The sequence below is a fragment of the Lactuca saligna genome, chromosome 3 (assembly GCF_052625555.1).
Source record: "Lactuca saligna cultivar CGN05327 chromosome 3, ASM5262555v1, whole genome shotgun sequence".
NCBI lineage: Eukaryota > Viridiplantae > Streptophyta > Magnoliopsida > Asterales > Asteraceae > Lactuca > Lactuca saligna.
The window spans coordinates 59,798,972-59,871,060 of NC_136419.1; the positions used below are offsets into that span (position 1 = coordinate 59,798,972).

At 38.0% G+C, this 72,089-nt stretch overlaps 2 protein-coding genes, 1 long non-coding RNA gene and 4 pseudogenes across 4 annotated transcripts; 3 read left to right on the top strand and 4 right to left on the bottom strand.

Annotated features, from left to right (window-relative positions):
• Positions 1-3,391: 3,391 nt before the first annotated feature.
• LOC145035594 (uncharacterized) lies at positions 3,392-8,836 on the bottom strand (annotated as a pseudogene).
• A 1,789-nt stretch (positions 8,837-10,625) lies between these two features.
• On the bottom strand, positions 10,626-20,218 carry LOC145035595 (uncharacterized; annotated as a pseudogene).
• Positions 20,219-22,830: 2,612 nt separating this feature from the next.
• Positions 22,831-30,531, bottom strand: LOC145035596 (uncharacterized; annotated as a pseudogene).
• Positions 30,532-31,424: 893 nt separating this feature from the next.
• Positions 31,425-36,213, top strand: LOC145036678 (uncharacterized). Its single transcript, XR_013678507.1, has 4 exons — positions 31,425-32,041; positions 32,406-32,583; positions 32,758-35,663; positions 35,744-36,213. It is a non-coding gene; the product is annotated as an uncharacterized LOC145036678 (long non-coding RNA).
• A 3,732-nt stretch (positions 36,214-39,945) lies between these two features.
• Positions 39,946-42,980, bottom strand: LOC145036679 (THO complex subunit 4D-like). Its single transcript, XM_078985146.1, has 7 exons — positions 42,721-42,980; positions 42,035-42,268; positions 41,166-41,309; positions 41,012-41,080; positions 40,735-40,919; positions 40,573-40,623; positions 39,946-40,369 (listed from the first exon to the last, which is right to left on the bottom strand). The coding sequence occupies exons 2-7, from the start codon at positions 42,215-42,217 to the stop codon at positions 40,180-40,182; spliced, it is 822 nt and encodes a 273-aa protein (XP_078841272.1). The 5' UTR covers positions 42,218-42,268; positions 42,721-42,980; the 3' UTR covers positions 39,946-40,179.
• A 5,835-nt stretch (positions 42,981-48,815) lies between these two features.
• LOC145033700 (citrate-binding protein-like) lies at positions 48,816-49,569 on the top strand. Its single transcript, XM_078982258.1, has 2 exons — positions 48,816-49,085; positions 49,171-49,569. Exons 1-2 carry the CDS (start codon positions 48,816-48,818, stop codon positions 49,567-49,569), a joined length of 669 nt encoding a protein of 222 aa, XP_078838384.1.
• Positions 49,570-64,482: 14,913 nt separating this feature from the next.
• LOC145036680 (uncharacterized) lies at positions 64,483-67,681 on the top strand (annotated as a pseudogene). The gene is made up of 2 exons (XR_013678508.1): positions 64,483-67,071; positions 67,212-67,681. The product of XR_013678508.1 is annotated as an uncharacterized LOC145036680 (transcript).
• The last annotated feature ends 4,408 nt before the right edge of the window (positions 67,682-72,089 follow it).

The following is a 72,089-nucleotide window of genomic DNA, read 5'->3' on the forward strand; positions in this document are numbered from 1 at the left end:
TAAGCTAGGTTTATATCCATGCAAACCCTAATGCTCCATGACCTTTCACATCGTTATGCTCCATGAGTTTAACCTCCATCGACTATCCAAGGATTATCTCATTGGTTTAGCCCATCTAAATAATAATGGATCATTGGGCCACACTATAAGAATCATTTATTTACATAATCAATCCCCATATATTTAATTAGTCTCTTTTGACCACAAAATTAATTCCAAATTAATTCTTGATAAATACTAATTAAATAATATGATTTCATATTAATATATTATATTTGTGATATATTAATAAATCATAAATAACCTTATTCTCAAAAGTTCATCCTATCAGATTGCACTAGTGAAGGCAACCCAAAAGGACCATGCTACAATCAGGTCAAGTACATCCCAGTTATAGTTATGGGCTTAGACACTAAATCCAACAATAAGACCCTGGGAGGAGCCCACGACAGGTAGGTATAAGACCATGGGGGAGCCCATGACATCCTGGAGTAAGACCTTGGAGGGTTTCCACGACATTCTTATATGTTTGTATGTATGGATTATGTGGTTTATGTAGCTGATATATCTAATATGGATTATGTGGATATGTGGATTGGGTGGGGTATGCTCTGGGGAACTCACTAAGCACTAGCTTACAGTTTGTTGGTTGTTTCAGGTACTTCAGGATCTAAGGGCAAGAGTATGATGTGATGACGTGACATGTAGTCTCCAACGATTTTATTTGGGGACACTCTGATATTATGAATAACATGTTGATGTTATGAATTTTGAAAACAATTGAGGTTAGCATCTCATGTTTATTTTAAATGATTTTGTTATTTAAAAATGCAAAAAAAAAAATATTTGGAAATTTGGGTTGTTACAGTGTCTAAATGTGTCTATTTGTGTATATGTGAAAGTAGTGATTGTAATGCTAAAGCATGAAATAAGTAACAGATCGAAGGTGCACATAGCTCTAGACACATAGATATTAGGTATAAGTTGATAAAAGTGTAGATAATCATGTATAGTAGAGGTGAGAAAAAAATCGAAGTTCGGTTCCTAAATCTCAAAAACAAATAAAATATGTAGGTAATCCGTCGGAAAATAGTGACGGATGGCCGTTTCCGTCGGTAATTACTGACGATGCACGTATTACCGATGGAAACGGCCATCCGTCGCTATTTTCCGACGGATTACCTACAGATTTTCTTTATTTTTGAGATTTCGGGAACCGAACTTCGTTTTTTTCGCTTCGGGGTTTTTGCACCTCTGTTATACATGATTATCTACACTTTTACAAAATTATACCTAATATCTACGTGTGTAAAGCCATGTGCACCTTTCGATCCGTTACTCATTTCGCGCTTACCATTATACATTCACACACACATACATACATACATACATACATACATACATACATACATACATACAGATACAGTTGTGTGCACCTCTGAGATGCATTACTCATTTCACTGTTTAACATTATAATGCTTATTAATACATTCACATACTTACATAAACATCCATACCTATACACACACACACACACACACATATATATATATATATATATATATATATATATATATACACACACACACATTCAAATACACATACATAAATAGGTTGGTTGGTGGTGTTGAAGGATTGCAATGGTGATTTGGGATAGGTGGTTGGTAGTGTTTGAAGGAATGATTATCATGTGTGGGAGTTGATGACTAAACACTACAACTTTGACAAAATGATTTCAATAGTTTAGTATAGATTTGGGAAGATATAAATAATCATGTATAGTAGCGGTGCGAAAAAAATGAAGCAAAAGAAAAAAAACGATGTTTGGTGCCCGAAATCTCGAAAAGAATGGGCACCAAACGTTGTTTTTTCACTTGGGTTTTTTCACACATTTATTATACATGATTATCTAGTTTTCCCAACTTATACTTAATATATAAATGTGTATACATACACATACATACACATTACTCACATATATAATACCCAAATTACTATATATGTACCAAATTATAGCTAATTGATACGTGTCTAAGATGGTATTCCAGACCACCCCCATGGTCTGATCCTTACAAGTCTTGAAGCAGAAAGCTAGAACACACGTTGCATGAAGAAGACCAAGTGAATTTTCCATTTGCCAATAAAAGTAGTTTTCTCAAGTTAGGGCTAACGCACGTTTCAATACAACATGCATGTTTCATTATTTCTAGTTAGCAAGTTATTTCCTTTCCTATAAATGGTAATCATCGTTGGCATGAATATTAAGCATCGTTCACTATTTTGCATTACACCCGTGATGCATGTTTTCCTTATTATTAGCTAGTAGTAGGATTTTCTTTAGTTATTTATATGAATGTATTTCCATTACGAATGGAATGGAAAAAGTTATGTTTTTAGTTTGATTTCTAACCTTGTTCTTGGGGACTAATCATCCATAATCAGCTCTATCATCTATCTTCTTATATTATTCTTAGGAGATTGACCATTTTTAATTGGCTTCTATAAATGATGCTTTCATTCTCGTTCATCATGCCTCCCCGCGAAGATACGACGACACACTGCCAACTATCAACAAGCAACTCTCCACACTCATTTTTTATTTCCATTGCTAATCTTCACTGTTTTGATGTTAATTATCACACAAATGACCACCATCAACACCCTCATGACCGGCATTAAAAATAAAATAACAAATTTTCAAGTTAGGGCTCACCCACGTTTCAATTCAGCATGCATGTTTCCTTATTCCTAGTTAGCAAGTTATTTCCTTTCCTATAAATGGTAATCATCCTTGGCATGAATATTAAGCAGAAAAATTAATGAAATTCTTATGTTATTTTAGTCTATCTTCTTCATCTTATTTTAGTAATCACCCTTCATCTTATGTTATTCAAAATTTTCCATATTTGCAAAGATACGTCTCATCTATAATAGCATGTGTTTCATAAAATTCTCCATTATCTTTCACCAATACCTTTAATTGCTCATCACATAATCTAAAATAGAAACATATCTTTTGTATATTTGAATGACTTAGGTAGGGTAAAGGGTATATTTTTTACCCATACGTACTACGGGAATAAAGTTGCCATCTTACTTGTTGTACGATGATAATTAATTTTATTTAATGGAAAAATATGTTTTAAAAAAAACTATAATAATTAATCCTTTTGAATCATGTAATTTACTAATAAACAAAAATTAAAACAAATATAAAAAGTATACCAACAAAATTTTACATAGCTTCTCCGGTAGTGAGTTTTTAGAAGTATAGCAATCTTCTTAACAAAAAACCATTCAAATGAATACATATTGAAACATTCATATTGGAACTTACGAAAAGAAAAGAACACTGAAAGTACACTATATCGATCAGCCCAAAGAAGCCATTTCAAAGCAGATCCTTCATTAATAGATTTGAAACTTGTTGCATTGTTGGTCTTTCACATGGATTCAAGTTCAAACACACTCTCGAGAGACTCAGAACCAACTTAACTTGTTTCTCAAGTTGGGACGAGGGAGGAGGTATCCGATTATCTCCCACATTTGTTGGCACCAAAGAATCAGTAGACAATGTTGGTAAAGATGTTATCAGTTCTCCAAGATGCTTTCCCATGACTACTTCTAGTGCAACAACTCCAAAGCTATACACATTGCATTTCTCATTTGCCCCCATCATAAAAGCAAACTCTATATCCAAAGAAACATGAGATTATTAAAAAAAAAAAAAAAAAAAATCTATATCAACCCACAAGATTCTTAGCGAGTAGTGTTTGCAGCCAAGTGAGTTCAGCCACGGTATCAACTAAAGCTTTGTATTCGGACTCCGTTGAGGACCGCGAGACAGTCTTTTGTTTTTTAGCAGACCATGAGATAACCAAGTGTTTAATTTTGGAACCGAGAAAGATGACATATCCCCCAGTGGTGGTAGGCTAGGTATAAGGAAGGTGGGTCCTAGGACCCATCTAATTTTTTCAATTTATCTAAATACTCTATAGAAATTTTTTAATGACCTACCTTAATTATAAAATTCTTTGAATTTGTATAGAAAAAATATATAGAAAAATTAGTAAACCATATGGTTTTCTATTCTAGACTCGCCACTATATCCCCCCGGTAGATCGAGAGTCATCTGTGTACGCATGGAGAAAACTATAAACTTTGATATCTCTACATCGTAAGAAAGAATTGTGCACATGAAGGCTTGAGATGAAAGCAAGGGTAGCACCAAAAAAAACGGTTGAATTTTGCCAAAGCAACACCAGGGGCAAAATGGTCAAAAATTGAATCGAAAAGGAGAAAGCCATCTCACAGCATGTATGTAGCAGCACCAACCAAAAACGTTGAATTTTTTACCAAAGCAATGCCATGGGCAAAATAGTCAAAAGTTGAATCAAAAGGGAGGAAGCCATCTCACAGCATGTATGTACAACACCATAAAGCTACTGCCTCTGTTATTTACCCAATTCATCAACATCACGAATTCAACACCAGACCATGGAAAACAAACAGTTGCCGATTCAATCTGCAAAGGCTGTGAAAACGCAAACGCCAATATGATTTTAAGCACCAGACAACCCCCCTCCCATGAGAATGCAGTCAGGAAGAAACAGGAAGAATCTAGGGTTTCGACACCATTGACAAAACTAATTCCAGATTCCCAAGTGCAGAAACCACAACCAAATCATGTTGAATACGCAAATTCATATTTGTTTTATTTGTTTGCAGTAACAATGCTCCAGAGAAAAGTTTTCAAGTAATTGTTTGTGTAACATAAGAAATAAACACTGATTCCCTACCAACCTTTATGGACATTAGGCCAATGGCAATCATAGTAGGTGGTGACATGATATCTTCAGATACAAGATGGATGTCACATTTTTGAGGTATTTACGTTGCCAAAGCTTGACATATTTTGTGATACATAAAATCATTTAACATTACATCCATCTCATGCCATATCATGTTGAAATCAAATGAAGAGGAGATGAGCCATAAACCAGTAAGAAGTTGAATCCACATGAACTCCTATCCTAGTTATATTTCAAAGAGGTGAAATGCATACCAATAACTAGAATTAGTCATGTATGTTTTATTTGAACTATTTATTTAGTTCTCTTGTGTAAATGTTTTAGGTTGTCAAATTTGGAATTGAATAGCTAAAAAGCATGCAAGGAATATAGTGTGAGTAAAAATGTTCCAGAATGTTTAAAATGCATTGATATATGATTCTTTTTTTGTTAATGTTTAAAATTTTCCATCTTTGTAAAGACACATCTCATCTATAAAGCCATGTGTTTGACGAAACTATCCAATGACATATCCCAACATTATTTTTGATTGGTCAGTCATATAATCTAGAATAGAAATATATATTGTATATTTGAAGGACTTAGGTGGGGTACAGGTTATATAACGTGATGTACGACCCAAACTATGGCCCAATATCATATTAACCATGTGTGTACCCACATGTTGTGTGAGGATAAAACCGTAAGACAGATATTTTTTTTAAAAGTATGACATCGTTATAATAATGATTCATTTTAAAACATGTAGCTTACTAAATAAATAAAAATTGAAACCAATATAAAAAGCATGCCAACAAAATTTTACATAATTTCTTGTTTGGAGGATGTGTGTATGGCATTGTACTTAGTTTCTAGTGGTGTGTTTTTAAAAGTATAGCAATCTTCATTGACTTATTTCTTTACTACCACAAACATATGTGAAGTTTCTTAACAAAAAGCCATTCAAATGAACACATATTGGCAGGGTGCATATAGGGAACTTAAAAAAAAGTAGAGAACACTGAAAGTACACTATACTGATCAGGCAAGAGATGTCAATTCAAAGCAGATCCTTCATTAACAGATTTGAAACTTGTTGCATTGTTGGTCTTTCAAGTGGATTGGAGTTCAAATATGCTCTTGCGAGACTCAGAACCAACCTAACTTGTTTCTCAACTTGGGATGAGGGAGGAGGTATCCGACTATCTTCCACATTTTCTGGCACCAGATAATCAGAAGACAATGTTGGTAAAGATGTTACGAGATCTTCTGGATGCTTTCCCATTATAACTTCTAGTGCAACAACTCCAAAGCTATACACATCACATTTCTCATTTGCCACAATCGTATAAGCAAGCTCTACATCCAAAGAAACATGAGAAAAAAAAACAAATATCAACCCCACACGATTCTAACATATATACATATATCTACGTTTACATATTTATATATACCATGAAACTTAAGAAGATGTAGAACTACAATCACAAGATTGTGTTACCTGGTGCAATATAACCATAGGTGCCTGCAATTGCGGTCCAGTTGGATGAATCGAGCTTTAAAAGCTTGGATGTGCCAAAATCAGAAATATGTGCTTCATAATCAGAATCAAGAAGGATGTTGGCTATGGATATATCTCTATGAATTATAGGAGGTGAGCAGTCGTGATGCATATAAGCCAAACCATTAGCTACACCCTTTACAATATTTACCCTTTTCAACCAATCCAATTCTTTTGCTAAGACATCGCTTCTTAAGATTGATCCAAGGCTTCCCTTTTCAAGGTATTCATAAATCAAAAATGAGTGGTGAACATGAGAGCAATATCCATAGAGTTTCACTATGTTTCGATGCCTTATGTTCGTTAATGCTCGTACCTCATTAAGGAATCCATTATGATCAACATTTTCAGATCCTGAGTGAAGTTTCTTGACAGCTACCACATTGTTAGGTTGTAGCTCGGCTTTGTACACAGTCCCATATCCTCCGGTCCCAATGCAATATGATTCATCGAAATCATTTGTTGCCTTCAAAATTTCAGCAAACACCACTTTTCCATCAAAACTTGTAATAGAGAAATAATCACCACTTTGTTCGTCCAATTGTTTTTTTGGAGACTTTTTCTTTTTTTGTTGATAAGCAATGAGGTAGTACGTGAATACACCAAGTAAAACAGTCCCAATAAGAGGGAGTGTAATTACAAGGACGAGCTTGTGATGAAAGAGATCATTGTTCTTCTTCATAATCTGACTAGGACAAAGTTTCACTCCCGTAACATTCCCACACAAATCCGAATTGCTTTCGATGGATGCATTTACAAAGTTAGCGCAACGGGGGATTGGACTGGAGAGCTTATTGAAAGAAAGATTGATATCAATCCCGCCAGGCAAACTTGTAAATGCATCAGGAATAGAACCAGATAGTTTATTATGAGAAAGATCCAATTTTTGCAAACTTTGCAAATGTTGAACTTCAGATGGTATCTCTTTCATTAGAAAATTGTGAGATAAATCAAGTTCCGTAAGATGAACTAATTTCCCAATCTCAGATGGAATTTTCTCACTGAGCTTGTTATTACTAAGATTCAAGTTGTGGATTTGTGCCCACTGATCAATAATTTTTGGAATCGGCCCATTCAATTTATTTTTTGATAGATCAAGTACTTCAAGGAGTTCACAAAATCCAAGCTCCAGAGGTATAACACCTGAAAGTTGGTTGCCAGCCAAATACAGTTCCAACATACTTTTCATCTTCCCAATCTCCTTTGGGATCTCACCAACCAAATGATTTGAAGACAGATTAAGTCTTTGTAGTTGAGTTAAATTTCCAAACTCTGGAGGAATAGAACCACTAATTTTATTGTTGTTCACCTTAAAATCAGTAAGAGACTTCAACTTCCCAAGGTCACTAGGAATGGGACCAGCAAGCTCATTGTTATGCATATAAAGGAAATTTAAAGATGTCAAATCACCAAATGATGAAGGAATAAGATCACTAAGTTGATTTCTGCTCACCGAAAGATGAGTGAGAGATTTCAACTTCCCAATTTCACTAGGAATGGGACCAGATAATTTATTACCACCGAGGGTCAGCCACTGTATGTTGCTGAGGTTTGCTAGTGATGATGGAATAGAACCACTAAGTTTGTTGTCGCTCACGTCAAGATCAGTGAGAGACTTCAAATTCCCAAGTTCAATAGGAATGGGACCAGAGAGTTGATTTTGGAGTGAATAAAGTTTCTTCAAAGATGTCAAATCACCCAATGATGAAGGAATAGAGCCATTAAGTTTATTCTCACTCACATCAAGAAGAGTGAGAGACTTCAAATTCCCAAGTTCAATAGGAATGAGACCAGAGAGTTGATTTTGGTACAAATAAAGGACATTCAAAGATGTCAAATTACCCAATGATGAAGGAATAGAACCACTAAGTTGATTTCTGCTTACCGAAAGATGAGTGAGAGAATTCAACTTCCCAAGTTCACTAGGAATGGGACCATATAATTTATTGTTATTGAGGGTCAGCCATTGTACATTGCTCAGATTAGCTAGTGATGAAGGAATATAACCCCTAAGTTGATTTTTATACACCGCAAGATCAGTGGGAGACTTCAAATTTCCAAGTTCAGTAGGAATGGGACCAGAGAGTTGATTTTGAAACAAATGAAGTTTATTCAAAGATGTCAAATCACCCAATGATGAAGGAATAGAGCCATTAAGTTGATTCTCACTCATATCAAGATGACTGAGAGACTTTAAATTCCCAAGTTCAATAGGAATGAGACCAGAGAGTTGATTTTTGTACAAATAAAGGACATTCAAAGATGTCAAATTACCCAATGATGCAGGAATAGAACCAATAAGTTGATTGTTGAACAAAGAAAGGCCAGTGAGAGACTTTAAATTCCCAAGTTCAAAAGGAATGGGACCAGAGAGGTGATTTTGGTACAAATAAAGAGCATTCAAAGATGTCAAATTACCCAATGATGAAGGAATAGAACCAATTAGTTGATTGTTGAACAAAGAAAGACCAGTGAGAGACTTCAAGTATGTTATGGTTTGTTTGACATTTCATGATCAATTCTTTCTCTTAGGGTCCTTATCTTCACATATTAGTGACAGAATTCGCGACAGATTTTTTGTTGGAATAAAAAGTGCACTACAACTTAGATTACATTTATGTTTGTTTTCCAAGTAATTCTAATAAAACTTTCTTTCTAAAAGAAAACATACCTATGAAATTGATCAATGCTCCCAAAAACGTTTGAATTTTACCAAAGCAGTGCCAAGGGCAAAATAGTCAAAAGTTGAATCGAAAGGGAGGAAGCCATCTCACAGCATGTATGTACAACACCATAAACTACTGCCTCTGCTACTTATCCATTCATCAACACCACAAATCCCCCTCCCCCCCCCCCCCCCCCCCCCCCCCCCCCCCCCCTAATGCAGGCAGGAAGAAACAGGATCAATGCAACAGTTCTCCATTGCAAGTTTGAATCTACTGCCTCTGTTATTTACCCAGTTAAAAGATAGCAATTGAATCTCATCAAACACTTTATCTTTAATGATTATAACAATGATTAAAAACTCTGGAATTGCATGTTTTCTAAACAGATCAAACACTGTATAACACAAGGCACCCAACATTTCTATACCTTCAGGCCCCTGTTTGGAGAAGTTCACAACATCCTCGCCTTCTCAGACATTGAAGACGAGGGTTTCAAGACTAGCTTACACCATTGACAAAACCAATTCGAGATTCCAAAGAGACCATATATAGCACAAGGCACCCTACAATTCTACTCTCCGACCCCTGCTTATACCATGGACGAAGTCAATTTATCCATCCAAATCATTTGAATCCAAGTGCAGAAACCACAAGCAAATCATTTGAATCCATCCAAATTGCACAAAATTTATCAACTTAAAGTCAGATTGGTGATTACACAGTAGACGCAGAGTGGTTTGAAGTGGTGGTCAGGATCGTTGAAGTGGATATCAATTAATTAAAAGGTCGGTATTGGTGTCTTTCCTCATTTTTATGTTCTATCTTCTTCCAACACTCCATTTAGGATCGCTTGTACATGCTCCTTGCAAAAATGTTAGTCTAATGAATATTAACTGTTTGATGAAATGCCTCAATGATTTTTTTTTTAATTTTTTTTTTCTGAATTTAATGCCACATCAGCTGTATGGTATTGGTTTGTTCATAGTGTAGTGTATTGATATCATAGAGTAGTTGAAAACAAAGAATGTTTACAGAAAATAAATGGTCTCCAAGACACCCAATACACCAATACAGAATGAGAGAAGTATGATTTCCAGGTAATGCTATTGACATATTAGCTGATTTTACACTTAAAATGTGAACCAGACTTACCTATTTTTGTAGCTGTTTAATGTTCTTATGGTGTCTTTGGAAAAACTTGGTTAACATTAAATAGCATGTCTTTGGAAAAAGCTGATGCCCATCAATATATGTGGAGGGAGGGACCTTGTTCTATTTCTTTCCTGATTTGCAGTAACAATATTCTCAAACGACAATCACTTTGCAATTTCTTCCATGATCCATTGAGTATCCATGAAACTACTGGTGTCATTTTGGTTCTAGCTACCAATAGACATGGAAGGGAGATTCAGATGAAGAAGCTTTTTATACTTGCATTAATTAATAAGATTACATCCAACACTCAGGTAGTCAAAGCTTGACTTTTTTGTGATTTTCATTTACTTATTTGTTCACAAACATATGTGAAGTTTCTTAACAAAAAGCCATTCATATGAATACATATTGACATGATGCATATAGGAACTAATGAAAAGAAAAGAACACTGAAAGTGCACTATTTCGATCAGCCCAAGAGATGTCAATTCAAAGCTGATCCTTCATTAACAGATTTGAAACTTGTTGCATTGTTGGTCTTTCATGTGGATTGGAGTTCAAACATGCTCTTGAGAGACTCAAAACCAACCTAACTTGTTTCTCAACTTGTGATGAGGGAGGAGGTATCCGACTATCTCCCACGTTTGCTGGCACCAAATAATCATCAGACAATGTTGGAAAAGATGTTATGAGATCTCCTGGATGCTTTCCCATTACCACTTCTACTGCAACAACTCCAAAGCTATACACATCGCATTTCTCAGTAGCCACCATTGTATAAGCAAGCTCTACATTCAAACAAACATGAGACAAAAACAAAGAGCTATATCAACCCCACAAGATTCTAACATAGATACATATATGTGCATATACTTATTTATATATATCATGAAACTTAAGAATATGTAGAGGCACAATCAAAAGAATGTGTCACCTGGTGCAATGTAACCATAGGTGCCTGCAATTGCAGTCCAGTTGGATGAATCGAGCTTCAAAAGCTTGGATGTGCCAAAATCAGAAATATGTGCCTCACAATCAGAATCAAGAAGGATGTTGGCAATAGAAATGTCTCTATGAATTATAGGAGGTGAGCAGTCGTGATGCATATAAGCCAAACCATTAGCTACGCCCTTTACAATATTGACCCTTTTCAACCAATCCAATTCTTTTGCTAAGACATCGCTTCTTAAGATTGATCCAAGGCTTCCCTTTTCGAGGTATTCATAAATTAAAAATGAGTGGCAAACGTGGGAGCAATATCCATAGAGTTTCACTATGTTTCGATGCCTTATGTTCGTTAATGCTCGTACCTCATTAAGGAATCCATTATGATCAACATTCTCAGATGATGAGTGAAGTTTCTTGACAGCTACCACATTGTTAGGTTGTAGCTCGGCTTTGTACACAGTCCCATATCCTCCAGTCCCAATGCAGTATGCTTCATCGAAATCATTTGTTGCCTTCAAGATTTCAACATACACCACTTTTCCATCAAAATTTGTAATAGAGAAATAATCACCACTTTCTTCGTCCGATGGTTTTTGTGGAGACTTTTTCTTTTGTTGTTGATAAGAAATGAGGCAATACATGAATACACCAAGTAAAACAACCCCGATAAGAGGGAGCGTAATTACAAGGATGAGCTTGTGATCAAAGGGATCATTTTTCTTCTTCATAATCTGACTTGGACAAAGTTTCAATCCGGTAATATTCCCACACAAATCTGGATTGTTTTCAATGGACGCATTCACAAAGTTAGCGGAAAGGGGGACTGGACCTGAGAGCTTATTGAAAGAAAGGTTGATATCAATCCCACGAGGCAAATTTACAAAAGCATCAGGAATAGAACCAGATAGTCTATTGTGAGAAAAATCCAATTTTTGCAAACTCTGCAAACTTTGAACTTCAGCTGGTATATCTTTTGTGAGAAAATTCTGAGATAAATCAAGGTGTGTAAGATGAACTAATTTACCAATTTCGGATGGAATTTTCTCACTGAGCTTGTTATTACTAAGATTCAAGTAGTGGATCTGTTCCCATTGACCGATACTTGTTGGAATCGACCCATTCAATCTGTTTTTGGATAGATCGAGTACTTCAAGGAGTTCACAATATCCAAGCTCTAGAGGTATAACACTTGAAAGATGGTTGCCTGCCAAGTACACTTCCAACATATTTTTCATCTTCCCAAACTCCTTTGGGATCTCATCAAGCAAATGATTCGAAGACAAATCAAGTCTTTGTAGTTGAGTTAAATTTCCAAACTCTGGAGGAATAGAACCACTAATTTTATTGTTGTTCACCTTAAAATCAGTGAGAGACTTCAACTTCCCAAGTTCATTAGGAATGCGCCCAACAAGCTCATTGTGATGTATATAAAGAAAATTTAAAGATGTCAAATCACCAAATGATGAAGGAATAAAACCATTAAGCAGATTTCTGCTCACCGAAAGATGAGTGAGAGACTTCAACTTCCCAAGTTCGCTAGGAATGGGACCAGATAATTTATTACCACCAAGGAACAGCCACTGTATGTTGTTGAGGTTTGCTATTGATGAAGGAATAGAACCACTAAGTTGATTCTCGCTCACATCAAGCTTATTGAGGGACTTCAAATTCCCAAGTTCGACAGGAATGGGACCAGAGAGCTGATTGGTGCGCATATAAAGAACATTCAAAGATGTCAAATTACCCAATGATGAAGGAATAGAGCCATTAAGTTGATTTTCAAACACAGCAAGATTAGTGAGAGACTTCAAATTCCCAAGTTCAACAGGAATGGGACCAGAGAGCTGATTGATGTGCATATAAATGGCATTCAAAGATGTCAAATTACCCAATGATGAAGGAATAGAGCCATTAAGTTGATTCTCAAACACATCAAGATCAGTGAGAGACTTCAAATTCCCAAGTTCAACAGGAATGGGACCAGAGAGCTGATTGGTGTGCATATAAAGGGCATTCAAAGATGTCAAATTACCCAATGATGAAGGAATAGAGCCATTAAGTTGATTCTTAAACACAGCAAGATCAGTGAGAGACTTCAAATTCCCAAGTTCAACAGGAATGGGACCAGAGAGCTGATTGATGTGCATATAAATGGCATTCAAAGATGTCAAATTACCCAATGATGAAGGAATAGAGCCATTAAGTTGATTCTCAAACACATCAAGATCAGTGAGAGACTTCAAATTCCCAAGTTCAACAGGAATGGGACCAGAGAGCTGATTGGTGTGCATATAAAGGGCATTCAAAGATGCCAAATTACCCAATGATGAAGGAATAGAGCCATTAAGTTGATTCTTAAACACAGCAAGATCAGTGAGAGACTTCAAATTCCCAAGTTCAACAGGAATGGGACCAGAGAGCTGATTGATGTGCATATAAATGGCATTCAAAGATGTCAAATTACCCAATGATGAAGGAATAGAGCCATTAAGTTGATTCTCAAACACATCAAGATCAGTGAGAGACTTCAAATTCCCAAGTTCAACAGGAATGGGACCAGAGAGCTGATTGGTGTGCATATAAAGGGCATTCAAAGATGTCAAATTACCCAATGATGAAGGAATAGAGCCATTAAGTTGATTCTCAAACACATCAAGATCAGTGAGAGACTTCAAATTCCCAAGTTCAACAGGAATGGGACCAGAGAGCTGATTGGTGTGCATATAAAGGGCATTCAAAGATGTCAAATTACCCAATGATGAAGGAATAGAGCCATTAAGTTGATTTTCAAACACAGCAAGATTAGTGAGAGACTTCAAATTCCCAAGTTCAACAGGAATGGGACCAGAGAGCTGATTGATGTGCATATAAATGGCATTCAAAGATGTCAAATTACCCAATGATGAAGGAATAGAGCCATTAAGTTGATTCTCAAACACATCAAGATCAGTGAGAGACTTCAAATTCCCAAGTTCAACAGGAATGGGACCAGAGAGCTGATTGGTGTGCATATAAAGGGCATTCAAAGATGTCAAATTACCCAATGATGAAGGAATAGAGCCATTAAGTTGATTCTTAAACACAGCAAGATCAGTGAGAGACTTCAAATTCCCAAGTTCAACAGGAATGGGACCAGAGAGCTGATTGATGTGCATATAAATGGCATTCAAAGATGTCAAATTACCCAATGATGAAGGAATAGAGCCATTAAGTTGATTCTCAAACACATCAAGATCAGTGAGAGACTTCAAATTCCCAAGTTCAACAGGAATGGGACCAGAGAGCTGATTGGTGTGCATATAAAGGGCATTCAAAGATGTCAAATTACCCAATGATGAAGGAATAGAGCCATTAAGTTGATTCTCAAACACATCAAGATCAGTGAGAGACTTCAAATTCCCAAGTTCAACAGGAATGGGACCAGAGAGCTGATTGGTGTGCATATAAAGGGCATTCAAAGATGCCAAATTACCCAATGATGAAGGAATAGAGCCATTAAGTTGATTCTCAAACACATCAAGATCAGTGAGAGATTTCAAATTCCCAAGTTCAACAGGAATGGGACCAGAGAGCTGATTGGTGTGCATATAAAGGGCATTCAAAGAGGTCAAATTACCCAATGATGAAGGAATAGAGCCATTAAGTTGATTCTTAAACACAGCAAGATCAGTGAGAGACTTCAAATTCCCAAGTTCAACAGGAATGGGACCAGAGAGCTGATTGATGTGCATATAAATGGCATTCAAAGATGTCAAATTACCCAATGATGAAGGAATAGAGCCATTAAGTTGATTCTCAAACACATCAAGATCAGTGAGAGACTTCAAATTCCCAAGTTCAACAGGAATGGGACCAGAGAGCTGATTGGTGTGCATATAAAGGGCATTCAAAGATGCCAAATTACCCAATGATGAAGGAATAGAGCCATTAAGTTGATTCTTAAACACAGCAAGATCAGTGAGAGACTTCAAATTCCCAAGTTCAACAGGAATGGGACCAAAGAGCTGATTGATGTGCATATAAATGGCATTCAAAGATGTCAAATTACCCAATGATGAAGGAATAGAGCCATTAAGTTGATTCTCAAACACATCAAGATCAGTGAGAGACTTCAAATTCCCAAGTTCAACAGGAATGGGACCAGAGAGCTGATTGGTGTGCATATAAAGGGCATTCAAAGATGCCAAATTACCCAATGATGAAGGAATAGAGCCATTAAGTTGATTCTTAAACACAGCAAGATCAGTGAGAGACTTCAAATTCCCAAGTTCAACAGGAATGGGACCAGAGAGCTGATTGATGTGCATATAAATGGCATTCAAAGATGTCAAATTACCCAATGATGAAGGAATAGAGCCATTAAGTTGATTCTCAAACACATCAAGATCAGTGAGAGACTTCAAATTCCCAAGTTCAACAGGAATGGGACCAGAGAGCTGATTGGTGTGCATATAAAGGGCATTCAAAGATGCCAAATTACCCAATGATGAAGGAATAGAGCCATTAAGTTGATTCTTAAACACAGCAAGATCAGTGAGAGACTTCAAATTCCCAAGTTCAACAGGAATGGGACCAGAGAGCTGATTGATGTGCATATAAATGGCATTCAAAGATGTCAAATTACCCAATGATGAAGGAATAGAGCCATTAAGTTGATTCTCAAACACATCAAGATCAGTGAGAGACTTCAAATTCCCAAGTTCAACAGGAATGGGACCAGAGAGCTGATTGGTGTGTATATAAAGGGCATTCAAAGATGTCAAATTACCCAATGATGAAGGAATAGAGCCATTAAGTTGATTCTTAAACACAGCAAGATCAGTGAGAGACTTCAAATTCCCAAGTTCAACAGGAATGGGACCAGAGAGCTGATTGGTGTGCATATAAAGGGCATTCAAAGATGTCAAATTACCCAATGATGAAGGAATAGAGCCATTAAGTTGATTCTCAAACACATCAAGATCAGTGAGAGACTTCAAATTCCCAAGTTCAACAGGAATGGGACCAGAGAGCTGATTGGTGTGCATATAAAGGGCATTCAAAGATGTCAAATTACCCAATGATGAAGGAATAGAGCCATTAAGTTGATTCTTAAACACAGCAAGATCAGTGAGAGACTTCAAATTCCCAAGTTCAACAGGAATGGGACCAGAGAGCTGATTGATGTGCATATAAATGGCATTCAAAGATGTCAAATTACCCAATGATGAAGGAATAGAGCCATTAAGTTGATTCTCAAACACATCAAGATCAGTGAGAGACTTCAAATTCCCAAGTTCAACAGGAATGGGACCAGAGAGCTGATTGGTGTGCATATAAAGGGCATTCAAAGATGTCAAATTACCCAATGATGAAGGAATAGAGCCATTAAGTTGATTCTCAAACACATCAAGATCAGTGAGAGACTTCAAATTCCCAACTTCAACAGGAATGGGACCAGAGAGCTGATTGGTGTGCATATAAAGGGCATTCAAAGATGCCAAATTACCCAATGATGAAGGAATAGAGCCATTAAGTTGATTCTCAAACACATCAAGATCAGTGAGAGACTTCAAATTCCCAAGTTCAACAGAAATGGGACCAGAGAGCTGATTGGTGTGCATATAAAGGGCATTCAAAGATGTCAAATTACCCAATGATGAAGGAATAGAGCCATTAAGTTGATTCTTAAACACAGCAAGATCAGTGAGAGACTTCAAATTCCCAAGTTCAACAGGAATGGGACCAGAGAGCTGATTGATGTGCATATAAATGGCATTCAAAGATGTCAAATTACCCAATGATGAAGGAATAGAGCCATTAAGTTGATTCTCAAACACATCAAGATCAGTGAGAGACTTCAAATTCCCAAGTTCAACAGGAATGGGACCAGAGAGCTGATTGGTGTGCATATAAAGGGCATTCAAAGATGCCAAATTACCCAATGATGAAGGAATAGAGCCATTAAGTTGATTCTTAAACACAGCAAGATCAGTGAGAGACTTCAAATTCCCAAGTTCAACAGGAATGGGACCAGAGAGCTGATTGATGTGCATATAAATGGCATTCAAAGATGTCAAATTACCCAATGATGAAGGAATAGAGCCATTAAGTTGATTCTCAAACACATCAAGATCAGTGAGAGACTTCAAATTCCCAAGTTCAACAGGAATGGGACCAGAGAGCTGATTGGTGTGCATATAAAGGGCATTCAAAGATGCCAAATTACCCAATGATGAAGGAATAGAGCCATTAAGTTGATTCTTAAACACAGCAAGATCAGTGAGAGACTTCAAATTCCCAAGTTCAACAGGAATGGGACCAGAGAGCTGATTGATGTGCATATAAATGGCATTCAAAGATGTCAAATTACCCAATGATGAAGGAATAGAGCCATTAAGTTGATTCTCAAACACATCAAGATCAGTGAGAGACTTCAAATTCCCAAGTTCAACAGGAATGGGACCAGAGAGATGATTGGTGTGCATATAAAGGGCATTCAAAGATGTCAAATTACCCAATGATGAAGGAATAGAGCCATTAAGTTGATTCTTAAACACAGCAAGATCAGTGAGAGACTTCAAATTCCCAAGTTCAACAGGAATGGGACCAGAGAGCTGATTGGTGTGCATATAAAGGGCATTCAAAGATGCCAAATTACCCAATGATGAAGGAATAGAGCCATTAAGTTGATTTTCAAACACAGCAAGATTAGTGAGAGACTTCAAATTCCCAAGTTCAACAGGAATGGGACCAGAGAGCTGATTGGTGTGCATATAAAGGGCATTCAAAGATGTCAAATTACCCAATGATGAAGGAATAGAGCCATTAAGTTGATTCTCAAACACATCAAGATCAGTGAGAGACTTCAAATTCCCAAGTTCAACAGGAATGGGACCAGAGAGCTGATTGGTGTGCATATAAAGGGCATTCAAAGATGCCAAATTACCCAATGATGAAGGAATAGAGCCATTAAGTTGATTTTCAAACACAGCAAGATTAGTGAGAGACTTCAAATTCCCAAGTTCAACAGGAATGGGACCAGAGAGCTGATTGGTGTGCATATAAAGGGCATTCAAAGATGTCAAATTACCCAATGATGAAGGAATAGAGCCATTAAGTTGATTCTTAAACACAGCAAGATCAGTGAGAGACTTCAAATTCCCAAGTTCAACAGGAATAGGACCAGAGAGCTGATTGATGTGCATATAAATGGCATTCAAAGATGTCAAATTACCCAATGATGAAGGAATAGAGCCATTAAGTTGATTCTCAAACACATCAAGATCAGTGAGAGACTTCAAATTCCCAAGTTCAACAGGAATGGGACCAGAGAGCTGATTGGTGTGCATATAAAGGGCATTCAAAGATGCCAAATTACCCAATGATGAAGGAATAGAGCCATTAAGTTGATTCTTAAACACAGCAAGATCAGTGAGAGACTTCAAATTCCCAAGTTCAACAGGAATGGGACCAGAGAGCTGATTGGTGTGCATATAAAGGGCATTCAAAGATGTCAAATTACCCAATGATGAAGGAATAGAGCCATTAAGTTGATTCTTAAACACAGCAAGATCAGTGAGAGACTTCAAATTCCCAAGTTCAACAGGAATGGGACCAGAGAGCTGATTGGTGTGCATATAAAGGGCATTCAAAGATGCCAAATTACGCAATGATGAAGGAATAGAGCCATTAAGTTGATTTTCAAACACAGCAAGATTAGTGAGAGACTTCAAATTCCCAAGTTCAACAGGAATGGGACCAGAGAGCTGATTGGTGTGCATATAAAGGGCATTCAAAGATGTCAAATTACCCAATGATGAAGGAATAGAGCCATTAAGTTGATTCTCAAACACATCAAGATCAGTGAGAGACTTCAAATTCCCAAGTTCAACAGGAATGGGACCAGAGAGCTGATTGGTGTGCATATAAAGGGCATTCAAAGATGTCAAATTACCCAATGATGAAGGAATAGAGCCATTAAGTTGATTCTCAAACACATCAAGATCAGTGAGAGACTTCAAATTCCCAAGTTCAACAGGAATGGGACCAGAGAGCTGATTGGTGTGCATATAAAGGGCATTCAAAGATGCCAAATTACCCAATGATGAAGGAATAGAGCCATTAAGTTGATTCTAAAACACATCAAGATCAGTGAGAGACTTCAAATTCCCAAGTTCAACAGGAATGGGACCAGAGAGCTGATTGGTGTGCATATAAAGGGCATTCAAAGATGTCAAATTACCCAATGATGAAGGAATAGAGCCATTAAGTTGATTCTCAAACACAGCAAGATCAGTGAGAGACTTCAAATTCCCAAGTTCAACAGGAATGGGACCAGAGAGCTGATTAGTGTGCAAATAAAGGACATTCAAAGATGTCAAATTACCCAATGATGAAGGAATAGAGCCATTAAGTTGATTCTCATTCGCAGCAAGACCAGTGAGAGACTTCAAATTCCCAAGTTCCACAGGAATGGGACCAGAGAGCTGATTTTCATACAAATAAAGGAGATTCAAAGATGTCAAATTACCCAATGATGAAGGAATAGATCCATTAAGTTGATTCTCACACACAACAAGATCAGTGAGAGACTTCAAATTCCCAAGTTCAACAGGAATGGGACCCGAGATATTGTTTGAGTATAAGTACAAGATGGTTAGCCGGTGCAGGTTTCCTATTTCAGGTGGGATTACTCCAGAAAACTTGTTCAATGAAAAATCAAGATATGCAAGTTTGGACAAAAGTTGGATTTCTGGTGGGATGGGGCCAAAGAACTTGTTCATATAGAGATCAAAATGTGTAAGATTGTGTAGCAAAGAGAATGGAAATTGATGAAGCGTACCCTTTAGTCCAGATGATGTGAGGTTCAAATTCTGAATGCTCCCATCATCATTGCAAACTACTCCAAACCAAGAAGTGCATGGAACTAATGCACTGGAATTCAAAGGGAGAGGAATCCATGAAGAGAGTAAGGATTTTTTTGGGATTTCAAGGCTTGCTTTCCATTTAAGAAGAGCATTGGCTTGCTCCAAAGAAGCAGAAGTGAAATTTGGTATGGAGAAGAGTGTGATGATTAGTAGAGCCATAGAGAAAAATAATAAGTTTGAAGACGACATTATTTTCTTTGACATGTTGCTTTTAATAAAAAAGAATAGTTTGCATGTCCTAATTTATACTTGAGCTACCTTTTTCTCTTGTTTTCTTTTTCACATACTTGAGAAGGCAATGTCATATTTTTCCACAAGGAGTGTGTTTTACGTTTGAAGTCGGTGTCAAATTTTTCCACAAAGCCGTGTATTAGTATTAACCAGAAAACCAAAAGACAATGTAATAATAAAACTTAACTTGATTATTTAGACACTTTAGCTAGGCGCTAGGATTACAAAAAGACAACATGCGGTATTATATGTTATTGTTAATGTAATAATAAAACTTAACTTGATTTTTAGACATTTATTTTTTGTTTTCTGGTTAATACTAATAGAAGTTTCACCCAAGGTGTGTTTTACTGCATAATTATTTTTGTAACTGAGACTGTTATATAGATGATCCATGTGAAAACTGTGTGAATAGCACAATGGTGATAGGGACATAAAATAACGGTCCTTTAAAAGACTAAAAAAACAAATGCACATGGTGTGTTCATTGAAGGTGTGAATGAGGGAAAACCGTAAATTAAAGAAAATAAATATGAAGATATTTATATAAAAAATGATGGTTCTTATTGTTCCCTGCAATCTATTTCATATATTACGTCTAAAAATTCTCATACTTACATAGACTTAAAAATAAAAATAATTAAATTAAAAGTGAAATACAAATGTATTATTGTTTGTCTCTCATATTTCCACAACTGATTAGTTTACACAAATCATTAGAATTCATCTACACATCCCATTTCAAGATCAATTCTTTCTCTTAGTGTCCTTAATTATCTTCACATATTAGTGACAGAATTCTCGACAGATTTTTTGTTGGGATAAAAAGTGCAATATAACTCGATCAGAATACGTCTATGTTTGTTCTCCATGTAATTCTAATAAAACTTTCTTTCCAAAAGAAAACATACATATCAAATTGATCAATGCTCCCAATTCGTCACCCAGAAGAAAGGAGGAATTAAATCGAAGGAAGCACCAAAAAATCGTTGAATTTTGCCAAAGCAACACCAGGGGCAAAATGGTCAAAAATTAAATCGAAAAGGAGAAAGCCATGTCACAGCATGTATGTACAACACCATAAAGCTACTGCCTCTGTTATTTGCCCAATTCATCAACACCACGAATTCAACACCAGACCATGGAAATCAAACAGTTGCCGATTCAATCTGCAATGGCTGTGAAAACCTCAACAACACCAAGACACCAAGTGCAGAAAATGTTATCCGTTGCAAGTTTGAATCTACTGCGTCTGATATTTACCCAGTTGAAGGATAGCAATTGAATCTCATCGAGCATGCAAATTCATATTGAAACCGCTGCCAAATCATTTGAATCCATCCAAATCGCAGGTAATTTATCAACTTGAAACAGATTGGTGCTTATTCTCAAAAGGTATGTATCGGTGTCTTTCCTCATTTTTCTATGTTATCTTCTTCCAACACTCCATTTAGTGACTGTTAATTGTTTGATGAAATGCTTAAAAGATTTTTTTATTTTTGAATGTAACGCCACATCAGCTGTATGGTTTGTTGGTAGTGCTGCACTTCTATAGTAGTCGCAAAGTGCCACGTCAGCTGTATTATTATAAAAAGATGACCTATCTTTAACCCTTGACATAAATCAAGATAAAGGTAATGAAGTTGAAGGAAACTCCTTTGGAGAAAGGCCATGAATTTATGACAGTAGGATGCATATCGAACACCATGAAAATCTCACACTGAGTAAGAGAGATTCCAAATATAGCAGTAGGATGCATCATGAATTCACTTTCCAGATGCCTATAATGCCACGTCAGCTGTATGAGACCAGATGCATACCAATAACTAAAATCATGTATGTTTTAGTTGAACTATTTAGTTAATTAGTTATCTTGTGTAAATGTTTTAGGCTGTCAAATTTGGAATTCAATAGCTCAAAAGCATTGATATATGATTTTTTTTTCTTTATATTTAAAATTTTCCATCTTTGTAAAGACACATCTCATCTATAAAGCCATGTGTTTGATAAAATTCTCCAATGACATATCTCACAATTAGTTTTGGTTGCTGATCATAAAATCTAGAATAGAAATATATTTTGTATATTTGAATGACTTAGGTGGGGTACAGGTTGTATAATTAACATGATGTACGACCCAAATTATGGCCCATATATCATATTAATTAACCACGTGTTTACCCACATGTTGTGCGAGGATAAAATCGTATAGTAATACTGACAAATATTTTTTTTAAAGTATGACATCGTTATAATAATTATTCATTTTAAAACATGCAACTTACTAGATAAATAAAAATTGAAATCAATATAAAAAGCATACCAACAAAATTTTACAAAATTTCTTGTTTGGGGGATGTATATATGGCGTTGTCCTTGGTTATCAGTGTTGTGTTTTTAGAAGTGTAGTAATCTTCATTGACTTATTTCTTTACTACCACAAACATATGTGAAGTTTCTTAACAAAAAGCCATTCAAATGAATACATATTGGCAGGGTGCATATAGGGAACTTAAGAAAAGTAAAGAACACTGAAAGTACACTATATTGATCAGGCAACAGATGCCAATTCAAAGCAGATCCTTCATTAATCGATTTGAAACTTGTTGCATTGTTGGTCTTTCAAGTGGATTGGAGTTCAAACATACTCTTGCGAGACTCAGAACCAACCTAACTTGTTTCTCAACTTGGGATGAGGGAGGAGGTATCCGACTATCTTCCACATTTTCTGGCATCAGATAATGTTGGTAAAGATGTTACGAGATCTCCTGGATGCTTTCCCATTATAACTTCTAGTACAACAACTCCAAAGCTATACACATCACATTTCTCATTTCCCACCATCGTATAAGCAAGCTCTACATCCAAAGGAACATGAGATAAAAACAAAAAAAGATATATCAACCCACAAGACTCTGACATAGATACATATATGTGCCTATAATTATTTATATATATCATGAAACTTAAGAAGATGTAGATGTACAATCACAAGATTGTGTTACCTGGCGCAATATAACCATATGTGCCTGCAATTGCGGTCCAGTTGGATGAATCGAGCTTTAATAGCTTGGATGTGCCAAAATCAGAAATATGTGCTTCGTAATCAGAGTCAAGAAGAATGTTGGCTATGGATACGTCTCTATGAATTATAGGGAGTGAGCAGTCATGATGCATATAAGCCAAACCATCAGCTATACCCTTTACAATATTTACCCTTTTCAACCAATCCAATTCTTTTGCTAAGACATCGCTTCTTAAGATGGATCCAAGGCTTCCTCTTTCAAGGTATTCATAAATCAAAAATAAGTAGCAAACATGGGAGCAATATCCATAGAGTTTCACTATGTTTCAATGCCTTATGTTTGTTAATGCTCGTACCTCGTTAAGGAATCCATTGTGATCAACATTCTCAGATGATGAGTGAAGTTTCTTGACAGTCTTAGCGAGAGATATTTTGTATATGTATTTATGTAATTGATGGTGTATATCCTTTCCTTTCTTTGAGAAATCCTTTTGTATTTATACGGTTCATTGTTTAATGTAAAGGCAAGGAATTACATTTATCTTTATGGTATCAGAGCCTCTTTTGGCCTAACCCTAAGCCATCGCACCCTTCATAGCAGTCGACCTCTGTTCTTTTCCCCACATCTCCTTCTTTTCTCCTCGACATGCCAGGCGACGCAGCAACCACCAAATCCACATTCCACCCGACATTCACAGTGAGCAACATCAGGAATGCCATACCTCTCATTCTCAACCGGTCTGACGATCACTACCCTTCATGGGTGGAATTCTTCAACATTCACGTTTGTGCTTACAACGTGAAGGATCATATCGATGACAAAGCCCCCAAACCCACCGATGTTGATAAGGACACATGGGATCGTCTTGATGCCCTTGTAAAATCATGGATCTACACCACCATAACACCTGATCTCGCTCACACCATCATGAAACCTGGTGCATCGGCCCTCGACCTTTGGAAGCATCTTCAGGAGATATTTCTTGATAATAAAACCACTCGCACAGTTTACCTCGAGGAACAATTTAACAACACCCATCTCTCTGCCTTCTCTAACATCACTGAATATTGTGCATGCCTCAAGAACCTAGTCGATCAACTAGAAAACGTTGGAAACCCGGTGTCAGAAACGAAGATGGTCCTCCAACTCATCTCCGGTCTCACAAAGGGGGACTACGATACTGTCGCTACCATTATACAACAAACCAACCCCCTTCCCAGCTTTACAAAAGCGTAATCCTCCCTTCTCCTTGAAGAAGCCCGCCGTAACAAACCTAACCCCACCATTCCCCAAGCTCTTGTCACTCAACGGGCTGACTTCGGTACTTCTGAACACTCCAACAACAGCACTAATAACCACACCTCAGGCTACAATGGTTGTGGTCAACACCGGGGTAATCAGCGTGGCGGAGGACGTTGGTCTCGCGGCGGACAACGAGGCGGCAGAGGACGCGGACGTGGTAACGGCAGATTCTCATCGCAACAGACCCCATGGCAATGGCCCGGTTGGTTTCCCCCATACCCCTGGTCCGCCCCACCTTACCCATACCCCACAGCTCCTCATGTTGGAATTATGGGGCCTCGTCCAAACATTCGATTCTCACTCGCACAGCAGCAACATCAAGTTCACACGGATCCACAAGCCAACTTTGCCTCAGAATCACAATCGACCCACTCCAGCCAGATGGCACCAACCGAACTTGCACAAGCATTCCAAACCATGCACATGCAACCACCTGATAGCTCATGGTATATGGATACAGGATCAACCTCCCACCTCACTAGCGATGCTGGTAAGCTCTCTAATCTCTCTCGTTTTAATAAAGATAATTATATTTTGGTTGGTAATGGCCATCGAGTTCCAGTTTTTGGCTATGGGAATGCAATCACCTCATACCTCAATCACCCTTATCGCCTAAACAATGTTTGCCTTGTCCCTAACATCATCAAAAACCTTGTTGTTGTGAAACAATTTACTCGTGAAAATAATACATCTGTTGAATTTGACCCATTCGGTTTTACTGTGAAGGATCTAATCACGAAGAAACATATCACCCGGTGTGACAGCCCTGGCGATCTCTATCCTCTCACACCCTCACTTACCAACGAGCACCCACCTGTCGCTTTTTATACGGAGTCTCCAAATATGTGGCACAACCGTCTTGGTCATCCTGCTGTCTTTACTTTACAATATTTAAATTCATGTCTTTCTTTTTCTAGCTCTAAAAATACTTTGTTTTCATGTAATGCTTGCTCGTTTGGAAAACATTGTCAATTACCCTTTAATGATTCTGTTTATGTTACCTATTTACCCTTTGATATCATTCATGCTGATATATGGACATCACCTGTTAAAAGTAAACTCAACCATAACTACTACCTTGTGTTACTTGATGTTTTTTCACACTATATTTGGACGTTTCCCATTAAAGCCAAATCTGAAACTTTTCTGCTCCTCGCGCAATTCTATAAATATGTCCAAACTCAGTTTTCCACCAACATTAAATCCTTTCAGTGCGACAATGGATGTGAATTTCACAATGCAGCCTTCACACGGTTTTGTAACACCAATGGTGTTCACCTTCGATTCACATGCCCATACACCTCCTCCCATAATGGCAAAGCAGAACGTATAATTTGCACCCTAAATAACATGGTCCAAACATCTTTAATTCATGCATCCCTACCACCCTCTTTTTGGAACTATGCGATCCATACAGCCACATATCTGACCAACATCCTCCCATCACGTGTCATTGGTAACAAAACACCAACTCAAATTCTTTACCTTCGTACCCCCACATATAAACATTTACGAACATTTGGGTGTCTATGTTACCCTAACACCACATCCACCATCCCCCACAAACTAGCCACACGATCCCTCCCGTTTATATTCCTTGGGTATCCCGACAATCATCGTGGTTATCTATGCCTACCACTCGATAACTCCAAACCACTAATCTCTCGCCATGTCACTTTTCATGAACACATTTTCCCTTATTCTAATATTGCAAAATATCGAGCTGAATCCTATAAGTTTCTAGATGCAAACGACCCATCACCATACTTAATTCACCCTCAACTTATCCCAACGAATACAACACAACCCTACCCACCACCTTCACCCCCACCCTTACCTCAAACTTCTCCACAACTCTCACCTCCACCTTCCCCACCTCCCTCACCACCATCACCGCCGATTATCCCTAACCCTCCACCATCCTCTCACATGTATACACGATCTAAAAGTGGAATTGTCAAACCAAACCCCAAATACACACTCCACACTCAACAAATATCCCTAATCCCATCCAACCCAAGGGTCGCTTTGCAAGATCAAAACTGGCTCGATGCTATGACTACTGAATATAATGCTTTATTGAAACAGGGAACATGGGATCTTGTGCCTAGACCATCCGATCACAATGTTATTCGCTTTCACTGGTTATTTCGGCACAAGTTTAAGGCAGATGGCACTTTGGAGCGCTACAAGGCACAACTTGTAGTGAATGGAAAAACACAAGAAGTTGGTATTGATTGCGATGAAACCTTCAGCCCGGTTGTAAAACCTGCCACTATTCGTACTGTTCTTAGTCTTGCCATGGCACGAGATTGGGATGTACATCAATTGGATGTGAAAAACGCTTTCTTACATGGTCAATTGAAGGAAACCGTATACATGCACCAGCCACCTGGTTTTTTTAACACCCGTTATCCGGACCATGTTTGCAAATTAAAGAAATCCTTGTATGGGTTGAAACAGGCACCGCGTGCATGGTATCAACGATTCGCATCTTATTTACTAACTATTGGATTTGTGTGCAGCAAGAGTGACAATTCCTTATTTATCTACCAAAAACAACATGATACCGCTTATCTACTATTGTATGTCGATGACATAGTGTTAGCTACCTCATCTACAACACTCAAGACTTGGCTCCTCGGTGCTCTAAAACGGGAATTCGACATGACTGATCTTGGCCCGCTTTCTTACTTCCTTGGAATTGATGTCACGCGCACCAAGAACACCATGTTCTTATCTCAACGCAAATACATTGACGAAATCCTCAAACGTGCCAACATGGAAACATGCAAACCAGTCACCACTCCCGTTGACACTAATTCCAAACTAAGTCTTCATGCTGGTGATCCTGTGGCTGATCCATCTCTATATCGGAGTCTTGCGGGAGCTCTCCAATATCTTACATTCACATGTTCGGACATTGCATACGCCATGCAACAGATCTGCCTCTTTATGCACGCTCCGAAAATCGGCCACTTTAATGCCTTAAAACGGATTATATGGTACATCAAAGGCACCCCAGATCATGGTCTCACGTTATTTTCCTCACCTTCCACTCAGTTAGTGTCCTATACTGATGCTGATTGGGGCGGTTGCCCGGATACCCGCCGCTCCACATCCGGATATTGCGTTTTTCTCGGTGACAATCTCATCTCATGGTCTGCTAAACGTCAAGCCACTCTTTCAAGGTCAAGTGCTGAAGCCGAATACTGTGGTGTTGCTAATGTCGTTGCTGAAGCCTGTTGGCTTCGCAACCTTCTTCTCGAACTACACACCCCTCTGAAACGTGCCACGATCGTCTATTGTGACAATGTCTCTGCTGTCTATTTATCCAGTAATCCTGTGCAACACCAACGTACCAAGCACATTGAAATGGATATACACTTTGTTCGTGAAAAGGTCGCTATTGGTCAGATTCGAGTTCTTCATATTCCATCTACTTATCAATATGCTGACATCTTTACTAAAGGTCTTCCGCGACAGCTATTTCTCGATTTTAGACACAGTCTCAGCGTCCGTCTTCCTCCCGCTAAGACTGAGGGGGACTCTTAGCGAGAGATATTTTGTATATGTATTTATGTAATTGATGGTGTATATCCTTTCCTTTCTTTGAGAAATCCTTTTGTATTTATACGGTTCATTGTTTAATGTAAAGGCAAGGAATTACATTTATCTTTAGACAGCTACCACATTGTTAGGTTGTAGCTCAGCTTTGTACACAGTCCCATATCCTCCCGTCCCAATGGAGTATGCTTCATCGAAATCAGTTGTTGCTTTCAAGAATTCAGCATACACCAGTTTTCCATCAAAACTTGTGACAGAGAAATAATCACCACTTTGTTTGTCCGGTGGTTTTTGTGGAGACTTTTTCTGTTGTTGTTGATAAGCAATGAGGCCATACATGAATACACCAACTAAAACAGTCCAAACAAGGGGGAGTGTAATTACAAGGATGAGCTTGTGATGAAAGGGATCATTTTTCTTCTTCATAATCTGACTTGGACAAAGTTTCAGTCCAGTATTATTCCCACACAAATTTGGATTGCTTTCAATGGACGCATTCACAAAGTTGGCGTAAGGGGGGACTAGACCGGACAGCTTATTGAAACAAAGGTTGATATCAATACCGTTAGGCAAACTTGTAAAAGTGTCATGAATGGAACCAGATAGTCTATTGTGAGAAAGATCCAATTTTTGCAAACTCTGCAAACTTTGAACTTCAGATGGTATCTCTTTCATGAGAAAATTATGAGATAAATCAAGTTCCGTAAGATGAACTAATTTGCCAATCTCGGATGGAATTTTCTCAATGAGCTTGTTATTACTAAGATTCAAGCAGTGGAGGTGTGCCCATTGATCTATACTTCTTGGAATTGTCCCATTCAATCTATTTTTGGATAGATCGAGTACTTCAAGGACTTCACAAAATCCAAGCTCTAGAGGTATACCACCTGAAAGTTGGTTGCCAGATAAGTACAATTCCAACATAAGTATCATCTTCCCAAACTCCTTTGGGATCTCACCAACCAAATGATTTGAAAACAGATTAAGTCTTCGTAGTTGAGTTAAATTTCCAAATTCTGGAGGAAGAGAACCAGTAATTTGATTGTTGTTCACATGAAAGTCCGTGAGATACTTCAATTTCCCAAGTTCACTAGGAATGGGGCCAGCAAGCTCATTTTCATGCATATAAAGTTGATTTAAAGATGTCAAATTACCAAATGATGAAGGAATAAAACCACTAAGCTGATTTCTACCCACCAAAAGATGTGTGAGAGACTTCAATATCCCAATTTCACTAGGAATGGGACCAGATAATTTATTCTAACTAGGGACAACCATTGTATGTTGCTCCAATTTGCTAGTGATGAAGGAATAGAACCATTAAGTTGATTATCACGCACAGCTAGATGGATGAGAGACTTCAAATTCCCAAGTTCAATAGGAATGGGACCTGAGAGATGATTCTAGTGCAAATAAAGGACATTCAAAGATGTCAAATCACCCAATGATGAAGGAATAGAGCCATTAAGTTGATTCTCACTCACAGCAAGATGGGTGAGAGACTTCAAATTCCCAAGTTCTACATGAATGGGACCAAAGAGTTGATTTTGAAACAAATAAAGGAAATTCAAAGATGTCAAATGACCCAATGATGAAGGAATAGAACCATTAAGTTGATTGACGCTCAATTGAAGATCAGTGAGAGACTTCAGATTCCCAAGTTCAACTGGTACAAATAAAGGAGATTCAAAGATGTTAAATTACCCAATGATGATGGAATAGAACCACTAAGTAGATTTTTGTACACCGTAAGATGAGTGAGAGACTTCAGATTTCCAAGTTCAATAGGAATGGGACCAGAGAGTTGATTTTGATGCAAACAAAGGACAATCAAAGGTGTCAAATCACCCAATGATGAAGGAATTGAGCCAGATATATTGTTGAGATTAGGTACAAGATGGATAGTTGGTGCAGGGTTCCAATTTCAGGTGGGATTACTCCAGAAAACTTATTCTTTGTAAAATCAAGATATACAAGTTTGGACAAAAGTTGGATTTCTTGTGGGATGGGGCCAAAGAAGTTGTTTAGACTGAGATCAAAATGCGTAAGATTGTGTAGCAAAGAGAATGGAAATTGATGAAGCGTACCCTTTAATCCAGATGATGTGAGGTTTAGCCTCTGAATGCTCCCATCAGCATTGCAAACTACTCCAAACCAATAAGTGCATGGAACCGATGCACTGGAATTCAAAAGGATGGGAATCCTTGAAGAGAGCAAGGATTTTTTTGGGATTTCAAGGCTTGCTTTCCATTTAAGAAGAGCATCGGCTTCCTCCAAAGAAGCAGAAGTGAAATTTGGTATCGGGGAGAGTGTGATGATAAGTAGAGTTATAGAGAAAAATAACAAGTTTGAAGAAGACATTATTTGTTTTGTCATGTTTCTTTCAATAAAAAAGGAATGGTTTGCATGTCTTAATTTATACTTGAGCTACCTTGTTCTATTGTTTTCTTTTTCACGTGCTCGAAAAGGAAATTTGGACAATGTCATATTTTTCCACAAGGTGTGTCTTTTGACGTGTCAAAATTTTCCACAAAGGTGTGTACTACACTTTGAATTGTATCTATCTCACATGACATTGATCGTTTTTTTAGAACAATAAAATTCCTTGTAACCCGAAATTTAGCAAGGCGCTAGGATTACGAAATGACAACATGTGGTATTATATGTTATTGTTGGATTTAACAATGTGATAATTAATATAACTTAACTTGATTATTTAGACGTATTTATTTTTGTTTTTTGAGAAATGCTAACAGAAATTTCACTTCGACTGTGTTTTACTTCCTAATTAGTTCTGTAACTAAGACTATTATATAGATGATCCATGTGAAAACTGTGTGAATGGGTCAATGGAGATAGGACATAACATAATGGTCCTTCAAAACACTCTAAAAAAAGAAATGCACATGGTGTGTTCATTGATGGTGTAAATGAGGGAAAACCGTAAATTAGAGAGTATAAATATGAAGATAATTAAATAAAAACTGATTGCTCTTATTGTTCCCTGCATTTATTTCATCTGTTAATTCCTTTTATCTCCTTAAGAGTCTAAAACGTCTCATACTTGAATAGACTTAAAAATGAAGATAACTAAATAAAAAGTGAAATACAACTGTATTATTGTTTGTTTCTCATATTCCCACAACTGATTAGTTTACACAAAACTTTTAAAATTCATCTGCACATCTTTATCTTCAAGTATTAATGACACTATTCACGCCACATCTTTTGTTGGAATAAGAAGTGGAATATAATTTCGATTAAATTGTTAGGCATATTTAATTTTGTTTTCCAAGTAAGTCTGGTCAAAACTTGCATTCCAAAAGCAAACATATCTATCAAACTGATCAATGCTCCCAATTCGGCTGCCAAAAGAAAGGATAAATTATGTCTTGAAACAGAGGCAACACCATGAAAACTACAAACTTTGATGTCTCCAAATTGTAAGAAAGAATTGTGCACATGAAGCTTTGAGATGAAAGCAAAGGCAGCACCAAAAAAAAAAAAAAAAAAAACTGTTGAATTTCGCCAAAGCATCACCAGGGGCAAAATGGTCAAAAGTTGAATCTACTGCCTCTGTTGTTTACCCTGTTGAAGGATAGCAATTGAATCTCATTAAACACTGCATCTTGATCGATGATTAAAAACTCTGGAGTTTTCCAACGAGAGCATATAACTATAGAGCACAAGGCTCCCAACAATTCTACTTTCAGACCCCTGTTTGGAGAAGTACACAACATTCTTGAAGATGAGGGTTTCGACACTCTTAACAAAACCAATTCCAGATTCTAAACCGCAACCAAATCATCTGAATCCTTTATCGAATATGCAAATTCTTATTGAATCCGTCAGAAACCGCTGCCAAATCATTTGAATCCATCGAAATGTGAGTTTAATGAATATTAATTGTTTAGGATCATTCGTACATGCTAGTTGCAAAAATATGAGTCTGATGAATATTAACTGTTTGATGAAATGCGTGAATGGTTTTTTTTTTTTTTTTCTTGAATTTAATGGCAAGTCAGCTTTATGATTCGTTCATAGTGCGTTGTTGTGATTTCATAGAATACTTGAAAACAAAGAATATTTACAGAAAATAAATGGTCTCCAAACATTTGTTAATTCTGCCCTAAAAAGTTGTACACACCCAATACAGAATGAGAGAAGAATAGACGTTCACAGGAAATGGTATTGATATATTAGCTAACATTACACTTTAGAATCTGAACTGGACTTACTTATTTTTGTAGCTACTTAATGTTCTTATGGTGGTGTCCTTGGAAAAACTTGCTGAACGTTATACCAAACTCTATGTCGCTTATGCTCCAACCGAGAGTGATCAAGCATTGCACACTATGTCGCTTAATCCACCGGACAACAATTGGTACCTTGATTCTAGCGCCACATCCCACATTACGAACACACAAGGTAATCTCCCGTCTTCTTTCAACAAGTCTCATTTAAAACATATTATTGTTGGTAATGGCTTCCAAATCCCAATCCATGGTACTGGTCATTCCACCTTACCAACTCCTTTCCCCCCTCTTCAACTAATCACATTCTTTATGCTCCTAACCTAATTACCAATTTACTTTCTGTCAGGCGTTTAACAACTGACAACAACATATCTATTGAGTTTGATCGTTTCGGTTTTCTTGTAAGCGATTTTCAGACCCGGATACCTATAATTCAATGTAACAGCACCGGACCGCTCTACCCCCTCACTTCTCCGCTGCCATCTCAAGTCATACCTCCTTCTACTTTTGCTGCATCGTCTCAAGATGTCTGGCATCGTCGTCTCAGACACCCGGATATAAATTTAATTCGTTGTCTTAAACAAAACAATAGCATTAGTTGTGGAAAATTAAAACCTTCGTCTTCTTTATGTCAGTCTTGTGTTTTTGGCAAGCAAGTTAAACTTCCATTTATTGAATCTAGTTCATTTACATGTTCTGCGTTTGATATTGTTCATAGTGATTTATGGACTTCACCGATTCTAAGTTCGGGTGGTCACCGTTATTACATTTTATTTTTGGATGACTATACAAACTATCTTTGGACATTTCCAATCTCTCAAAAATCACAGGTCTTCTCTACTTTTCTATCCTTCCATGCCCTTGTTAAAACTCAATTTGAACCTACAGTTAAATGCTTACAATGTGACAATGGTACCGAGTATAATAACAACGCCTTCCATAAATTTTGCAGTCACAATGGTGTGACTTTCCGCTTCTCCTGTCCCTATACTTCCCCCCAAAATGGTAAGGCGGAACGCAAAATCTGCTCTATCAACAATATCATACGCACTCTCCTTACCCATTCCTCAGTACCACCTTGTTTTTGGCATCATGCCTTAGAAATGGCTACTTACATTTTGAACATTCTACCTGCCAAAACAAAGAACTTCACCACTCCAACCTATCTTCTCTACAAACATCATCCTACTTACAATCATCTACGTACCTTTGGTTGCCTATTTTTTCCCCTTCACCCCTCCCCCACCATTCACAAACTCGTCAACCGTTCTTCCCCATGTGTTTTTCTAGGGTATCCTTCTAACCATCGGGGGTATAAATGTTTAGACCTCTCATCCAACAAAATAATAATTTTCCATCATGTAGTCTTTGATGAAACTGTCTTTCCTTTCTCAAAACCACAACCATCACCCTCTTCCTATCAATTCCTCCACACCGACCCTCACCCATCTATATGGTGCTCTCAACTTCCTCCTACCACAATCACCCCCCTCTTCATCTCCTATCCATAACCCAACTCCATCTCATACCACAACTACAACTCAGGACAGACCCCCTACGATTCTCATCTATTCACGTCGCTCCAAACAACCAACAGTCCCTTCCCAACCTGTTGATCAGCCCCTTTCACAATCTCAACAACCCTCACAAACTGTCCCCACATCAACAGTACCACCTCCTACTCGTCACCCAATGCAAACCCGAAGTCGGACCGGTACCTCTAAACCTAAAGCTCCAATGAACCTACATACTACCACCCTTTATCCTCTTCCTAAAAATCCATCTGACGCCCTTTCAACTCCCGTTTGGAAGTCTGCCATGATAGATGAATTTAATGCTCTTGTTGAAAATAAGACATGGGAACTTGTTCCTCGTCGACCTCATATGAATGTAATTCGATGTATGTGGATATATAAACATAAAACTAATGCTGACGGGTCCCTTGAACGCTATAAGGCCCGTCTTGTTTGTGATGGCAGGTCTCAACAGGTGGGAATTGATTGTGGTGAAACTTTTAGCCCAGTGGTAAAACCGTCTACTATTCGAACAGTCCTTAGCATTGTTGTCTCTCATTCTTGGCCGATTCACCAACTCGACGTCAAGAATGCTTTCCTTCACGGTCATTTATCTGAAACATTGTTTATGCATCAACCGATTGGGTTCCGAGTAGGGGTGTAAACGAGCCGAGCCGAGCCCGAGCCTGACAAAGCTCGAGCTCGGCTCGTTTAATTTGAGGAAGCTCGAGCTCGATTCGAGCCTTAAAATGAAGCTCGAGCTCGGCTCATGAATAATTTAGTGGGCTCGCGAGCCTAAACGAGCCTCTATGTGTGTGTGTGTGTGTGTGTATATATATATATATATATGTGTGTGTGTGTGTGTGTGTGTATGTATGTATGTATGTATGTATGTATGTATGTGTGTGTGTGTGTATATATATATATATATAGAGAGAGAGAGAGGCTCGTTTAAGCTCGTTTAGGCTCGCGAGCCCATTAATTGAAGCTCGGCTCGAGCTCATTTAATAAACGAGCCTCATATTTAGGCTTGAGCTCGGCTCAGGCTCGTTTAATTCGATCTCGAGTCGAGCTTTTAACGAGTCGATCCCGAGTAGCTCACGAGTAGCTCGGCTCACTTACACCCCTAGTTCCGAGACTCTCGTTTTCCTGATCACGTATGTCGTCTTAAACGGTCCCTCTACGGGTTAAAACAAGCACCGAGGGCTTGGTACCAAAGGTTCACTGATTATGTTCTAACTTTGGGTTTCAAAAACAGTGCATCAGATCACTGTCTATTTATTTATCATCACGGTCAGGAAAAAGCTTACATACTTTTATACGTCGATGACATCATCCTTACTACATCGACCGATTCTCTTGGTAACCGATTGATGGCTCAACTCTCTCATGAATTCGCTATGAAAGATCTCGGTTCTCTAAGTTTTTTTCTTGGGATCGCTGTCTCCAAAACAGCCTCTGGTTTGCATTTATCTCAACAAAAATATGTCTCTGAAATCTTAGAACGGGCAGGAATGTCAAATTGTAAGCCCGTAGCCACACCGGTTGATACATCGGGAAAACTAAGTGCTAATGATGGTCCACTTATTGATGACCCAACTTCTTACTGAAGCTTGGCTGGGGCACTTCAATATTTAACGTTCACAAGACCCGATCTCACATATGTCGTGCAACAAATCTGCCTGTATATGCATGCACCTCGAGCGTCACATCTACATGCACTCAAGCGGATTCTACGGTATGTTCAAGGGACTATCTCATTCGGTCTCACCATTCATAAGTCTCCTGTTACTTCCCTAATAGCCTACACTGATGCAGATTGGGCCGGCTGCCCGGACACTCGACGCTCCACTTTGGGATCTTGCATTTTTCTCGGAAATAATCTACGATCTTGGTCGTCTAAGCGACAAACCACTCTATCCCAATCTAGTACCGAGGCAGAGTACCATGGTGTGGAAAATGTTGTGGCAGAATTGTGTTGGATTCGAAATTTGCTTTTGGAGCTTAATCACCCACATTCCTGCACCTCTATTGTTTATTGTGATAACATTAGCGCAATTTATTTGACAGCCAATCCAGTCCAACATCAGCGAACGAAACACATAGAATTAGACATACATTTTGTTCGGGAGAAGGTTCAACGCAGCCAGGTTCGGGTGTATCATATACCGTCTCGTTATCAAATCGCTGATGTTTTTACTAAAGGACTACCTCGGGTTTTATTTGATGACTTCCGTTCCAGTCTCAACATCTGCTCACCTCCCGTTCGACTGCGGGGATATATTAGACTAGGATATATATATATATATATATATATATATATATATATATATATATATATATATATATGTGTGTGTGTGTGTGTGTGTGTGTGTGTATTATATTTTAAATATATTTGGAGATAAGGCATGTATATAAGGTCCTAAAATAAAGGATCTCAAATTGTATTATATATATCATCAACCAACACAGAAATGGGACAGAATCTTTTGATACGCTTTTAGACTTGTTTCTTAACAAAATGCCATTCAAATGAATACATATTGGCAGGGTGCATATAGGGAACTTAAGAAAAGTAAAGAACACTGAAAGTACATTATATTGATCAGGCAAGAGATGTCAATTCAAAGTAGATCCTTCATTAACAGATTTGAAACATGTTGCATTGTTGGTCTTTCATGTGGATTGGAGTTCAAACATGCTCTCGAGAGACTCAGAACCAACTTAACTTGTTTCTCTACTTCGAATGAGGGAGGAGGTATCCGACTATCTCCCACATTTGTTGGCACCAGATGATCAGCAGACAATGTTGGTAAAGTTGTTAATAGTTCTCCAGGGTGCCTTCCCATTATCACTTCTACTGCAACAACTCCAAAGCTATACACATCGCATTTCTCATTTGCCACCATCATAAAAGCAAGCTCTACATCCAAAGGAACATGAGATAAAAACAAAAAAACACTATATCAACCCACAAGATTCTGACATAGATACATATATGTGCATATACTTATATATATATATATATATATATATATATATATATATATATATATATCATGAAACTTAAGAAGATGTAGAAGTACAATCACACAATTGTGTTACCTGGCGCGATATAACCATATGTGCCTGCAATTACGGTCCAGTTCGATGAGTCTAGCTTTAAAAGCTTGGAGGTCCCAAAATCAGAAATACGTGCCTCATAATCAGAATCAAGAAGGATGTTGGCAATGGAAATGTCTCTATGAATTATAGGAGGTGAGCAGTCGTGATGCATATAAACCAAACCATTAGCTATACCCTTTACAATATTTACTCTTTTTAACCAATCCAATTCTTTTGCTAAGACATCACTTCTTAAGAATGATCCAAGGCTTCCCTTTTCAAGGTATTCATAAATCAAAAATGAGTGGCGAACATGGGAGCAATATCCATAGAGTTTCACTATGTTCCGATGCCTTATGTTCGTTAATGCTCGTACCTCATTAAGGAATCCATTATGATCAACATTCTCAAATGATGAGTGAAGTTTTTTGACAGCTACCATTTTGTTAGGTTGTAGCTCGGCTTTGTACACAATCCCATATCCTCCAATCCCAATGCAGTATGCTTCATCGAAATCATTTGTTGCCCTCAAGATATCAACATACACCACTTTTCCATCAAAACCTGTGATAGAGAAATAATCACCAGTTTCTTCGTCCGATGGTTTTTGAGGAGACTTTTTCTTTTGTTGTTGATAAGCAATAAGGCCATATGTGCATACACCAAGTAAAACAGCCCCGATAAGGGGGAGCGTAATCACAAGGATAAGTTTATGATGAAAAGGATCATTTTTCTTTTTCATAATTTGACTTGGACAAAGTTTCAATCCAGTAATATTCCCACACAAATCTGGATTGCTTTCTACGGACGCATTCACAAAGTTTGCACAATGGGGGACTGGACCTGAAAGCTCATTGTAAGAAAGGTTGATATCAATACCGTTAGGCAAACCTGTAAAAGCATCAGCAATGGAACCAGATAGTCTATTGTGAGAAAGATCCAATTTTTGCAAACTCTGCAAACTTTGTACTTCAGATGGTATCTCTTTCGTGAGAACATTATGAGATAAATCAAGTTCTGTAAGATGAACTAATTTACCAATCTCGGATGGAATTTTCTCACTGATCTTGTTATTACTAAGATTCAAGTAGTGGATTTGTGACCATTGACCGATACTTCTTGAAATCGACCCATTCAATATATTTTTAGATAGATCGAGTACTTCAAGGAGTTCACAAAATCCAAGCTCTAGAGGTATAACACCTGAAAGTTGGTTGCCAGCCAAGTACAATTCCAGCATACTTTTTATCTTCCCAAACTCCTTTGGGATCTCACCAACCAAATGATTCAAACACAGATTAAGTCTTCGTAGTTGAGTTAAATTTCCAAACTCTAGCGGAATAGAACCACTAATTTGATTGTTGTTCACCTGAAAATCAGTGAGAGACTTCAATTTCCCAAGTTCATTAGGAATGGGACCAACAAGCTCATTGTGATGCATATAAAGGAGATTTAAAGATCTCAAATCACTAAATGATGAAGGAATAAAACCACTAAGATGATTTCCTCTCACCGAAAGATGAGTGAGAGACTTCAACTTCCCAATTCCACTAAGAATGGGACCAGATAACTTATTAACACTGAGGATTAGCGACTGTAGGTTGCTGAGGTTTACTAGTGATGAAGGAATAGAACCACTAAGTTGATTGTCGCCCACATCAAGCTCGACAAGAGACTTCAAATTCTCAAGTTCAATAGGAATGGGACCAGTGAGTTGATTTAGGAACAAATAAAGTACATTCAAAGATGTCAAATTACCCAATGATGAAGGAATGGAACCACTAAGTTGATTTTCACCCACATCAAGTTTATTGAGAGACTTCAAATTACCAAGTTCAATGGGAATATGACCAGATAGCTGATTTCCATACAAATAAAGGATATTCAAAGATGTCAAATTACCCAATGATGAAGGAATAGAACCACTAAGTTGATTGTTGTACACCTTACACTCGGTGAGAGACTTCAAATTCCCAAGTTCAATGGGAATGGGACCAGAGATGTTGTTTGAGTGTAAGTACAAGATGGTTAGTTGGTGCATGTTTCCTATTTCGGGTGGTATTACTCCAGAAAACTTATTCTTTGAAAAATCAAGATATACAAGTTTGGACAAAAGTTGGATTTCTGGTGGAATGGGGCCAAAGAAGTTGTTTAGATTGAGATTAAAATACGTAAGATTGTGTAGCAAAGAGAATGAAAATCGATGAAGCGTACCCATTAATCCAGATGATGTGAGGTTCAACTTCTGAATGCTCCCACCAGCATTGCAAACTACTCCAAACCAAGAAGTGCATGGAACAGACGCACTAGAATTCAAAGGGATGGAAATCCATGAAGAGAGCAATGAGTTTTTTGGGATTTCAAGGCTTGCTTTCCATTTAAGAAGAGCATTAGCTTCCTCCAAAGATCCAGAAGTGAAATTTGGTATCACGGAGAATGTGATGATAAGTAGACTTATAGAGAAAAGTAACAAGTTTGAAGAAGACATTATTTTACTTTCAATAACAAAAGGAATGGTTTGCTTGTCTTAACTTATACTTGAGCTACCATGTTCTACTGTTTTCTTTTTCACATGCTCGAAAGGGAAATTTAGACAATGTCAAATTTTTCCACAAGGCATGTCTTTTAACATGTCAAAATTTTCCACAAAGGTGTGTACTACACTTAAAATTGCAGGTGTGAATTAGGGAAAACCGGAAAAGAATATAAATATGAAGATAATTATATAAAAAGTGAAATACAACTGTATTATTGTTTGTTTCTCATTTTTCCACAACTGCTTATTTACACAAGTCTTTAGAATTTTTCTGCACACCCCATTTCGTGATCAATTCCTTTTCTTTGGGTCCTTATCTTCACATATCAGCGACAGAATTACAATTATGGTTGTTTTTCAAGTACTTGTAATAAAAAGATTCTTTCCAAAAGCAAACATACCTATCAAATTGATCAAGAAAACTATAAACTTTGATGTCTCCACATCATAACAGTTGAATTTCATCAAAGCAACACCAGGGGCAATTTGGTCAGAAGTTGAATCGAAAAGATTAAAAACACACTGTTGCAAAACCAAATACGCTTTTTGTACACAACTAATCAAATATTAAATCTACTTGTATTTTTAAGTACTTGGTGTTTCCATAGCCTTATTAGGTCTGCATGGCATGATACTTCTCCAATTCCTTATCAAGTTCATCAACTGACTTGTCACCCCCCGCCACCTTCCTCCCTCTTCCCCGCCCACGACCACCACCACCGCCACCACGCCCACCACCGCCGCCACGCTTGTTTACAACACCACCACCACGGCTATTCTTTATGCCACCACGGTTTCTCTGACTACATCACATAATTACAAAAAAAAAAAAAGATTAATTACTACACAAATAATTTTATGATTAGAAATATGGCTTAACGCTACAAATAGCAACTTACTTCTAGAATTTATTTTTTTCCAATTAAGGAATCATACTAAAAAATCTACCCAATTATAGCATTATAACCCTAAATATTGATCTGGTATAATAAACAATAAACCCTACCCAGATGTACGATTAAATGCACTCCCTCCTCTTCCACGAGCTACTCCAGGCCTGCAATGCAAACGCACCCGATTTTACAAAACAGAACTTCTATAAATAAATAAAAAAAGCAAAGGACAAAAAAGTAATTTCATATAATCATGTATGAGAAAGATAACTTACATCATGACAACTGTCCTCTGTCCATTTACTCCTCCAACCAGATTGACACGTGGCGAAAGAGGAGCATCCGACTTTGACCCTACAATCTCAATCTTCATTGGCTTCCCATCCAACTGTACATTGTTGTAACGTTTAAACGCTTGAAATGCATCATTTCTTCTTGCAAATATCACTTCAGCTGTTCCCTAAAACAAAATTAACAAAAACATTTTTTTTTAATAAACAAACTATATACTTTTTTTAATTAAAGAACTTGATACTCTTTAGTTATACTTACATTTGGACGACCACTTTTGTCATAATGAATCGCATATCTATTCAGCTCTCCAATCTCAGAAAACAGTTCCTGTGGTGGGAACCAAACCAATTGTTAAACTTAACGAAAAAATAAGAAAAGAAAAGAAATTGTTAATAGTTGGAAGCTGTGTTACCCTTATATCTTCATTGGTGACTCCAATGTCTAAATTGGAGACATATAATTTTGCAGCATTATCCAATCCTGGTAGACCCGCTGCTTTGAGGCTGTCTTCCAACAAATCACGCCTCCATGGCAAAGGCTTGGGTCTGCGAAAAGACTGATGCGGGCATGCCACGTGTCAGCATATTATAATACAAAAAAAGTTTCACCATTCTTCATGACCTATAATCAATTATCATGATTCATGATGTATCTAGAACTAATCCGGATCATTTTTTTTAAATAAAGACTGGATCTTGAGATTTCATTATTAAAAAAAGTTGACCTATCTTTAACACTTGACATAAATCAAGATACAGGTAAGGAAGTTGAAGACTAAACCCACTCCTTATAACATGTGAAAATGTCCTTTGCAGAAACACCATGAACATAGGATAGTTGGATGCATCTTCAACGCCATAAAAATCTCACTAAGAGTATGAGAGATTCCAAATATAGCAGTAGGATGCATCATGAACTCCCTTTCCAGACATCCACAAAATTAAAGTGACCATGATTAATTAGTAATGATCATTGATCAGTGAAGCCCCTTTACATCATAAGATAGGATACAACTTCTGGAATCATCAAGTAAGTCGTGTAAGATCCAGAGAACAACTCATTATCAGAATCCATGAACATCATTAGGTGATAATTCTTTGGTGGTGAATGGTGATGCCAAAATGAACTTCTCCATCAACATTATACACTGTGTCATGACATATACCCCTTACACTTTGTAATTTGAAAAAGAGATGTAATGATTAGTCCTCAAGTTTGTGTTTGAAATCAGAGTCTGAATCAAATGCATAAGGATAAGATATCCATAATTGTGGAGCTTGCCTTGGCAATGGTGTGAGCTGATGGCCGAGCAGAGTTCACCCTGAGGGGGCCTTTGCGAGGTGGCCCTGTGGCTGTGGGTCTTCCTTGTCCACGCCCACGCCGGGCCCTACCTCGCCCTCTACCTCTCTCAGTATTGCGCCTGCTTTTAATCATATCATCAAGTGACATATCCAAAGATGCCATTACAAAATAGGCTTTGCAACCTTGCTTTTAGTCTTCAGTGATAGAAAAATCCTGTCAAAATGGAGAAGGACTGGTCAACCACCACATTATGTTCTCAATCATGTCGTGAAATCTAAGTCTAACAATATGAGAGTAACTACGATCCTTGATCTGACATTTGAACTATCAGCATACAGAAATTTCATTAAAAAACCTATGTATCGAAATTATGAATGTTTAATATGCTAATTATCATTCCACTAGTGTTCGTATGAGAAGATCTGGTAATAATACAAGACCGATCTCCGATTCCCAGGCTTACATGGATAAAGAACAAATCCATATCCAAGCTTAGATAAAAAAGACGACGTTCGTCATAACACGTATGACCAATAGCTAATACTTATAAAAACAACGATAAACAACAGATCAAAATCAGAACAGCAAAATCGATTTAACGTGTATCCTGATCTGCGTATATGGTTCTATACGTATAAATAAATCAATACGTGAAAGAAATTTACCTGAATCAAATAGATATGAATAGATCTTTGAATTTAGGGTACGAACTGCGACAAAGAACCGATTGCCGAAAACGTACGCAGACAAGGAGAGAGGTTAGAGGAAGAAAAGGATGATGAAATTGAAGATGTTGAAGAAAGGGGCATATAGATCTTAGATCGATCGTGAAGAGAGATTGGAGAGATCTGTTTGGGGAATAGAAATATAGAATTAGGGTTCGATTTTTACTTTGATTTCGATTGGCGAAAAGATGTTCTGAATTTTGACGAAGAAGATAAGGGTAATAGCGAATAAGGCGTTTGGGCCTCTATTGGGCCACAATAAATAGCTTTCTTAAGCCATTTTTATTTCCAATTTTTTAGAACATTATCATATAGGTTTTTCCAATCTTTTTTATTCCTTTCTATAATTAAATAATTATTGAAATTGATTTAAGTTAAGATTCGTAAATATATATAAGTACTGGAGGACCTTTATAAATATTTACTCTGTATCTTAATAATAACATAGATGCTTATTTAGTTATGCGTTAAATCATTAAGAAACGATTCGAGAGCTTCTATATATCTGGTGAACCATGCTACATTATACTAATTCAAGTCACAAATTTTATTGATATAAGCCAAGTGAACAAATTAAAGTAAATGAGTAGTGGAATACATGGAATGGATGGGTATGTATATTGCATCGATATGATGTTTAGCAACCAAACAGCATTTATGATGGTAAAATTCTGCAACGTTAAACAAATTGTGAAACATTTGATTGTGTTATGTCTAATAAATCAAGATTTTTCTAAAGTTTATGCCACATGTGAATTGGGATATATTATCACCTAAATACAAAATTAACATGGCTCAAAATAACCACTGTTGGATAATTATGGGACCACTTCATAAATATGTACGATATATTTTTAAATCCAATTATTATGGTAAGAATATAAATTGTTGATGGACCGATTTATAGAATATTCACTTACCTTGTGGACTGAGTTCCCGGTTTGATTCAAAATCCTCAAGATTCCTTTCATTTATCACATTAGGTATATCTCCATCTATATATATGTGATGAGGAGCAATCAAGACACACGAAAATACACATGTAAATTTGCTTAAGGTTTGCTGAAGGATTTTAGAGAGAGCTTTTGAGATCAACTAAAAAATTCAACTCTAGTTGTTCAGATCCAAAGATCATAATGAAATCATGTATGTAATCGTTTTTATGTTTAAATTTTTTATGTTTAAAGTTTTCTTTTAACAGATTCGAGATTAAGATCCTTATGCTTCCGCGTTTATGTTTTGGTTATATAAATTTAACCAACAATTGATATGAGTTATTAGAAAAAAATTTTGATTATACATATCTGTTGCTTCATGCGTTTCTTCTAAGAAAATGCATATATATTGTTTTATTGCATGTGTTTTCGATGTGCGTATAAATGTATGGCATTGCGATATATATTTTTCTTGTGAATATAATTTACAAGAGTAATTATGTTGGTCTGGATTTTGAATGGTCTTTCGTATATATCGCATCATTTTTAATTCACAGTATATGTAATTAAATCCAAGAATCATGGAATTAATATGCATACGATTTTTTTTGGGTTGGAAACTCTTAAAATAAAGATATATTGTGTTAATATATTTTATGTAATTTATCGCTTATGTATTTAGGCAGTGTTCACATAGGGTTTGATGCAATAATTATTAAGGTTTTAAAAGGAAAATGAATTTTCTTTTATTTTATTATTTTTTGTCAAAGCCCATTATATATAATATATTTTACGTAAAATCAACATTACCAGAAAATCAATATCATGGGGCTATTATTAATGTTTGTGATATTACTTTAATTTGCGTGATATTATGCGGTAAGATTTAGGTTCTATGTAAGAGTGATGGGTATGGGCATTCTAATAACAGCGTTTTTGTGTGCCACCTAAGCACCAAAATTTTTCTTAATCTCCACCTTTATTTGTTGGGAGTGGTGTTCAATTTCCTCAACGCTGTTGAGGTGAAGAAATGCAGAAAAAGAGAAAGCCATTGATTTGCTGGAAATGGGCGTTTCAACTCGTTTTCGTGGCTACGAGATACAACGAGTTAGGGGGCGGTGTTCCCCTCGTTAAGACGGCGTTGAGCCGTGTCACGTCACACTCGTCTCTTCTCGTTGAGGCCCATACCGGGTGCTCTAAATGATTATCATCAATAGATGTAATTACATTTATATCTAAATTACATTTAAAGATATAAATGGTTATGTAGATTGCATTTACCTAAATGAAGATACGGTTTCTTTAATTTACAAATCATTTTTTTAAAAGCAAGAGTAAATACGTAATTCAAATTATAAAACCATATCAAATAAATGTTTGATTCATTCGGTTCAAATGTTTGTCATTGATAGTAGGTTTTATGTTATGGTTTTTTTTAATCAATTACTTTGGGATCTCCTTAACTATTTTCACGAATTGTTTAGAATATTAAATAGATAGTGATTATTTTTTTGTATTATATGCAATTTAAGTAGTTGTTTATTCCACTAATGTTTTCGTGAATTTTGATTATGGACAAATAATGCACGATGGAAATGTATTTTTGTTTAAGTTCCATCTCTACTAAGGAGGTTTATTTTTTAAGCAATGCTGCAACCGATGTATCTTTATGTAAAAAGTAAGATTATGTTATTATGGTTGTAATATTTGCAGAAATTATGAAAATGGTATTTTTGATACAAATTAATATTTATAATTTCTTTTTTTTTTTTTGTCAATAATTTTCAGTTATGACATTTTATTTGTTTTCAAAGTAAATTAATTGACACAATATATCACCAAAGTGATCTTATTTGTGAAAATTAATTTGCAAAGAACTTAAATTTTATGGTTTGTGTTTTATTAATGCGGATATTACTCGACTCAAAGATAGGTTAATATTTGGCCGGATAAACACATGTTTGATTATAAATATGTGACAGTTTTTAGGTTACATGTCATTAACAAGTCAATCCAAAGAGGGGCTTATTAATTGACATGATATATTGTCAATTCTTATTATCAAAATTTATACTTTACGTGTTTATTAATGCGGGTATTAGCCGACCCAAAGGTAGACTGATATTTGGCCGAATAAACATATATGTGGTGATAAACATGTGGTGATTTTTTGGTTCCATGTGATTAATAAGTCAATCCAAATAGAGGTTTGTTAATTAACATGATTTATTGTCAATGTTTATCTCTAAAACAAAGTTATCTCTTGCAAGTTAGTATTACTATCCAAAGACTTCCTATTAATGTTGTCTTATACCTTGTAAAGATGTCATAAATTGAATTATTAATTACGGTTTATGCATTAATGAGCATAAAAATAAATTTGTTTATGTTTGAATTATGGTATTATATCTGCTAACATTGATCACGTTTATGATTCATGTAATCAATGAGATTAACTTTAAGGAATGGAATGAGCGCATTATGTTAGTTCTCAATTGCATGGATATTGACTTGCATTTTTGAATAGAGCAACATTCTTAGAGGATGTTTAGTTTGGCGGAGAAACAAGGTTAAAACATTGTCCTTAAGGGGGAATCAATCTTGATTCCTATTATTGCTTTCGGTAGTATGCAGATTATGAATCACTGATCGACAATGTTGGATATCCTATGCGTGGTACCATATTTTTCATCGATTTATTATCTTTTTTTGCTTTTGAGGTAAATACAATTAATGATTTTGTGTATCACAGATTAAGTGGGAGTAAAATTATAGTTCTGGTTTTGGGCAGATATTTATGCAACTCAAATTTAGATCATAAGAAAGTAGCCAAATAGATTTTGAGATATCTATATATAACAAAAGGCTATATGCTCAACTATAGGATATCAGATATTTTGGAGATCATTTTTATTAGGAATCTGATTTCATTAGATTCCAAAATGGTTACCGATCCATATCGGGATACTTCTACATTTTAGCATGATGAGCCATTTCATGGAATAGAATTCGCTAGCTTCTTCCATAATGGCAACATAATTTGTAGCATGGAATATGGTTGCGAAAATTTGTCACGAGGCTACACATTATTGGTATTGAAAGACCACTAAAGTTGTGATAATAATTCAGCAATGTTATATTCCAACAACAAAAGTTTTATTAAGTCATTCATATTGACATCAGTTGTCTTCTGTTAACACAATAGTGCAAAATGGAAATATATATCACATATGAACAAACTCCATGAAAGCGGATCTACTCATAAAGGGATTAGCGGATCTACTCATAAAGGTATTACCTCCCTAGGTCTTTCATGAGCATACTACACCTGTTGGTGTGATATTCGGTTTTAGTGGGAGTTTTATGTTGCTTTATGTTTTGTTTAAGAACAATTATGTTTTTCTGTACAGAATTAAGAATTCGATTAACTCCATTATTAGTTGCACTTATTTGAAGTTTGATCTCACTTCAATCTAAAGAAGAACTCGTCAGAAATTTATTTAGATTTTAAAACCACACATCATGTTTAATCTATGTCGTTAGTTATATATGTATATGTGACCATTGATAGGTTTAGTTACGTAAATTGTAATGAAGGTCGCTTTGATCCTATACTTGTATGATTAGTGGATGAGATTGTTTAAGTGTACCGATGTTATAATAATATTCATTAAAGTGCTTATATAGTTATACGTACATTTATATATTCGTGGTCCGGTGGGAGATTGTTGGATAATTGTGGGACCACTTCATAAATATGTACGATATATTTTTATAAATCCAATTATTATGGTAAGAATATAAATTGTTAATGGATTGATTTATAGAATATTCACTTACCTTGTGGGTTGAGTTCCCGGCTTGATTCAAGATCCTCAAGATCCCTTTCATTTATCACATTAGGGTATATCTTCATCTCTCTCTCTCTCTCTCTCTCTATATATATATATATATATATATATATATATATATATATATATATATATATATATGTGTGTGTGTGTGTGTGTGTATGTGTATGTTTTTGATGAGGAGCAATCAAGACACACGAAAATACACATGTAATTCGTTTTGGGTTTGTTGAGGGATTTTAGAGAGAGCTCTACTAAAAAACCCAACTCTAGTTCTTCAGATCCGAAGATCATAATGAAATCAGGTATGTAATCGTTTTTATGTTTAAAGTTTTTTTTTTAACAGATTCGAGATTAAGATCTTTATGCTTCCGCGTTCATGTTTTGGTTATAAAAATTTAACCAACAACCACCTCATGCAAATATCATTTGTTAGTATGAATTTATTAGAGGCGAGCAAAAAAACGACAAAAACTTAAAATGAGAAACTGAAACCGAAACAATAATCAAAGTTGCGGTTTTTAATTACTGAGTCCAATATGGTATTATCAACAAATTGTGATATGTATTAATGGATAAACAATTAATCTTGAATTATATTCGTAAAGGGAAAGAAGGTATGTAAGTGAGAACAACCCAAAACAAAAATGTCACATTTCTTAGACTAATAAACAATGAAAATCTAACATAAAATGTATATAATAGTTCCGCCCTTGCAAGTTACAACAAAATCATCACCCCATATTGAATCATTCGTCTTTCTCTAAATCTTTTAATATAAGACGAAATATGAATTGATATTTGTAAACTCTTTCTTTTTCTTTCTTGCTAAAATGCCTTAATTAATAATTTAAAGATTCTCACAATTATTGGGATCATCTAGAGGGAGTCTTTTGGCCCAATAGATCAAAAAAACGTAATCAATAATCATGAACATGTTATGGAAATTCTAGATCGTGTATTAACTCTTATTACATAACGTAAGCCCTATAACAATTTGGCCGGCATGTCGAATCATTTAGAAGCTTTTCAAGATTCATTTTGTTCTTGTTTTTGAACAATATCTATGTAACCATGAGGGATTTTCGATGATTCGCATCAATAGACCATTTCAACGTCAAAGCTATAACTAACTTGTTTTACTTTGTAATCTTCTCACTTTTTGTTCTATCTATATACTTGTCACTTTATATAATGCTCATTATCTATAGTCGTTCACAACCATACACAACCAAACATCCAAGAAAATATGAACTCTCACTCAAATTTCATGCTCTACATTTCACTGGTTTTTCTCTTTGTATACAAAGCCATGGGGAGTGGACCTATTGATACCACCTTAGGGTTTGTATCACAACCACTCGGTCGTTCCAATTTCCGTATACAAAAGCCATATGATCTTCCAGTTGACCAACGATACAGCTTTATCAAAGGAGTCCACAAGCTTTGGGTATTCAAGACAGATAAACCTCATTCAAGGAAAAGCAAAACCAACCCACGTACTGAAATTCGCATTCAAGTAAAGATATTGTCATCCATGTTCCTTTTTTTAATTCCTCTTAAAGGCCAAGTTAACTAACATAAAGTTTTATCTTATTTTGAAGGGTTATGATTACTCTTCGGGTGTTTGGCAATTCGAAGCATATGGATATGTGCCTAGTGGCACTACCGGGGTGAGCGTAATGCAAGTGTTTGGGTCAAAACCCCCGTATGCTACAACCACAATGCTTACAGTATACAATAATAATCTTTACTATTACAGAAGAAATGTTATTCTTTCTAATTTATACAACAAGTGGTTTCGTTTAAATGTTATACATGATGTGGAAGGCAACAATGTTAAAATCTATATAAATGGGGTTCTTAGACTTGAAGATCGACCTGGACGTAGTGGACCCAACGTACATCATTATTTCAAGTGTGGAGTCTACTCGCAAAATGATGGCTCCTCCTATATGGAATCCCGTTGGAAGGATATTAAAATCTTCAGACTAAGTGATTAATCTTTGGATTTTGTATGTTAAACTTTCAAGATACGATGATAAATTTATGGTATTCTTGAATCTTCATGTTCATGTCTTTCAGTTGATTTCCACTTGCCGCCATGTTTTATAATACTTTCCTATTTTATTCACTACTTTTTTTAACAGCAAAAAACTTATATTATAAAACTAGTAATGAGCCTATGAAAAAAATACAAGGCCTAAAAAAGCCATAGTTGAATCCTTAATCCAATCTATTCAGTTAACATTATTCTTATCGTACTTTACTAGAAAATCAAAATAACTATTGTGACAAAAGATTATCAAAAAGAGTAACATTTGTATGTTTAGGGATGTCAACAGGGGCAAATAGGGCGGGGAGTGCATCTCCCGCCCCCGCCCCCAAAATTTTCCCGTCCCCCCGCCTCCGCCCCCGGATTGTTCAGTCTTCCTACCCCCGCCCCCAACCCCGAATCCCCTTTATTACCCCCGCCCCCGATTGATTTTGGACTACTTTTTTTTAGGTAAAAAATAATTATTTATAGTAGAATTTTATATTTTAAAAATAAAAAAGTTATGGCATTTTAAAAAATTATACTAAAAACTTAAAAACATGTTTTTTGATGAACTTTGGAAGCTCAAAATCATATTATTGTTTATTATATTTATATAATTAATATATTTAAATATATGTGTAATTTATTAACGGGGTCCCCATGGGGGTTTCAGGACGGGATTGCCTACCCCCGCCCCCGCCCCCAAAATTGAAACGGGGGTTAACCTTGCCCCCGCCCCCGATTTTTGAAAAAAAAAATCCCCCAAACGAGACGGAGCCCCCTGTGACATCCCCATTTTCACGGTCAGAAAAGACCGATTTTGTTTATACTTTGTAAAAATCAGAGTACTTCTTTTCATAAAAATGTTGCGGAATTTGTCCCCAAAAAAACACGATAAATACGTTATTAAAACATTTTCGAAAAAACATATTTTATTCATTTAAAACGTTTGAGATGTCATTGTTAATACATAAACATAAGCATAAACAGAACTTACATTCATTTACACTAGTGATCTACATCTCTTTTAAATCTCTCAGTGCAAAGTAGCTTCGTATCGACACATGTGATACATATAAGCTGGAGTAGCTCAGGCTGGGAAACCTGATGAGTACATAGGGTTTTCAACCCACAATAATATAATTATTATGTTTAACAATCAAACAATCAACTCAATTACCCATCCCCATTATCTTCTTTACTCTTAAAGATCTACCCTAAGAATCAGTTATTCCTTGCTCATTCATTCCTAAGGAATCGGCAATAAATCCATCGTTGCCACGGTTTACACAACAAGCACTAAGTTTACATAGTCGTCAGGGTTTAGGCATCAAGTCTGCATGATCACCAAGGTTTAGGCATCAAGTATGCATGATCACCAAGGTTTAGGCATCAAGTCTGCATGATCACCAAGGTTTAGGCACCAAGTCTGCATGGTCACCAAGGTTTAGAGTACATCGGGTGAACACATCGTTCACAACACCTACAGGTTGCGAGTCTGCTAGTGTTCCACTGGACTGTCTAGAATAGTCTGTGGTTGTCATCCATACTCTGTTGAATGACGGGGCCATCGTTTGGGAAAAGGCTTCTCACATTGTCCACCTCTCATCATCACCTCGTGGTCTATAATACCTCTCAACTCATCATCCAACTCATATTTAATTTATTACATCTACCCATATTTTACCCCAACATTATTGTAGATATAAAATACATATACAGTTTAAATCATTTGAAATATGTATAAAATCGTTCATCCAGCATAGATAGCAAGTATTCAGATAATATGCACACATCGCACGTAATTTATATAAAATACTTCATATCTATGTGTAAGCTGAAAGAGACCATGCACTCACCTGGTAAGGTGGTGAGTCGGCACTCGGACAACACTTCGTTTCTCTTAAAACAATTATCCCTTGACGAAACCTAGTATCATTACCACTAGAGTTTAGTCTAACGTTTGACGAGACTAATTAATAGTCTAGCTATTGTTACTATTATATAAGCATTAAACAATACTTATATAACCCATAGTAATAGCCCAAATACTCCTTATAAGGTCCTAATAACATTACTATATTGAAACATAAGCTATGCTAAAGATATGGTAGGTATAGCTCACTTACAGCGGGTTTCCTTGGAAACCGGGCTCTGCTAGAGCAGAGTTTCTGAGCCGAAGGCTCTTCCTTTTGGATCCGTCAGGCTCTCCGTGGATTTCGCCTCGTGCTAGGGTGTTCCCTAGGCTTTTTGGGGGGTTTTAGGGCTTAAAGAGATGTTCTAGAGAGAGAAAGAAGTAGGGAAAGGTGTGAGAAAAAGAGGCAGCCTCAAGCCTCTATTTATAGGCCTCCAGGGGCGTCACCACGTCGTGGTGCTTCTCACCACGTCGTGGTGATGCGTAGGCTCCAAGGTTTCGCCTGGTGCTGACACGTGGCGACGCACACAGGCTGGAAATCAGCTGATTTTCAAAAATTCATAACTTTCGCATACGAAATCTGTTTTCGACGTTCATTATATCCATGCATAGGTAAAAATAAGATCTACAACTCTCATTTAGACTATGTCGGCTAATTCTTGACCGATCTTAAATTTAACAGTAGGGGGAGATTATACTGTTAAATGTCCGCGTAAAATTCATAACTTCTACATACGGACTCCGTTTTCATTTATGTTTTTACCATTGAGATCCTATTAATGAGATCTTCAACTCTCATTAAGGTTGCGTAAGCCAAAAACCGCTCGAACTAAAATTCGAGTTTCAGGTTGTACACTGTTAAGCCGAATCTTAGAAAAATCATAACTTTCTCATACGAAGTCAGATTTGGGCGTTCTTTTTATGGATGTTCTTGGTTTAATGTATACTACAATTTTGGTTTAGATCACTAAGGCTAAAAAGTCCTCCATCGTAAATTCACTATTTATGTCTCCCGGTGTCGTGCTGGTTTTGCCGTAAAATTTCGACGGACCATAACTTCTTCGTTTTAACTCGGATTTCGACGCTCTTTATATGTACGGAACCCTTGAGACGTATTTTACAGCTTGGTTAAGATTATTTATTCTAAGTTGTAACATCCGGATTCCCAGGTATAATATTTTATTGTTTTATTTTGGAGTTTGTGGAGAAACTCGGCGAGTTGGTGCTTAGTCTCGCCGAGTAGGGTCGCGGATTATCATCCGGGTTCACGAATGGACTCGGCGACTCCACGCTGTTTAATGAAACCCTAATTTCCCGGGTTTTAGAGCCTATTTAAGGGCACTCATAGCCTCCCATTGCGACTACCAGTCCTTTGAGAGAAACCCTAAGTGAGCTAAATCATTTGTGAGGAAGGAGAGGCCATATTTGATCTTTCTATCATTGGTTTAGCAAGAAGAAGGTGATCAAGATCAAGAGAAGGCTGAAGGAGGTGCTATTTGGAGGAATTCTGAGCTTAGGAGTGCTTATTTGAGGTATAATCTCAATCCATCTTCTGTTTTGGTGATTGTTTATAGAGTTAGGGTTTTCTAGACCCTTTTGGTAGATGGTTTTGTTGAGTATATGGTTCCTATTCGTATTATGTTCTTGGATCTGGATCCATAGAGGTCCAGAGACCTTTCTCCTTTAAGCTTTATGAGGATTGTTAGTGAACATGAACTTAGGATGCCATATTAGAGGTCATTTCTTCAAATAGAGCCTTAGAGCCTTTGCATGGGCATCACGATTCAAACTTTACGTGATTATTGGGACTAGAAAGGATAGATCTATTGAGTAGAGCATCAGATCTAACCTCAGGAAGCCATTTGAAGTTGAGCATGGATTGGACTCACCGAGTCCATGAACAGACTCGACGCGTCGAGTCGAGTGACCCGAGACTGTGAGTCTAGAGAGTGACCCGTCGAGTTAAGTGAGTGACTCGATGAGTCATAAGAGAATCAGAGGAGTAGAGTTCACGACTAGACTCGCCGAGTCATTGAGACAACTCGACGAGTCTGGTCAAGGTTGACCGTTGACTTTTAGGGTTTTGGTCAACAATTGTACTTTTAGATCAGGAAGGGGTAAAATGGTCTTTTACCCTTCTGTGGAATTGTAGAAAGGGGTGTAGTCTAGCCTTAAGAGCCGTTAATGATTGAAATAATTAATTTATGTGATTAGGCGGGGCTAGGTCGTTGTTTCGAGATTCAGAGATACCGAGTTGTGACTTTCTGAGACATTCCTGAGGTGAGTCTTCTCACTATACATTACCTAGTGCGGTAACCCTGAGCAGACCGGAGGGTCTTATATGTTATGTGCTATTTGTGTATATGTGTTTGTGATATATGTATGTTGTGTGATATAGACCGGACCAGAGGGTCCAACGATATAGACCGGGCCGGAGGGTCCAACGAGACAGACCGGGTCGGAAGGCCCAACGATACGAAACTGGAGGGTTCCGCTGAGACACATCGACCGGAGGGTCATTTTGTAGCCTTGAGTGGCGTATGTGCTATATGTGGTATTTTGGGGAACTCACTAAGCATTTATGCTTACCGTGTTGTGTGAAATGTGTTTCAGGTACCAGTGAGAATCGCGGGAAGGCGCCAGCTTGATTATACACATTGTTGGAGTATTTTGATGAGATTCTGGGGAGATGTTTTTGGATACTTATATTTTGAGATGGATGTTTATGATTTGAGATACATTTTGATTTTTATTATGAATTATGAAATTTGAAAAAAAAAATTGAAAAAACTCGGTGTTACAAGTTGGTATCAGAGCCTTGGTTTGAGTGATTCGGATTCACCTTCGGGTGTATTTGAACTCAAACTGAGGATTTGAGAAAAAATTTATAAAACAAACAAATTTTCTTGAAGTAAAGAAATATGAAAGAGATGGAAAGAAGCAGTGTGTACAATCAGCAAGCGCCTGAACGGTGATTTCCCAAAATACCCTTACGTTTTATACTATGAGATATTATGTGATGAGTTATACATGCTTGAGTAGGCTAGGTAATCATGATAGGACTAGAGTGGCCTGATTTGTGATGCCTTAGCCTAGGAGATTCCTGCTACTAAGAGAATACTTGTGAGTGAGTAGGTAGCAGTAAGGAGCTTATGAGGGCTGATTAGGGTATAGCCTGTATGTGGTATGCTTGTGATTTGGAATTCTGGGAAGAAGACTGGGAGTGAGTATTGCTACGATGTGGAAGGTAGTATAGGGCCCGTACTACTGGAAGCATCGGATTGGTAATCAGTCCGAGTAAGATTCCTTAGGAAACCAAATAATCAAGTAGGGTGAGTGATCGAGTGTGAGTAATCTCGATTGAGTCTCTGATTGTTTTGTATTTTATTTATGAGACAACATGATGGTTACGAGATGACAGGATGGGGATAGTGGTACTAGTGGTATCAGTGATGAGGAGATTCGGAGGATCATTAGGAGGAGGTAGCTGCGGCTATTCAGGAGGAGATTCCCGAGATGTTTGGGTTTATTAAGACCACATTGATTAAGACGTTTGATGAGCGTTATGCTGCTTTAACTGATGCTGCTGTAGCCGCAGCCACTGCAGCTGTTGCTGCTGCGACCCCAAGGTGGTGATTCGTTGTTGTACCGAGAGTTCAGCAACACGAAACCACCAGAGTTCGATGGTTCGCAGGATCCGATCGCTGCGATGAGGTGGATTTCAAAAATCGAGGGATGTTTCTATACGTGTTCGTGTCCGGAGCAATTGAGGGTTCGGTTCGCGTTGAACCAGCTTTGCTTAGGGGCGAAGGATTGGTGGAAGTTTGTGACGGTGGACTTTTTGATGGCAGAGCTGACTGCAGTAACCTGGGAGAGGTTTACTGCAATGTTTCGTGATGAGTATGTTCCCCCGGTTGAGAGGGAACGTCTAGCCTAGGAGTTTCTGACACTCAAGCAGAAGACTGAGTCGGTGACAGTGATTATGAGGATGTTCCATGAGCGGGCATTGTTTTGCCCTGCGCAGGTGTCTACCGAGCAGGCTCGTATGAGCCGTTATCTGAGCATACTGAGAAGGGATATCCGTGAGTTTGTGGCGAACTCAACTTACCGGACATTTGCCGAGCTCCAAGCAAATGCCCGGAAGAGGGAGATCGAGCTAGAGACCCAGGCGAGGGAGGAGGCTGAGTCTCAGAGGGGTGATCGGTGACCGGCACAGTCGCAACCGGCCGCCAAGCGGGGGCGAAGCCCGCTGATTCGAGGTCTGGTGGTCCGAAGGGCCGCACTTGTGGGAAGTGCGGCAAGATCCATGATGGGGTGTGCAGGACGGGGGTGTGTTACAAGTGTGGTAAGGAAGGTCACTATGCGAGGGATTGCCCTAAGGGGTTCTCGGTTTGCTTTCATTGCAACCAGACCGGCCATCGGAAGGCCGAGTGGCCCCAGCTTCAGAGACTAGCGTTGGGATCTGCACCTGCTACTAGAGTTACTGAGACCCGGCCTGCGAAGGCCGAAGCACCGAAGGCTAGTGGGAGAGCCTTCCAGTTGACTGCGGAGGAGGTCCGTGCAGCGCCTGACGTCGTGGCTGGTATGTATTCTTTCATTTATTTATGCTGAGATTATGTTATTGTGCTTATTTTATGATATGTGTAGGTTCTTTTCTTGTGAGTTCTGTACCTGCCTTGGTGTTGTTTGACTCGGGTGCGAGTTGGTCCTTTGTATCTTTAGCTTTTTGTCAGCATATCAATATTCAGAGAGAGGCGTTGAGTCGACCTCTACGAGTTTCCATAGCAGATGAGCGAGCGGTGTATGCTACTGATGTGATCCGTGGGTGTGTACTTGAGATCTTCAGGGTGAAGTTTTCGATAGACTTGATCCCGATTGCTATGGGGGATGTCTGTGTCATTTTAGGCATGGACTGGTTGAGTAGATTTGAGGCAGTTATCGACTGCGAACGACAGTTGGTGACCATTCGGAACCTTAGTGGGGGAGAGCTTACAGTGTATGGTGAGGGTACGCGATCAAGGTCGGCATTTTGTTCAGCCGCTAGAGCAAGACAGAGTCTACAGCAGGGTTGTTAGGGATTTGTAGCGTATGTGATGGACACAAGGATTGATTCAGAGAGACCGAGGTCAGTTGATGAGGTCCCGATAGTGCGTGAGTTCCCGGATGTATTTCCGGAGGAGTTGCCGGGTGTGCCTCCTGAGAGGCAGGTAGATTTCAGTATCGATTTGGTTCCGGGGGCTGTGCCTATCGCCAAGGCGCCCTATCGCCTTGCGCCTCCAGAGATGCAGGAGTTATCCTCACAGCTTCAGGAGCTGCTGGGGAAGGGGTTTATTCGGCCGAGTAGTTCTCCGTGGGGAGCGCCTATCCTTTTTGTCAAGAAAAAGGATGGTCCACACCGGATGTGCATTGATTACCGGGAGTTGAACAAGTTGACGCTCAAGAACCGTTACCCGTTGTCGAGGATCGACGATTTGTTCGATCAGTTGCAGGGAGCATCTTGGTTCTCCAAGATCGATTTATGGTCTGGATATCATCAGGTGAGGGTGCGAGATGAGGATATCCAGAAAACAGCTTTTAGGACTCGTTACGGGCATTACGAGTTCGTGTTTATGCCTTTCGGGCTCACCAATGCACCGGCGGTGTTCATGGACCTCATGAATCGGGTGTGCAGGCTGATGTTGGATCGTTCGGTGATCGTGTTTATCGATGACATCCTGTTGTATTCTAGATCCCGAGAGCAGCACGATGAGCATTTGAGGGAGATCCTCGGAGCTTTGAGATTGGAGAGGCTTTATGCCAAATTCTCCAAGTGTGATTTCTGGTTACGAGAAGTCCAGTTCCTAGGGCATCTCGTTAACCAAAATGGGATATTGGTCAATCCGGCCAAAATTGAGGCGGTGATGAGTTGGGAGGTGCCGAGGTTACCTACAGAGATCAGGAGTTTCCTAGGATTGGCAGGCTATTATCGGAGATTTATCAAAGATTTCTCCAAGATCGTCGTGCCACTCACCAAGTTGACCCGGAAGGGTGTTGCTTTTTCATGGGGCCCAGAGTAGCAGGCCTCCTTCGAGACACTTCACCAGAGACTATGCGAAGCCCCGGTGTTAGCCCTTCCGGAAGGAATGGAGGATTTCGTGGTGTTTTGTGATGCGTCGATATCAGGGTTGGGACCGGTGCTTATGCAGAGGAGGCATGTGATAACATACGCATCGAGGCAGCTGAAGCCTCACGAGATGAGGTATCCCACCCACGATCTAGAGTTGGGGCAGTAGTGTTTGCCCCCAAGATCTGGCGTCACTATCTGTATGGGGTCCGGTGTACCATATACACGGATCACAAGAGCCTGAAGTACTTGATGGATCAGCCCAACCTGAATATGCGACAGAGTAGATGGCTGGACGTGGTAAAGGATTATGGTTGTGAGATCCTATACCACCCGGGTAAGGCTAATGTGGTAGCCGATGCCTTGAACCATAGCGCGGAGTGCGTCCCGATTCGAGACATCTACATGAGATTGACAGTGATGACTCCGGTGTTGGACACCATTCGAGGGGCCTAGGCGGAGGCCGTGAGACCAGAAAACCAGAATAGGGAGTGAGTTATCGGGCAGGTATCGGAGTTCGTTACCGATAGCCGGGGGCTTATGACATTTCAGGGTCGGATTTGGGTACCGTTTGTGGGAGAGACGCATACCATTCTAATGGAAGAAGCACATCGATCAAAGTTCTCGATCCATCCCAGGGCCACTAAGATGTATTTGGACCTGAAGAGGGAGTATTGGTGGCCCTGTATGAAGAGGGACGTCACGTGGTTCATTGAGAGGTGCCTCACCTGCCGTAGGGTTAAGGTCGAGCACCAGAGACCGCATGGTAGGCTGCAGCCGTTGGAGGTTCCCGAGTGGAAGTGGGAACAGATTACTATGGATTTTATCACCAAATTGCCGAAGACTGTGAGGGGCATCGATGCAATTTGGGTGATTGTAGACAGATTGTCAAAGAGCGCTCATTTCCTTGCTATCAGTGAGAGCTTTTCCGAAGAGAGGTTAGCAGAGATGTACGTGAGAGAGGTGGTATCGCGGCATGGAGTGTCAATCTCGATTGTCTCCGATCGAGATGTGCGTTTCACTTCCAGATTCTGGAAGAAATTTCATGAGGAGTTGGGTACGAGGCTGCATTTTAGTACCGCATACCACCCACAGACTGACGGGCAGAGCGAGCGGACGATTCAGACGCTCGTGGACATGCTCCGAGCATATGTGTTGGATTTCGGCGAGATTTGGGACACGTATTTACCCTTGGCAGAGTTTTCCTACAACAACAGCCATCATTCGAGCATTGGTATGCCACCCTTTAAGATGTTGTATGGGAGGAGGTGTCGGACCCCCATTTGCTGGGGAGAGGTGGGGCAATGTGTAATGGGTAGTACAGAGATCGGGCATCAGATGTCGAAGCAGATGCAACAGGTCAGACAAAGGTTGTTGATTGCTCAGAGTCGCTAGAAGAGTTATGCGGACAGGCGCCGGTCCGAGCTCGAGTTTCAGGTCGACGACTTCGTGCTCCTGAAGGTCTCTCCTTGGAAAGGAGTGATCCGATTTAGGAAGAGGGGCAAGCTGGGGCCCCGATATATTGGTCCTTTCAGGGTGATCGTGCGGGTAGGCTAGGTAGCCTACCGCTAAGAGCTACCTGCAGAGTTGAGTCAGATTCACGATACCTTCCACGTGTCCCAGTTGAGGAAGTGTATCGCTGATGAGTCGGTAGTGGTTCCATTAGAAGATATCCAGGTAGATACGGGTCTGAATTATATTGAGAAGCCGATTGCGATTCGAGATCGGAGGGTAAAGGTTCTGAGGAACAAGGAAATGCCTCTGGTGCAGGTCCAGTGGCAGCATCGGAAAGGGTCAGAGCCGACTTGGGAGCCGGAGCGTGAGATGCGTGAGCAGCATCCAGAGTTGTTTGCCGAGTGAGACTTCGAGGGTGAAGTCTGATTATAGTGGGGGAGAATTGTAACATCCGAATTCCCAGGTATATTATTTTATTATTTTATTTTGGAGTTTGTGGAGGAACTCAGCGAATTGGTGCTTAGACTCGCCGAGTAGGGTCGTGGATTATCATTCGGGTTCATGAGTGGACTCGGCGAGTCCACGCTGTTTAATGAAACCCTAATTTCCCGGGTTTTGGAGCCTATTTAAGGGCACTCATAGCCTCCCATTGTGGCTACCGGTCCCTTGAGAGAAACTCTGAGTGAGCTAAATCGTTTGTGAGGAAGGAGAGGCCATATTTGATCTTTCTATCATTGGTTTAGCAAGAAGAAGGTGATCAAGATCAAGAGAAGGCTGAAGGAGGTGCTATTTGGAGGAATTCTAAGCTTAGGAGTGCTTATTTGAGGTATAATCTCGATCCATCTTCTGTTTTGGTGATTTTTATAGAGTTAGGGTTTTCTAGACCCTTTTGGTAGATGGTTTTGTTGAGTATATTGTTCCTCTTCGTATTATGGTCTTGGATCTGGATCCATAGAGGTCCAGAGACCTTTCTCCTTTGAGCTTTATGAGGATTGTTGGTTAAATATGAACTTAGGATTCCATATTAGAGGTCATTTCTTCAAATAGAGCCTTGGAGCCTTTGCATGGGCATCAAGATTCGAACTTTACATGATTATTGGGACTAGAAAGGATAGATCTATTGAGTAGAGCATCAGATCTGACCTCAGGAAGCCATTTGAAGTTGAGCATGGATTGGACTCGCTGATTCCATGAACAGACTCGACGAGTCGAGTCGAGTGACCCCGAGACTGTGAGTCTAGAGAGTGACCCGCCGAGTTAAGTGAGTGACTCGATGAGTCATAAGAGAATCAGAGGAGTAGAGTTCACGACTAGACTCGCCGAGTCATTGAGACAACTCGACGAGTCTGGTCAAGGTTGACCGTTGACTTCGTTGACTTTTAGGGTTTTGGTCAACAATTGTACTTTTGGATCAGGAAGGGGTAAAATGGTCTTTTACCCTTCCGTGGAATTGTAGAAAGGGGTGTAGTCTAGCCTTGAGAGCCGTTAATGATTGAAATAATTACTTTATGTGATTATGTAACACCGTAAAAATTTAAACAATTTTTCACTTTTTGAAAACCATAAAATATCAATCACATTCATTTTCAAAACATTGTATCAATACAAACCCCAATATCAAAAACATATAAACTCCAATATGCGTGTGTACAAATCATGTCGACGCCTTCCCGCGATCATCACTGATACCTGAAATACATAACACATAACACTGTAAGCATAATTGCTTAGTGAGTTCCCCAAAATACCACTCTAACACATAATTTCCACTCGAGGCTATACTCTGTTGACCCTCTGGTCAATATGTCTCAGTGGGGCCCTCCAGCCCCAACTCTCTGTGGGCCCTCTGGCCCTAACTCTATGAACCCGAACGTCCTTACTCTGTAACTCTGAATCATGCATATCACATATCGCAATAAATCACAACACATAAATAACATGCAAATACATTAACACATAACTCTAAAGTACTATGTCACATAACTCTGTTACCACACTAGGTTGGGAAACCTGGTGAGTACATAGGGTTTTCAACCCATAATAATATAATTATTATGTTTAACAATCAAACAATCAACCCGATTACCCATCCCCATTATCTTCTTTACTCTTAAGGAGCTACCCTAAGAATTAGTTATTCCTCGTTCATTCATTCCTAAGGAATCGGCAATAAATCCATCGTTGCCACGGTTTACACAACGGACACTAAGTCTACATAGTCGCCAGGGTTTAGGCATCAAATATGCATGATCACCAAGGTTTAGGCATCAAGTCTGCATGATCACCAAGGTTTAGGCATCAAGTATGCATGATCACCAAGGTTTAGGCATCAAGTGCGCATGTTCACCAAGGTTTAGGCACCAAGTCTGCATGGTCACCAAGGTTTAGAGTACACCAGGTGAACACATCGTTCACAACACCTACAGGTTGCGAGCCTGCTAATGTTCCACTGGACGGTCTAGAATAGCCCGTGGTTGTCATACATACTCTGTTGAATGACGGGGCCATCGTTTGGGAAAAGGCTTCTCACATCATCCACCTCTCACCATCACCTCGTGGTCTATAACACCTCTCTACTCATCATCCAACTCATATTCAGTCTATTACATCTACCCATGTTTTACCCCAACATTATCGTAGATATAAAATACATATACATTTTAAATCATTTAAAACATGTTTAAAATCGTTCATCCAGCATAGACAACAATTATTCAGATAATATGCACACATAGCACGTAATTTATATAAAATAATTCATATCTATGTGTAAGCTGAAAGGGACCATGCACTTACCTGGTAAGGTGGTGAGTCGGCACTCGGACAACACTTCGTTTCTCTTAAAACAATTATCCCTTGACGAAACCTAGTATCATTACCACTAGAGTTTAGTCTAACGTTTGACGAGACTAATTAATAGTCTAGCTATTATTACTATTATATAAGCATTAAACAATACTTGTATAACCCATAGTAATAGCCCAAATACTCCTTATAAGGTCCTAATAACATTACTATATTGAAACATAAGCTATGCTAAAGATATGGTAGGTATAGCACACTTACAGCGGGTTTCCTTGGAAACCAGGCTCTGCCGGAGTGGAGTTTCTGAGCCGAAGGCTCTTCCTTTCGGAGCCGTCAGGTGCTCCGGGGCTTCCGTCTCGTGCTAGGGGGTTCCCTACGCTTTTTGGGGGGTTTTAGGGCTTAGAGACATGTTCTAGAGAGAGAAAGAAGTAGGGAAAGGTGTGAGAAAAAAGGCAGCCTCGAGCCTCTATTTATAGGCCTCCAGGGGCATCACCACGTCGTGGTGCCTCTCACCATGTCGTGGTGTTGCGTAGGCTCCAAGGTTTCGCCTGGTGCTGACACGTGGCGACGCACACACGGTGGAAATCAGCCGATTTCAAAAATTCATAACTTTTGCATACGAAATCCATTTCCGACGTTCTTTATATCCACGCGTAAAAATAAGATCTACAACTCTCATTTAGACTCCGTTGGCTAATTCTCGACCGATCTTAAATTTAACAGCTGGAGGAGATTATACTGTTAAATGTCCGCGTAAAATTCATAACTTCTACATACGGACTCTATTTTCGTCTATGTTTTTACCGTTGAGATCCTATTAATGAGATCTTCAACTCTCATTAAGGTTGCATAAGCCAAAACCGCTCAAACTAAAACTCGAGTTTCGGGATGTACACTGCTAAGCCGAATCTTAGAAAAATCATAACTTCTTCATACCAAGTCAGATTTTGGCGTTCTTTTTATGGATGTTCTTGGTTTAATGTATACTACAGTTTTGGTTTAGATCATTAAGGCTAAAAAGTCCTCCATCGTAAATTCACTATTTACGTCTTCCGGTGTCGTACCGGTTTTGCTGTAAAATTTCGACGGACCATAACTTCTTCGTTATAACTCGGATTTCGGCGCTCTTTATATGTACAGAACCCTTGAGACGTATTCTACAACTTGGTTAAGATTATTTATTTTAAATAATCTTTTGTTGAAGAATCATTTTCGACCCCCATTATCTCTAAATTGACTAGTCCGGATCTACGAACGTTACACCCCCACGGGACTTTTTGACATCCCTATTCTAAGGATGCCTACTGGAAAATCCAAAGGATGTTTCCTTAATTCTAGGTAGCCGTATTTTAAAAGAATTTGGATGGTAGCTACAAGATGAATGAGTAGTGGCGAGTGTAGAACAGAAAACAATATGGTTCCTTATTAGTGGCAAATCTAAAAAGAAAATCATGTAGTTCCCTAGCTAACTGAAATCGATAAAAATAAAAGTGTCAACGATGCTTGTGAAGATCCTGGTCATATACGTATAAGCAACCCTTTCAGTCGTACTCTTACAAATATTTTTCTAGAATTTTTTTTGCAGACCATATATGTTCACAATTCACATTCTCACAGTTTATAAAAACATAGTTAAAGAGACAATATCAAAACGAGAGACTAAACTTGTTAAAGAAAGAAATATACATACAACAAAACCTCAAAGACGAGATGAGCCGTGGGCGATGGAGAGTGAGAGTTATTGACATTTTCCGGCTTAAATTATAACGCGACGATCCGAGATGAGCACATGGGGTTAGTGGTTTTTTAATTTTTACTTTAAGGTTTCTTGATCTATTTTTTGACTTTTTTATGGTTTATAAAAGTTAATAGTGAGCATGACTTATGGGCTTCTTTTTTATCAGTGTAGTTTCTTTGTTTTTATAATTACAATAAACAATAAAAAAATTATATTTATTATTTTAATTGTAAATCTGCTGCTAAAAATTTACAGATTTTCCTCGGTTTAAAACATTTTTGGACTGTTTTAGTCATAGGAAACACCCTAAACTCTCAATATATTTAGTAAGTTATTAAACAAAAAAACGTAAGGTGGTTCCATATATATAGGAAGCACCCTAAACATTTTTGGACTGTTTTAAATGAGTGTGCTTTGATAATTTGAATATGTGAAATAATAATTATGGTTACACGTCAATGTTTACTGAAAATTAATGGTGTGGACCAAATTTGCGATTTGTCAAACAAATCCGACAACTTACACATCCACATTAGAGGCTTGGGTGGCTTCGATGGCTTTTTTCTATTCTACAATAATTTATTAGATATACCATTAAATTCAGAAGTAGACAAGATCCTATTTTGCTTTGTCAACGTTCCATCTACCCTTTGCATAATTGCATAATAACTTTAGCTATCAAATAATTGAAATTTTTGTCGACCACATACTAAGTAAGTAATTTAATTAGTCAGAATTTTTTATATTGTGAAATTAAGTAACTTAATTAATCATAATTTTTTATATTGTGATGAAATTATATTATACTTATGTTGAACTAACATTACTCTCAGTTTCACTTTTAATCAATTTTCCTTGTAAAAATAGCTAGGGAGAATAAAAAAAAGGAAAGAAAAAAGTTGCCAAGTATAAATTAGAGGGGGGGCACAAATCATCAATTTTCAAAAAATAACATGGCAAAGCAAATAATATCTTCTTCAAACTTGTTATCTTTCTCTCTAGCTCTACTAATCATAATGCTCTCCCCCATACCAAATCTTGCTTCTACTTCTTTGGAGGAAGCCAATGGTCTTCTTAAATGGAAAGCAAGCCTTGAAATCCCAAACAACTCCTTGCTCTCTTCATGGCTTCCCCTCCCTTTAAATTCCAATGCATCAATTCCATGCACTTCATGGTTTGGAGTAGTTTGCAATGCTAATTGGAGGATTCAGAGGTTGAGCCTCAGTTCATCTGGCTTAAAAGGTACACTCCACCAGTTTTCATTCTCTTTACTACACAATCTTACACATCTTGATCTCAGTGTAAACAACTTCACCGGACCCATCCCATTAGAAATCCAACTCCTCTCCAAACTTGTTTATCTTAATATTTCATTGAATAACTTTTGTGGAGTAATCCCACGTGAAATAGCAAATATTCGCCAGCTAACCGACTTGGACCTTTCAAAAAACAATCTAACTGGTTCCATTCCACAAGAAATAGGAACCATGGTGTCACTTAAGGGCATAAGCCTCGCTTTAAACCATCTATCTGGTTTAATTCCTTCATCATTGGGTGATCTAACATCGTTGAATATCCTTTATTTGTTTTATAATAAACTCTCTGGTCACATTCCCAATGAACTTGGGAATTTGAAGTCTCTCACTGATCTTGAGTTGAGCCTAAATCAACTTAGTGGTTCTATTCCTTCATCACTAGCAAACCTCATCAACCTACAACGTTTGTTCCTCGGTGCTAATACTTTTTCAGGTTCAATTCCACAAGGACTCGGAAGGTTAGATTTGATTAAGCTAGAATTGGATGACAATCAGTTGTCTGGCAATTTACCTGATGATCTGTGCCATGGGGGGATGCTTCAAAAATTGACAGTATCAGGTAATCAACTCACTGGTCCTATTCCAAGAGGTTTATTGAATTGTCCTAGCTTAATAAGAGTTCGTTTTGATCATAATCAATTAAGTGGAAATATATCGAATAGCTTTGGGTTCTATCCAAGCTTAGCTTACCTTGATATCAGTCACAATCATTTTCATGGGGAGCTTTCTCAAAACTGGAGTAAATGCAAGAATTTAACAGTCTTAAATATGGGATACAACAACATCAGTGGTTACATACCTCGAGAGTTTGGAAGTTCAACTCAGCTACAAAAGCTTAATCTTTCTTCAAATCATTTTATTGGTGAGATCCCAAAGGAGTTGGGGAAGATGACAAGTATGTTGTATTTGTCTTTGGCTGATAACCATCTTTCAGGTATTATACCTCCGGAGCTTGGATCACTGCATGATCTCCTTGCTATCGATCTGTCCTCAAATAGATTAAATGGCTCGATACCAAGAAGTGTTGGTAATTGGACACACATCTACAACTTAAATCTTAGAAACAACAAGCTCATTCATAAAATTCCATCTGAGATTGGTAAATTAGTTCAGCTTACAGAACTTGATTTATCTCAGAATTTGCTCAAGGAAGAGATACCTTCTGAAGTACAAAGTTTGCAAAGTTTGCAAAAATTGAATCTATCACACAATAGACTGTCTGGTTCTATTCCTGATTCTATTAAAAGTTTGCCTCGTGGGACTGATATCGACTTGTCTTACAATGAGCTCACAGGTCCAGTTCCCACTATCACTAACTTTGTGAATGTGTCCATAGAAGGCAATCTACATTTGTGTGGAAATTTTACAGGACTAAAATTTTGTGCAAGTCAAATCTCGAAGAAGAAAAATGATCCTTTTCATCATCAACTCATCCTTGTAATTATGCTCCCTCTTATCGGGGCAATTTTACTTGGTTTTTTCATGTGTGGCCTCATTGCTTATCGAAAACGAAAGAGACATTCTCCACAGAAACCATTGGACAAAGAAGGTGGTGATTATTTCTCCATAACAAGCTTTGATGGAGGAGTAGCGTATGATGACATCTTGAAAGCAACAAATGATTTTGATGAAGCATACTCTATTGGAACCGGAGGATATGGGACTGTGTACAAAGCCGAGCTACAACCTAACAATGTGCTAGCCGTCAAAAAACTTCACTCATCATCTGAGAATGTTGATCATAATGGATTCCTTAACGAGATACGAGCATTAACGAACATAAGGCATCGAAACATAGTAAAACTCTATGGATATTGCTCACATGTTCGCCATTCATTTTTGATTTATGAATACCTTGAAAATGGAAGCCTTGGATCAATCTTAAGAAGTGATGTCTTAGCAAAAGAATTGGATTGGTTGAAAAGGGTAAATATTGTAAAGGGTGTAGCTAATGGTTTGGCTTATGCATCACGACTGCTCACCTCCTATAATTCATAGAGACATTTCAATTTCCAACGTCCTTCTCGATTCTGATTATGAGGCACATATTTCTGATTTTGGCACATCCAAGCTTTTAAAGCTAGACTCATCAAACTGGACCACAATTGCAGGCACCTATGGTTATATCGCGCCAGGTAACCTAATCTTTTGATTGCAGTTCTGCATATTCTTTAGTTTCATGATATATATAAAGTTGTATATGTGCATATATGTATTTATGTTAGAATCTTGTGGGATTGATATAATCTTTTTTTTTATGTTTCTTTGGATATAGAGCTTGCTTATACGATGGTGGCAACCGAGAAATGTGATGTGTTTAGCTTTGGCATTGTTGCACTAGAAGTGATCATGGGAAAGCATCCCGGTGAACTACCAACATTGTCTGCTGATTATCTGGTTTTGGAAAATGTGGGAGATAGTCGGATTCCACTTCCCTTGCCACAAGCTGAGAAACAAGTTAAGTTGGTGTTGAGTCTCTTAAGAGCATGTTTGAACTCCAATCCAAACGGAAGACCAACTATGCGCCAAGTTTCAAATCTATTGATGAAGGATCTGCTTTAAATTGATATTTGTTGTCTGATCGATATAGTGTACTTTCAATGTTCTTTACTTTTATCAAGTTCCCTATATGCATCATGTCAATATATATATATGTATTCATTTGAATGCCTTTTTGTTAAGAAACTTTAGGTATGTTTGTAATAGGTAAACAGATAAGTCAATGAGATTGCTATACTTCTAAAACTCACTACCGGAAACCAAGGGCAAGGTCATACACAAATCTCCCAAACAAGAAATTATGTAAAATTTGTTGTTATACTTATATCTGTTTGCATTGGGAAATTTTGTGAGACACTTGACATTTATTATAAATGAGAGGTGTCATTACAACGATGGCAAAATATTAAATATTAAGAAAAAAATTCAAATATTAAAGCAATTTAAACGTACAGCCTGGAAATTTTTTGACTACCCACTCCATGTCTCCGGTCCTAGCATGCATTTGACCTATTGAGTTCCAATTAACATTTACACTTGTATTATAACTAATTAAATCCTTTGAACAAAACATACATGATTTCACACCACAAGAATATTGACCATTAGTGCGACGGGCGTCGCCGCTAAAGGTCCCAAATGTCACCGCTAATACCTATAGCGGTGACCCGTTGCCGCTAATGGGTCGGCGCTGCTGGCTCGTCGCTAATGCTCCAATTGTCGCCGCTAATGTTTACCGTCGCACTAATGCCCTGTCGCCGATGATACTATCCGTCACCACTAAAAGTGTCGCCGCTAATTGTAGGTTTCTCTTTTCTTAGTTTTTTGAAAACGTTCATTCCATATACAAAACAAATGTTATAAAATTATAAAAAAAAATGTTATAAAAAATATAAAAATGTTATAAAAACATATAGCCAAAAACACATACATACATACATACTCAAATACATAAATAATACACATACAAAAACACATACATACATATATAATACATATACAAAAACACATATACATACATGATACACATACGAATACACAAATACATACATAATGCACATACAAAAACACACACACACACATACAAGATATACATACAAATACACATACATATACAAAACATACATTCTTCATACAAAAATTAAAATAAACATACATAGAACATGCGGTGGTGTGTATTCCAGTGGAGAAGAGTGGTGGTGGACTGGTGGCGGTATTCCTGAAATAAGACCACTTTTCTGGCCAATTTTCGGTAGACAATTCCGGCAGATCTTTAGCAATTACAGCAAAGGACCGAAACAATCCGACACCACCAACGAGTATGTCACATAGGGAGAAGATAAAGAATAAGAAAAACAGAAAAGGAGTTGTCGGCGTTGTGAAGAGAAAAGAGTCACAGAAGAAGAAAGAATGAGTTGAAGGGGGTTATATCTGCGAAGAGAATTAACGGCGACGGCTTTTAGCGGCTATAGATAAAGTATTAGCGGCGACATATCGAGTATTATCGGTGACACCTTTGGCAGTGCCAGTGATGAGGTTGTGCAATCTGTACACATGCATAGGGCCTTCATCTTTTAGGGGCCCAAAAAAAATTAATACTAATATACTATATCAGTTTTGGCCCAAAGTAAAGTCAATGCAAAATAGACAAATAGTCCACTAATGGGTCATGTAAGGCAATAGGCGACATGAGCAATGTGATAAAACCAATTCGTAAATTGTTATTCACTAATTCTCCTTCTGCTCTAAGCCTCTATTCCTCTAAGCGACACAACGGGTCAGCAACGACAACAACATCAAAGGAGATCGACAACTCAGCCTCAACGAGACAGGCAAACAACAATGACATCAGCATTCAAGGGTAACATTCGGTTTTAATCTATATTGTGTAATCACTAATTGTCAATCAGGTTGACAATCACTCAGGTAAACGATTATATCAAATTTAATTTTACAATCTACAGTTTATCAATTAGACAATTAAACAATTATCATTATCAGTTACAATATATTGACAAATTTAGTTTTTATCAGTTTTAATGTTTTATCAATTATCATTATTAGGTTTCCTTGAAATCTTGATTCTTGATTCTTGAATAGTTGAAATCTTGAATGTTGAATCATGAATGAATGTTGTCAGTGTTGGAATCCTAAACTAACTGAAAAAACTTAAAATTGGAATGTTCTTCCCAAAATACCCCTTGGTCATATAATTGATTCAATCATTCTATGATTCGCGAATACTTGAAATTAAATTTTGAAATCTTAAATGTTGAATCATGAATGAATGTTGTTATTGTTGGAATCCTAAACTAACTCAAAAACTGAAAATTGGAATGTTCTTCCTAAAATACCCATTGGTCATATTATTGATTCAATCATTCAATGATTCTTGAATACTTGAAATCTTAAATGTTGAAATCTTGAATGTTGAATCATGAATGAATGTTGTCATGTTTATTGCTAGAAAGTTTATCGTCGTTTTAAAAAATATCAATTTATGTAATTTTATCCATTCTTAGGAAGGAACTCGACAAGTTGGATGCCCCAAACTCGTCGAGTAGGAAATGGATTTGGACGCGGGTTTTAAAGTCTACTCGACGAGTTGGAAGCCTCAAATCGACAAGTAGGACTGCCAGAGTGAACCCTAATTTCAGGGTTTTGCACCTTATTTAAACACATTAATCCCTAAAGACTGGCCTCATGTACAACGTCCAAGTCCCAAAACCCTATCCACGAAACCCTACAGCCTTGTGTGAGCTTGTGAGACCTTTTTGAGAGAAAACTTGTGCTTTTGAAGCTTGTTGAAGAAGACGAAGCTAGAGGACTCAATAAGAAGAGAGTAGATCCATAAACTTCACTCCACTTGCAACATTTTTGGGTAAGCAAGTCTCAAACTTTCTCAATGATTTCTTAGATCTCTTCATTTCAGTTTTTATGGGGTTTTTGGTCCAAGAATGTTAGCTTTTTGGAAATGGACGACCCGAGTGGGTATTCTTCCAGATCTAGGACCTTAGAGGGTTATCATGGCATAAAGGTGCAAACTTTATGGCCATTGAAGCCCCATGCAAGCTTTAGGATGACATTTTTCGCCTTTTAAGCCCCAAAAGGTCATGCATGGAGATAAAGGCAGAAACTTTACGTGTTCAAATGATGTCTAGGGTCTAGATCTCAGTTTTTATGCCTTAGTTCGAAGTACATATGGCTTTAGGATCAAGATCTACATCTTGAAGAATTAGGGTCTGAGCTAAACCCAATAAAGAAAGCTATTAACTGGTAAAGTTGGAAACTTTACCTTTAAAATGACCTTTTCAATGTGTAGAAGAAGTGTGGAGTCCAGATTTGAAGGTTAGGAGCTTAATCTATTAAGATGGCTCAACAGACTGAAGAACTCGTCGAGTCCATAGAGGAACTCGACGAGTTGGGTTGAAATGTCCCGATTCTGTAAAGGGAAAACTCGACGAGTAGAATGGGAAAGTCCTGATATTATGGATAGGAGGAACTCGACGAGTTGTGAAAGAACTCGACGAGTTGGATCAAGAGTTCAAAGTTCTCGGATCTATGGAACTCGACGAGTTGATGGGTCAACTCGGCGAGTTGAGTCAACCTAGAATGTTGACTTTTACCAGATTGTTAACGTTAACAAGGGGTAAAATGGTCATTTTACCCTAAGAAGGATTATTGGATTTTGACTAAGAGTTAATATGTTAATGATAGTCGAGGAGTCGTTGGAGCGGCGGTTAGAGATTCCTCACCGCAAGATTTCAGTCAGCTTTGCTAGGTGAGTTTCCTTTAGTAGGAACGGGTCGAAGGCACCAATGTCGACCCATGTAGAGTATGTATGATGATTAGTAGCTAATTGTGGTCAGGGACCGTATCTTATACTTGTTATGATTAGTAGCTAAGTGTGAGCAAGGCTCGTATCTTAGACTTGTTATGATTAGTAGCTATGTATGGGCAACGCCGGTATCTTAGTATTATCTGAGTATGATTATGAATTGGTAGATTATGGTGTACGTGTTGTCTGCATGATACTTGTATGTATGTTTAGATAGTGGGGTGTGGGCGGGGGCCTGTACCACCTAGACAGCTGAGTGTGGGCGAGGCCTGTATCTCCTGGATAGCTGAGTGTGGGCGAGGCCCGTGTCTCATAGGTAGCTGAGTGTGGGCGAGGCCCGTATCTCCTAGTTACATGTTATATGTTATGTGTATGGTATGTGGTAGTTTGGGGATACTCACTAAGCTTCGTGCTTACAGTGTTCAACTTTGGTTTCAGGTACTTCCGATAGCAAAGGGAAAAGCTTGGGATGACTGCATTGCACACACCATAGTGTTTAGCATGGGAGGATTTACTCTGATATTTTGATATGTGATTTTGATACAGTGTTTTGACATGATGTTTTGAGATATTACCACTTATCTTTTTATGAGTTGATTGGATTACTATGGTTTTATTATAAATATAAACGAAATATTTGGACCGTATTTTTGGGATGTTTCAATATCGGAGGTAGGGTTTGTTTAGCATACATGGTATATTGTTTGGAAATCCCACTTTAAACACCCCACTAATCCAACCTAGACATTATTCCCATATATAGATTAATCAGTATAATGATTTGGAATCACTGATAATTATTATTTATAGGTTCAT

Bases quoted from the DNA above. Each gene is read 5' to 3' on its own strand.
- LOC145036679 (XM_078985146.1), bottom strand. From the start codon at position 42,217: ATGGCATCTTTGGATATGTCACTTGATGATATGATTAAAAGCAGGCGC. The intron at 41,310-42,034 runs GCAAGCTCCACA...TGCCCGCATCAG, and splicing joins CAGCTCACACCATTGCCAAG to TCTTTTCGCAGACCCAAGCC. The intron at 40,624-40,734 runs GTAAGTTATCTT...TTTGCATTGCAG, and splicing joins CAGAGGACAGTTGTCATGAT to GCCTGGAGTAGCTCGTGGAA.
- LOC145033700 (XM_078982258.1), top strand. From the start codon at position 48,816: ATGAACTCTCACTCAAATTTCATGCTCTACATTTCACTGGTTTTTCTC. The intron at 49,086-49,170 runs GTAAAGATATTG...CTTATTTTGAAG, and splicing joins GTACTGAAATTCGCATTCAA to GGTTATGATTACTCTTCGGG.